The sequence below is a fragment of the Pezoporus wallicus genome, unplaced genomic scaffold (genome assembly GCF_028554395.1).
Source record: "Pezoporus wallicus isolate ANWC-B61680 ecotype Strahan unplaced genomic scaffold, APGP_CSIRO_Pwel_v1 contig_6427, whole genome shotgun sequence".
Taxonomy (NCBI): Eukaryota; Metazoa; Chordata; class Aves; order Psittaciformes; family Psittacidae; genus Pezoporus; species Pezoporus wallicus.
In genome coordinates, this window is record NW_026639823.1 from 429,902 (window position 1) to 501,990 (window position 72,089).

Genomic DNA, 72,089 nt, shown 5'->3' on the forward strand with positions numbered 1-72,089 from the left:
GCTTAAAAACAAGGATAAACAATGCTGGTTTCTTTTACTTTTTTTTATAAAATTATATATAAATAAGATGAAAAATTGCCTGCTGACATTTTCTTCCTTAAAACTCCAAGCCAATATTATGCTACTAACCAGATTTCAAAAGCAGGAGGAAATGAAAGTGATAAATTAAAAGCGATGCCCAATCTCTGCATATTTAGCTATCCATTACAGAAATACCTGTATTATACACATGGTCTTCTGCTTGTATTATCTTGTACTTTGTGTCACTCTAAATTCATTATCATACCCTAAATCTAACCTGTTCTGCTCTTGGCACTGAAGCCTGCTGTTGGTTTTTCTCCTGACATTAGCACAGGACAGGTTTTTATCAAATAGTTAATGGCAAAACAAGTTGCGTTATGTTCTTCCTGCAATAAAGAGTATAATCTAAAGTTCGTAATTTTTGGAGCTGAAGCTGTGAATCAAGATAATACAATTCACAAGCAGCTGTCAAAATTATGATACTGTTAGAGGTTAGTTGCAACTCCAAAATCCACAAGTTTTCAGAATTCAGGATCAGAATAGCTATGTTCTTTAAGAACGTTTGTCAGTACATCTAGTTTTTTGAGCCAAAAATATGGTTAATGAGGGCCAAAAAAATAGATGGTATGTTTAGCACGAGCCATTATGTAGGCAGTTATGTAAAAAGCCATATATGGATGTTGTTCTTGATAATTCTTTTTCTTTTTTTTTCTTTTTTTTTGCATGAACTGATAGCTTCCCTATGTAGTACCAGTCCAGGCTGTTCTCTGTGATGTTGTTTTCTAAGAAGTCTGACCATTCTTGGTAAGGGGAAATCATGTTAAAGCAGGGGAAACAAAAAACAATACCCAAACAGTAATCTCTTTATCAGTGTAAAGATCAATTGCTTATTAAATATTATTTCCATTTCTAGAGCTTCCTTCATCCTTAAGAAACGGATAACCATTGCAATAGATATTCTGCCTAATGCCAGCAGGGACCCTTTTAGCCATCCTCAGAAGTGGTAAACGCTATGAACATCCTCTAAGTGCAGGCTTGCCCTGACAGATTGTTTATCCAAGGAGCTGGCTGCTAATTGCTTTGGTCTTTACCAGATCTAAAAGTAGTTCTTTCTCAAGTTTTCACTTGTGGAAAATATATATTGCTGTAAAATGAGCTCCAAAACAGGGCTCATCACTTCAGCTTTTATTGTCCTTTCTTAGGGCACAAGGCAGTAGCAGTCCATGGGGGTTATAATGTCTTATTCCTACTTGTGGATCAACGAATGTGTCATTTAAGATCTTGACATTTAAAAGTTGGTGGAACAATTTAGATATATCCAGACTGTCATTAAGCAGGCAAAACCTGTGAGTTTCGCACATCTGTACGACATGCTATTGGCCTATGTACAGCTAGCCTAAATTTGGATGTTCCTCATTCCATCCTCTTGTAATAATCTGATCTAACATCAACAAACAGGTGAGACTTTAAGTAAAGATTTTTAATCAGACAGCAACAGGTTGTATGAACCACCTCCCTGGGCACCCTTACCACACAGCCTTTCGCTTTCTCGAGAGAGGTGTGGGGACACTTCCCCAGCTGCATTATCTCCTCTAACCTGAGGTACTGCTCCTACCAGCTCAGACAGTATTCCACTTTGCCTTGTGAACTTTCAGATATTCTTGGACAAGGGCAGGTAAGCTCAAGGTCTCTTGGAAGACCAAATATTTAGTTCATGACTACATGGTAAATCAAATAACCTTTTAATCTCCACAGTTTATGTTTTCTTCTGCTTGCTTGAATTTTTCCCTTTTGACTTTTGCCAGTCTTGGCATATTTTACTTTCAGTGTTTTCATCCTCTACTTTTTCAGGCTGCTTCTGGTTCATCTCACTAGACAGTTGTCAGTATTAGCATGATCTTTTTTAGAATCATAGAATAGTTAGGGTTGGAAAGGACCTTAAGATCATCTAGTTCCAACCCCCCTGCTGTGGGCACAGACACATCACATTAAACCATATCACCCAAGGCCTCGTCCAACCTGGTCTTGAAAACCACCAGGGATGGAGCATGCATAAACTCCCTGGGCAACCTATTCCAGTGCCTCACCACCCTAACAGGAAAGAATTTCCTTCTTACATCCAACCTAAACTTCCCCTGTTTAAGTTTTAACCCATTACCCCTTGTCCTATCACTACAGTCCCTAATGAAGAGTCCCTCTCCAGCATCCCTATAGGCCACCTTCAGATACTGGAAGGCTGCTATGAGGTCTCCACGCAGCCTTCTCTTCTCCAGGCTGAACAGCCCCAACTTCCTCAGCCTGTCTTCATATGGGAGGTGCTCCAGTCCCCTGATCATCCTCGTGGCCCTCCTCTGGACTTGTTCCAATAGTTCCATGTCCTTTTTATGTTGAGGACACCAGAACTGCACACAATACTCCAGGTGAGGTCTCATGAGAGCAGAGTAGAGGGGCAGGATCACCTCCTTTGACCTGCTGGTCACTCTCCTTTTGATGCAGCCCAGGATACAACTGGCTTTCTGGGCTGCGAGTGCACATTGCCGGCTCATGTTCATTTTCTCATCAACCAACACCCCCAAGTCCTTCTCCACAGGGCTGCTCTGAATCTCTTCTCTGCCCAACCTGTAGCTGTGCCTGGGATTGCTCCGACCCAGGTGTAGGACCTTGCACTTGTTAAACTTCATAATGTTGGATTCAGCCTACCTCACAAGCATGTTGAGGTCCCTCTGGATGGCATTCCTTCCCTCCAGCGTATCAACCGAACCACACAGCTTGGTGTCATCGGCAAACTTGCTGAGGGCACACTCAATCCCACTGTCCATGTCAGCGACAAAGATGTTAAACAAGACTGGTCCCAACACTGATCCCTGAGGGACACCACTCGTTACTGGTCTCCAGCCGGACATTGAGCCATTGACCACAACTCTTTGCATGCGGCCATCCATCCAGTTCTTTATTCACCAAGTAGTCCATCCATAAAATTGATGTCTCTCCAACTTAGAGACAAGGATGTCATGTGGGACAGTGTCAAATGCTTTACACAAATCCAGGTAGATGGCATCAACTGCTCTACCCCTGTCCATAAGTTCTGTAGCCCCATCAGAGAAGGCCACCAAATTGGTCAGGCAGGATTTCCCCTTAGTGAAGCCATGCTGGCTGTCACCAAGCACCTTGTTTTTCACGTGCCTTAGCATGCCTTCCAGGAGAATCTGCTCCAAGATTTTGCCAGGCACAGAGGTGAGACTGACTGGTCCCTAACTCCCCAGGTCATCCATTTTCCCCTTCTTGAAAATGGGGGTTATATTTCCCTTTTTCCAGTCGTCGGGAACTTCACCTGACTGCCATGATTTTTCAAATGTGATGGCCAGTGGCTTAGCAACTTCTTTCGCCAGCTCCTTCAGGACCCGCAGATGGATTTCATCAGGACCCATGGACTTGTGCACATTCAGATTTTTAAGATGATCTCAAACCAGATCCTCTCCTACAGTGGGCCCAAGGTCTTCATTCTCACAGTCCCTGCATCTTCCTTCCAAGATTGCGTCTGCCTCCCAGAACTACTTTAGATATTTTCCCTTTTCATTTACTGTTATTCCTAATTGCTAATTGCAGGTGAATTCCCATCTGTAAGTGAGCAGGGGTTTCTTACCTTGGCCCAAAGCAGCTATCACATGTGCATACATTCCAAGCGTCAACTGAGAGTTGAGGAGCTGGAAGCCTGGCTTAGTGATTGTTGCTCATGCACATAGTAACTTGAAAATCATTCATGAATATTGAATCCACTTATTCTGAACAAGTGCAACCATGTAACTACATTTTATGCTCACTGAGATATCACAAACACTTAAATTTGATAAAGTTAATTCACAAATACATAGCCTGGTACAAAACAATAACTTCATGTACATTCATGAGAATGTAAATATAATGATTGTGATTCTCAGTTTTGAGACTATGAGCAAGGTTAATTTTCAGTCATTTTAAACAATGATTTAATCTCCTTGCTTGATTCTTTCTACAGCTTCCTCCAATAAGGGGGAAAAGAAAACAGATTGCTGTAATCCCTTTCTTGCCAAAACTGGGGCACATTTAGGTCCCTGACATTAGGGAAGAAAGAGGCTGTTTCATACTAAAAATTCTTCAGAGCTTTATTCTGATGAAATTTCCTATAGAGAAAAAGTATTCGGGTGAGACCCTGTCCCAGACTCCCCTTGGAATGCGACCACAAGTCAGCCATGAGCATGTACCAGAGCACATATATGTCTGACTACACAACCCTTAACCAACTGTTGTATTTTAGAGCATACAGAAATGAAAGGCTGCTTCTGTGGAGCCAAAGCCAGTCTGTAGGATGCTGGCACTACCAGTGCCAAGCTGCACCTACCACAGGATCCTCAAGATTCAGTTTAAAATTTTTTCCTTCATCATGGAGGAAGAAGGAAAAACCAGTCCAGAGACATTAGCAAACTGCTTTTCTGATTCCCCCTCCCAAACTGTATTTCATTTGCCAGCTTGTCTTCTATCTTGCATGCTTCCTACAGCATATGTATTAAAAAGAATGCATATTCCTTTTTTGGACTGTCTCTATCAAACTTAACTTTCTGACTGTCTTTCAAAATCACAGGCTGTCTTTCCTATCTAAAATCCTACTAGCCCTTCTCTGCAAATATTTCTGTTTGCTTTCCTCTTTCCTGAACTAGGCTGACCTGATGTCATAGTTTAAGCCCAGCCAGTAACTTTGCACTGGCCATATGGGGCTACTAAAGGGTGAGTGGGTCCTGCTGATCACTCCTTGGCACTCTAGTCTATGGATCAGCTTATGAGTGGGGATCAGGGAGTCTCGGGGCGATATTGCCACCAGTGCACTGTTGTGGTCATGACTGGCTCTTGTTCTTCAACCTTCAGCAATCCCACCAAAAGGATCCTCTGAGAGACCAGGCAAGGTGAACAGCTGCTTAATTTCCTCCACCTTCAAAGCAGCAATACCAAAAGCCCACTGGTACCCTCTTGGGACTTTGAAGTACCCTCTCCTGAGGTAGTCTATGCCAAGGATGCATGAAGCCTCTGGGCTAGTCACAATAGACTATTTTTGCCAGTTCTTCTCAGGCTGATGATGGAAGGGGTGAGATTGTCTTTGAAATTGCTGAGTTGATGAGTTACTTCATCCACTGTTTGTGGTACAGCCTCACTCCACGTCATTGATGCCAATGAGTAGGCATATGATGATGGTACACTCCGTGTAAGTTTCCACCACCTGGATCATGTACATTCGACTTCATCTGAATCTACTGGTGCATTCCCAGCATCCAGCCTACAATAGATCATCTATAGAATGGCTGGTTCCCTCAGGGACTGGATGCCTCTCTCTGTCATGGTCCACTTGGCTGAGCGACACATAACATTGTCATTGTAGGGATACCTTTCCTTCACAGCTGTCAAGATCTACCTCCAAAGGCTCAGGGCTCGTTTCTCTTTCCTCCTGCTTATAGGAGCAACTGATACTGGCACACATTGGTTCTTTGGTTTAGCTGCAGTGTGTATCACTGTGGTTGGAGTGGCTGCAGTGTCTGCCACTACAGTTGGAGTGGCTGCAGTATCTGTCACTATGGTTGGAGTGGCTGCAGTGTCTGTCACCAGGGTTGGTGTACCTGCCACTCATGACTGTCCAGCCTTGGGAAAAATCTCTTGGTGGTCTTCGTAGATCTTCATTTAACCTCAGATAAGACCCAAGCCTAACCCTGCTTAACTTTCAAGATTAGATGAAGCAGGGCATTCTCAATGTGGTATGGCCATGGGTAAAACACATGCTGTATTTGTGGCAACATGCTGATTCCCAGCAAAAGCAGCAGGCAGGTTTCAAGGGTATCCAAAGGCCATCCAAATCCTTTAGAATTCTCAAATGCTGCTGTAAATAGCCTGGTGGGGGAGCAGAGGGCATGAGGGAATGTCTCCTTCATAGGTTGACCCCCCAAGGAGGAAAAAAAAGATATGTACTTGCTAAAAATTCCCATTATATAGGTATGACCACACTGAGAACGCATGCCAGACCGGTTTCATGATCAGTGATTCCATTGTATTACAAGTCATTACCAGAAGGTACAGTGAAACAAGAACCTTAGCCCAGGCCCCAGAGCTGACAAACACTAAAACAGCAAAAACTGGCTGCAAGTAAGGCATGACATGCTGAAACTCTGAGAGCAAGCACAACAACTTTGAGAGCAAACAAATCAACATTGTGATGAGTGACTATTAATCCAAACTGATGAATGCTTATCACAAATGCAGTTGGACACATTCTGGTCAGATCTGTTGTTATCTCAACCCTTCGAGCCACAGGTTGGGCGCCAAAAAGAACTGTCATGGTTTAAGCCCAGCCAGTAACCCAGGACCACGGAGCCACTTGCTCACTCTCCCCGCCCCTTCTTCTCCCCTGCTCCCGGAGGGATGGGGAGGAGAATGGAAAGAAATCCCACAGGTTGAGATAAGAACTGTCCAGTAACTAAGGTATAACAGAAAACCACTACTGCTACTGCCAATAATAATAATGCTAAAGGAAATAACAAGGGGAGAGAATATAAACCTGAAAGGGCAAAAGGAAAACTATAAACATAAGTGATCCACAATACAATTGCTCACAACCCAGCCCAACCCAGGCAGTGATCTGGGCCTTCCGGGTAACTCTCCCCAGTTTATATACTGGGTATGACGTGCTGTGGTATGGAATACCCCTTTGGCCAGTTTGCATCAGGTGTCTTTAATCAGAGTAAGCATTACTTAGCAACAATTGAAAACATTGGTGTATTATCAGCATTGTTTTCAGACTAAAGCCGAACACACAGCACTGCACCAGCTACTAAGAAGGAGAAAAATGACTGTTACAGCTGAACCGAGGACACCTGAACTAGACACAGACTCAACTAGTGTCTTGTTCAGCACCAGGAGCACTTTTTGCTTTGGAAGTGCAAACAGTGAGATGCTGCCCCTGCTCTGCTGTGAGTGGACATTGCGTTCACAAGGGAAAGATGTCTTAATGAAAATTGGTCTCATAATTTTTTGCCTCACAGTTCCCAGTGGAATTATTTCACCCAGAAATAAGAGTGTTAAGCACCACTTAACAGAAAAGGAAGCATTCACTATAACCTTGCAGAAATTGTTGTTGCTGACCTGAGCCCCAGGGTGAGAGTTATAATGATAACAGCAATAATAATAGCAATACTAATAATCTCTAATAATATTAGAAGATGTCTGTAGTGGATCCCCAAGTTATATCCTCAGTACTCACTTAAGTTCTATGTATAATAATTCCTTATACATTCCTCACAGGCATCTTCATCAGTTCATCTTCTATCTCTTGGACAATATGCTTTCTCATTATTTCCAAGGTGATTGATAGTGAAAAACTCCGCATTTGGCCTTCACTGAACTTCACTCACAGTATCTTTCACTTTCTCCTTTCATTTGTTACCAGCAGGGAGAAAGATTTAAAAAAAATAGGGGTTTTATGTTTTATGACTTATGCAAGGGCAGAAAGTGGTCTGAAGAGACATAAGAGACATATTTTATATTAACTCTGGTTATGCAAAACCAAAGTCAATTAGGATTTCCTCAAAAAAAAAAAGAAAGAAAAAAAAGGAGGAATACTAAAGTTATTTAAATAGATTAACAAGATCTACTTGTCAGGGTTTTAGTTTTGGCAGTTCTCTAAGCAATATGAAAGGATGACCATCAGTAATCGTGATAGACCGCACAGAAGAGCATTTGGTGGATGAATTCATTCCCCTATCAAAATCAAAATCCACATCCAATTTGCAGTTGACATAGACAAGGACAGAAAATCACTTTAGACTGTCAGTGCTGGCCTATTACCAGGAGCGTGACGTGGCCTGGCACCATTTGCCTTTCTAACATGTAGTGGGCACCTGCTGGACAACCATAAGACCACGTGTAACTGGGACAAAATTGAACAAAGAGTAACGCAAATAGAATCATAGAATCATAGAATAGTTAGGGTTGGAAAGGACCTTAAGATTATCTAGTTCCAACCCCCCTGCCATGGGCACGGACACCTCCCACTAAACCATCTCATCCAAGGCTCTTCTAACCTGGCCTTGAACACCACCAGGGATGGAGCATTCACAACTTCCCTGGGCAACCCATTCCAGTAACTGACCACCCTTACAGTAAAAAACTTCTTCCTTATATCCAGTCTAAGCTTCTGCTGTTTAAGCTTGAACCCATTACCCCTTGTCCTATCACTACAGTCCCTAATGAAGAGTCCCTCCCCAGCATCCTTATAAGCCCCCTTCAGATACTAGAAGGCTGCTATGAGGTCTCCATGCAGCCTTCTCTTCTCCAGGGCTGAACAGCCCCAACTTTCTCAGCTTATCATAGTGGTAAGAACGCTTTACAACATAAAGCTATGCAGAGGTCAACCCGTCATCCTTTATGCAACACAGATCATAAAATAGGGTTGGAAAGGACATTAAGATCATCTAGTTCCAACCCCCCTGCCATGGGCAGGGACACCTCGCACTAAACCATGTCACCCAAGACTCCATCCAGCCTGGCCTTGAGCACCACCAGGGATGGAGCATTCACAACTTTTTTGTCAACCTGTTCCTGTGCCTCACCACCCTCATCTTTGTAGGCCCCTTTCAGATGCTGAAGGCTGCTATGAGGTCTCCACACAGCTTCTTTTTTCCAGGCAGAACAGGGCTAACTTTCTCAGCCTGTCTTTGTACAGGAGGTGCTCCAGTCCCCTGATCATCCTCATGGTCCTCCTGTGGACTTGTTCCAACAATTCCATGTCCTTTTTATGTGGAGGACATCAGAACTGTACACAATACTCCAAGTGAGGTCTCACAAGAGCAGAGTAGAGGGGCAGGATCACCTCCTTCGACCTGCTGGTCACGCTCCTTTTGATGCAGCCCAGGATACAGTTGGCTTTCTGGGCTGCAAGCACACACTGAAGCCGGCTCATGTTCAGTTTCTCATTGACCAACACCCCCAAGTCCTTCTCCACAGGGCTGCTCTGGATGACTTCTCTGCCCAACCTGTAGCTGTGCCTGGTGTTACCCTGACCCAGGAGTAAGACTTACTGTTGTGGGATAACACAAACTAGAGAACTGACTCCCCACAGTGGCACTTCAGAGTCATGCTGCTGTAATATTATGTTTCATGGGTTGAAAATTGGGGTAATATAGTGGTGAATGAAACTATTCATATACTGCTGCAGCCTTCAGCACAGCTTTCCTATCAATAAGGATAATCCAAGTCACAGATGTTTTTTACACTGTTATAAGTAATAATCATGGTTCCACGTTAGTGTCATCTTAACATAATAAAAATGAATCTATAAATTGTATTCAGTGTTTTTACAGCATTTACAATGACTGGTTTTTGCAGCAGAAAGTAACAGATCTGGCAGTAAGTCTTTCTTAACTGCATTCATCAAGAATAATTTCTATTTATTGTTTATGTTAAGATTACATATGAAGTGGCATAGTTATTTTTTTCTGTATACCATTTTAGACTGATCCTTTACAGAGTTAGATTACTTTTACACCGTGATTTCTAAAAGCTTTAAAAGCATGTAAAATTTCGAGAGAAATCCCTTTCAATATGAATTTCACTCTTCCCGCTCTTGCTCCCTTCCACGTATAGGAACAAATCGTGCTTAGATGGTCTGTGTTCCCCACTCAGATCCTGACAAAACGTGGAAAACAAATGTTAAGTTGGGATATAAGAAGGGATGGAGAAGTTCCATCAGCTTATTTCAAAAACTCAGATAAGATCTGATATAAGTTCTCTTTTGATCATGGCAAAATGCAAGCATATTAAACAGTTGGACTTGATGATCCTAAGGGTCTATTCTGTATTCCCAAACTCATTTGACTTTGAGAAGCACAGACATACTGGAAGGAAAGTATCTTTTAAGAATGTTTATGTAAATTACAATGTATTTTTTTTCCCAACAGATGGACTATTTCGTAGTCAGCATGAAAGGAATGTGCTTTCCTACATGAAAGCTGTAATTTACCTGCTGTCGTCTACCATCCTAAGTCACAGCAGTAAAATGCAGCCACAAGAAGCAAGGAAAATACATAGCCATCAATATCACTGGGTCTGCCTGACTCAGGAATGAGCCTCTGGCAGTGGCCCATAAGAGATGTATGGAAAGTTTAAGGGTACAACCACCTTACTGTAAAGACTGGTCTGGTCTCTCCCAGGCCACAGTGCCCTTTTCATTGGAAATTTACTGGGTCATTGCAGAGACTTCTGTTCAGTATGTATTGATTTTTCTTTTAATTCCCAGGAATGTCTGATTGGTTGTTCTCTGAATTCAAGTAAGCTTCCTGCAGCAGCAGCAGCCTGTGGTGGTATGTTGAGTGGGTTAAGTTTTTTCAACCTCTAAATTTTCAACCTGTCACATGATAATTTCATCTGGTGACCCTTAGTTCTTGAACTGTGGGTGTGGTGGTGGTGCATTCTTTCCCCCCACATCGTCTGGGCTGCTCCATAATCTGAGGGAATTCCCCTCAGGCCTTGGCCTTTGTGTAATGAATTCTAGTAAAGCATCCCTTGATAGTATCAGGAACTATTAGGTGACTACAGAGTGGGGGAAGCATGGGTCACACCAGGGACTCCTGTTTCCTGCCTACAGTGGGAAGTGAGAGAAGGGATAATCAATCGTTCCATGACAGTCCTAGAACAGTCCTTCCCTTGATCATAGCCTGAGTGGAACAGTATCACTGTTATTGGAGTATTGAAAAAATTCTAGTAATTACCAACTCGGGTTATGACCAGGATGGAGATTTACTATTGGCTAAAGCAAATAATCTTGTGACGCTAGTTGTCCCAGGCGAGGACCTTTGAGCTCTCCTGGACCACAGAGGGGAGCAAACAGCATTTCCATTTGAGTGGGACACCTCTCAGTAGTCACAGACTCTCAAGTCTGTGATAATTAGAGAACCATCATTGAAACATGGAGCCTAGGCTGAAGTCCCCCACTTCTCAAGACTCCACCCTCATCCACTGAGAAATTCCAAGCATGAGACATACTTCACCGACTTGGGGGAATTTTTAACTAGTATGTCTTTATATGTCTTTATTTATGTGTATGTGCGTGTATAGACAGGTATAGCAATGTAGGAAATTTTATTGACTCACCTAAGATCCACCCTAAAACTGCAAACTGCTGCTAAATGACACTTGTAGCTTTAGATGTAAACTGTTAAGCAAGTCTGAGACCAAGACTATATCCAGGTGCACTTAGGCTCTGGTGGGAGCTTAGAAAGCCAGAGGGTCTAGTCCATGTCACAAGTAGGCATAGTCAGCAGGATGGCAAGTGGCATCCCTGATTGCTTTCAAAAACATGGAATCAGTCCAATTCCCAACTTTTCAGAAAAGCAGGTTTGCAATAACTGGCATATTAGAGGAACTGTGGAAGAACAGTTAAGTTGGCATGGGGCCCTCTAAAGGATGATAAAGGAAAAGGAATGATTTACAAAATGCTGGGCACCTGCTAGAAGCAGCTTGTGAAGATAGGCAAAAAATGTAATAGAGAGAAACAAGACCTGAGAGAGGAAATAGAAGGCAGAAAGGCAGCCAAATTATTACCATCCCTTAAAATCGAGCAGTTGCAGAAGCAAGTTACAGGAAAGACAGGAGAAAAAAAAAAAAATGCTGGAAGGTTGAACTGATGTTCATGTGGGCTCCCAATCCCCCTGAAACTGTACAGTAAATTAATTGTATCTGCTAAAGAATCAGATGGGAACATATGGAGTGACCCTGATGACAGCAAACTAACACAAAATGATACTTTATCCCCTTTGAACACACCAGCTAAACTAGCAATGCCTCTATAGTCCTACCTGAAATACACTGGGTTTGTTCAGGGCTTTTTTCAAGTGATTTTAAGATCCAGAAACACATATTAAAAAATGAGAATGTACTTGTTTTTGCAACTCTTTTTTCAGTAAGGTCCTTTAAAATCTTTTTGGAGGGCACCTTTGGAGATTCAGTTATGCAAGCAAGTTCCCTGACAGAATAATCCAAGGTGACTGCGGAAACTTGGCATTTGCCAATCCCCCAGTATTTTCCAGATACTGCTTTGATCAGTTTTACAGTCTGTTATAACGGAAGCTTAAGTTAGGCTTTTCACAGACTCAGAAATGCTTATGATGAATGTCTCCCTTCACTTTTCAAGAGCATCCTATCCAGTTGAGTTGATAAAGATGGGATTAACCTATCATGGAGGTAATTTTTCTAAAACACTGGTATTTTTGTTTAGCAATTATCACTGGCAAGAAGCAGGTTTGACCTTTAAGACAGGAATATGTAAGATGCTGTCAAAATGGATCAGAAACTCAAAAAAAGCAGATGGGATACAGCATTACTGAGACTGTAGAGTGGGGTCAGTGATCCTTATTGTCCTCCAGAAGACCCCTTTCTCCTAAAACATCAGTGGCAAATGCAAAAAGATCTGTTCTAATTAAATAAACTTTGGTGAATTTTAACATTCTTGCAAGGAAAGGGCTGACAAGAAAACAAGTGCAAACTAGACATTCTCCCCCCTGGCAGTGTGGCCTGACTTTCTGCAGTGTTGCCACTTTAACCTTGGCAAAATTCAGCTTTTGGACCACATATTGTTGTGGATCATCTTCAGTGAGGTTGTAAAGTAAGGGAAATGAGCTTTAGTTCCCAGATCTTATCTCTATCCTTTTCTCTCATGAGATTAGGTCTAAAATAAATTGATTTACTTTATTTCTTTCTTGTATAATCTATGAAGACATGGAGCCAGTCTCCATTATTGGTAAGTTACAGATATGTATTCCGAGAATGGCTGAGGTTTGAAGGCCACTCTAGAGGTCATCTTGCCCATTCTCCCACAGCAGGCTGCCCAGGACCTTTTCTAGAGGGCTTCTGGACATCTCCAAGGATGGAGACTCCATCACCTCTGGGCAACCTCTGCCAGTACCCAGTTGCCCTCACAGGAAAACAGTTTTTCCTGATGTTTGGACAGAACTGCCCCTGTTCCAGTTTGTAGCTGCTGTTTGAAACATAATCTGTTTCTGAATTTATGATATTTTATAGTAAGCAGGGAAGACAGATCAGTATGGAATGCTTAAGGCTAAAGGACAAATAAAATTATGCTCATAGAATGTAGAAGAGATCAGCACACACAATATTGAAGCAAATAAATGGTTCTCAGGTCATAATTGTAATAGTTTTGCGTATCACAGCTACAGTATGAAATTCTCTCTTGCAGCTTCTTCCATTCCTTTTCTGCATTTTCTTCATTGTGCAGAAGTGGAAATGAGGAAAACCAGGATAATGCCATGTACATTGTGCAGTCTTATCATCCTGCCATGGCTTTGGAGAAGTGCAAAATACGCAATTTTTAACTCTACCTACCTTTTCTCCAGAAAAATACACCAGTATTTCCTTACTAAGTCTTGCTGAGCTAAATTTCGTTTTGCTTTGTAGAATCCTTACTTACTTAGTATACATTCATGTTCATCAATTTAACATACAAAATATGTGCGCTTAACAAATATTTATCAAAATGTTGCACTTGCTTTAATCTATTAACCAAACTTGAATGAGTAGACACTTTGGAAAATTCCCAATGCACAGAAGCATTTGTTTCTACAACTGAGTAAGCCCTTATTTTTTGTAGCCAGATTTTTCATACTTAGTGTAGGAGATTCTGGCCTTTAATGGATACCATCATCCGATACTAAAGTAAAAAGTATGAAGTAGACTTTTGGTTCAAACCAATTATGCTTGCTTCTCTTGACCCTGTATTTACACCAAATAAATCTGGTGCTCAGTTTACATACAAATTAATATAACATAAAGCTAGCTGTTACTTCTTCAGAAAGTGTCACCTTCAACCACATAAAATTTCTTCACAAGCCAAGGGAAGTTTATTTCACTTCTGGTAATTTTATTGTGTGTGTGCTAGGTAGAAATAGAGAACATGAAAAAGCTCATTTTAGCGGGAATAACAGCTCACAAAAGTAACTCTGAGGAATGGGGTGGAATGAATCATATTTATATGTGTGTATGCTGGACGGCAAAAATCAATGGTTTCTCTTAGCAAAGACACTCTTGGGGATAGAGAAATCAGAGCTGCGAAAAACCTAACAAATTTTGCCTGACACATTGTCCAGGCAAACTACACTGCTGGTGCATTGGGAGTACACTTGGTATGTCAGTCCCCATGCTAGTAGGAGCAGCCCATTTCACAGTGGCTCATTTTGGATCCCCGGAGATGCTGATAACCGCACTCTCTTCATGCAGCACCCCCAGTGTGCTGACCTGGCTGGGAAGTGGTAGAGATGTGGGGCTGGCAAAATATGAATCCAGAGGAGGAGGCAGTATGCCTGCTGCAGAAACAGACATATTTTATCAAATACAGACCTTAAAAGAGAGAGGAAAAGAAGAAAATCAGATGTGAATGGAAAGGAAAACAAAACATGGTGTTCTGGGGTGGGAAAAAAAGGGTCTTGCTATGTGCCCATCATATTAAGACTTTGTCCCTGTAGCCTAGTTCAGCACTGTTGCCTGTTTGATGCCAATGCTGTCACAAGTATTAGCTGGAGTCTCACCACCATTGACTCATAGAATCATAGAATAGTTAGGGTTGGAAAGGACCTTAAGATCATCTAGTTCCAACCTCCCTGCGAAGGGCAGGGACACCTCAAACTAAACCATATCACCCAAGCTGGAGGGAAGGAATGCCATCCAGATGGACCTTGACATGGTTGGGAGTTGGGCTGATGCCAAACTCATGAACTTTAACCATGACAAGTGCAAGGTCCTACACCTGGGTTGGAGCAATCCCAGGCACAGCTGCAGGTTTGGCACAGAAGAGACCAAGAGTAGCCCTGGGGAGAAGGACTTAGGGGTGTTGGTTGATGAGAAAATGAACATGAGCCAGCTTCAGTGTGAGCTCGCAGCCCAGAAAGCCAACCATGTCCTGGACTGCATCAAAAGGAGTGTGATCAGCAGGTCGAGGGAGGTGACCCTGCCCCTCTGCTCTCGTGAGACCTCACCTGGAGTATTGTGTACAGTTCTGGTGTTCTCAACGTAAAAAGGACACGGAACTGTTGGAACAAGTCCAGAGGAGGACCACGAGGATGATCAGGGGACTGGAGCACCTCCTCTACAAAGACAGGCTGTGAAAGTTGGGGCTGTTCAGCCTGGAGAAGAGAAGGGTGTGTGGAGACCTCATAGCAGCCTTCCGGTATCTGAAGGGGGCTTATAAGGATGCTGGGGAGGGACTCTTCATTAGGGACTGTAGTGATAGGACAAGGGGTAATGGGTTCAAACTTAAACAGGGGAAGTTTAGATTGGATATAAGGAAGAAGTCCTTCACTATGGAAAGAAGTTTTTTACTATGAGGGTGGTTAGTTACCGGAATAGGTTGCCCAGGGAAGCTGTGAATGCTCCATCCCTGGTGGTTTTCAAGCCTTGGGTGACATGGTTTAGTGTGCGGTGTCCCTGCCCATGGCAGGGGGGTTGGAACCAGATGATCTCAAGGTCCTTTCCAACCCTAACTATTCCATGATTCTATGTTTCTAAGACTCTGTCCAACCTAGCCTTGAATACCACCAGGGATGGAGCATTCACAACTTCCCTGAGCAATCCATTCCAGTGCCTCACCACCCTCATAGTAAAGAACTTCCTCCTTATATCCAGTCTAAACTTCCCCTGTTTAAGTTTGAACCCGTTACCCCTTGTCCTATCACTACAGTCCCAATGAAGAGTCCCTCCCCAGCATCCTTATAGGCCCCCTTCAGATACTGGAAGGCTGCTATGAGGTCTCCAAGCAGCCTTCTCTTCTCCAGGCTGAACAGTCCCAACTTTCTCAGCCTATCTTCATACGGGAGGTGCTCCAACCCCCCCGATCATCCCCATGGCCCTCCTCTGTCTGTTCTATGTCTTTTTTATGTTGAGGACACCGGAACTGTACACAATATACTCCAGGTGAGGTCTCACAAGAGCAGAATAGAGGGGCAAGATCACCTCCTTCGACCTGCTGGTCACACTTCTTTTGATGCAGCCTAGGATATGGTTGGCTTTCTGGGCTGCAAATCCACACTGCTGCCTCATGTGAAGTCTCTCATTGAAATAAAAAGAATGATCCTTCCACAAGTTGGTCTAATGATGTGTGGGCTAAGGAAGCCCAATTATTGATGGTGTTTAATGGCCCCCTCTTAAAACATAGCTAGCTCACAGGATCTTTAACAATACCTTGTGAAAAGATAATCATGTCAGGAGCCATATATATTCCTGCAGGCCCACGCCACAGTGTGTGGCTGTTGCATCTGCATGTCCAACATTTGATAGTCCCTGGGGGAACAGGAGAGAATTCGTATTTCTGTCTGGCAAATGCTCTCTTCTGAAAATGAGAAAAGCAGCCTTTTCTTGCCCACCATCAACAACAATTATACTCCTGCCTCTTTATTTGTCAGCACTAATAATGGCACCGTCGTGGCTCTGGAAAAAGCAGCAAAGATGAGGAAAGATGCACCACTAGTGTGCTGCAGACAGCTACTGAACTACCTCTCTAGTCCTTGTTAGTCAAATTTATATGATCTTAATGTCAGTGCCTAATCTGAGAGCAAGGGGTTGTATCACATGCAGCAAAAATAAGGGAAAATTGTTGCAACAACACAGTGGTTAGGATAACACTAGCAGCAAGAAAACAACTAAATGAAATTAAAAGGTTACAACATCTAACAAGTGGTTAACGGCAATAATCATTTTGTGCCAGTATCTGAATTTGCCTCTTCCTGAGGTTGTTAATTACACAAGTCATTCTATTCATCTGAGTGGGATGATTTTCATTAAGTCTGGCTTCTTAGTGGGAGTGAGTGGTTTACAAACCACAGATGAGATAAAAGGATTTCTCCAGTCTGCAGCTTGTTGAGGTGCCCTGGTAGAGAATTTGCACAAACAATATATTACAGAGCAAGGCTGAAGACAGCAGGTAACCACCCAGCTTTTATCCACTAAGAATCTCCTGTTTCCTGTACTGTGGACTAGGAAGAAATACTGCTTTATGTTAAAAATTAAAAAATAAAAAAAAGAAAAAGGAGAAAAGCAGCAACCAAAGGACAGGGAGTTGTTATAAACACAAGAAACTCCTCACTTCTAAAGGCAAACTTGCCCTGTTTTTGTATAAAAGGGCAAGTCTCTGTTTGCTTCATCTGTCTCACAAGTGCTAACCTTTGTTCTGCTAAACAGGATCAAGCCAGTACGGATTCTACCCTGAGAATAACATAGCTGAACATTAGATGTTTTATGCAAGATGCATTCATGAAGGAAGTCATAAAGCTGTATGACACCCAGTATTGCCCCTCCTGCAGGAGTCTGCAAATCAGACATCCTAAGTTTGAGGTGGACTTGATGTATTCTGATTGGTTGCGGTTGGTTTGTGGGGATTTTGTAGGGCTTTTTTGTTTGATTTTGTTTTGTTTTTTTTTAATAAAGTGTTGTATCCCTTTCTTTTGTAATCTTGTGTAAACAATATTTAACTGATTACCATGCAGCATTTGGGCATTCACAAGGCCCTGTAGCAAATTATTTAACAAGATACACAAAAGTATTCCATGCTTTGGCTAGTTTTGAAAGGTCCAATTGATCATTTCATTTGATGCCTCCTAGGTTCACCTAATGAAAGGCAGACAAAACATAGGCCTTGCTAAATTTCTATGGCACTTGCAGAACTGTAGACATCAATTACAGCCCCTCTTCCCCTGTAACTTCTACCCATACCTCCCATTCATCTTTTTATGCTGAGTTTAAAAGTCTTAGCCTATTTAGTCTTTGCTCACACAGACATATACCGCACTTTTGGCAACCTTGCCATACTTGTCTATACTTTCTTCCCTCAACATGTTAACACTTGAAGACCAGAACTGTATGCACTGCTCATTATATAATAGCATCATTTATCAGCACTAGTTTTGTCTGCTATTTTCTCAGTCTTCTGCTTTGTTTAAGCAGGTGAGGAGAGTTCAAGTGGTTTAAATGATCCTATTTATTTCTCTAGAATATTTATTGCTGCTGAAGTCTAAAAGCATGTGTTTTAGATGAGATCCTGCATTACACTTCTTTCTCCTTCCTAGAGGTATCATTAAGAAACCAGCTGATGACTGAAGTTGCACCATTTATATCTTTTCTATGTACAGGGTAGTGATGAACTGCAGTGAAGCACCTGGAAGAGTGCTGCACACATTGCAGGCACTAATGCTTTATCTGCTCTTTTCAGCCTGCACCATGCTCAAGGTGACTCTCACAGATACATTATATGCATAAATATTACACTAACCACCATGAGTCAAAATATTCATAGTACATTTCTTAGGCAAAGCAGCAGCACAAGGCAATGCATTACACAAGTTACTGACATCAAAAGAGAGAGTCTTGGGGGTCTTACCTACAGTGAGAGTGCTTAGCTGGGGTGCACTCCTGACAGGGAGCATCACCCAGCTTCTTGCAGAAGACAGCTTAGGTGCTTGCTTCAGAAACTGGAATGTCTTTCTTCACAAAATATGTCAGTGATAGACTTTTTCTATGTTCTTGTGGCATGATTCCAGTATTTGAACAGAAAGGCCTGATGCTGTTCACAGTGAGGCCAATTAATATTCTGCTACTGGATTCAGAGAAGATAGAGTGCTGTTTCTTGTACTTTTCTCTAAAGAGTAAATAAAACCAATTTTTTAAATGAAACACGTTTTCCACAAGTATTAGAGTGTGCTATTAGACACTCAGACACAGATCACTCCCTGTGTAAGGTAAGGTACCTGGTGGGGTCTACAGCTACTGCTTGCTGCTCTGTAGTTCTGTCTCCCGCTGTGTTCTCCAAAACTCTCAGCCGAAGGCTGTGCATGACTCAGTGCCCTTCCATACTGGGCAGGCTTTGCAGGGTATGTCTGGTTGGGGATTTTAACTGCTCCTCTTGTTCCATCTTTCTTGGGTCTTCCTGCTTGCCAGTTCTGTGTAGTGACAAGTGATCACCCAGTAACTGAGAAAAAAAAATTAAAAAAAAAATTACTCTGTTGCTAAATGCAGGTTGACTCCACTCAGTGATCCTGTTTTTTAGAAAAACTCAGTCTCTGAAAGTACACCCCACAGTAACCTTGTAGACAACTGTAGCAAATAAGCAGCTTTGAACTCTGAAGTCATCATAATCCACTGTCATAATTATGTGAAATGAATAAATGAAACTGAATTAAGTGATGGTCTTTGACCAGATGGCAAAGAAAAACTTGCTGCACCAATGGTTAGCGAAAGGATTCAAAAGTGAGCCAATTGGTTCTCCCTCCTCAACAAACTAATCAATTAAAATATTCCACAATCTTTTTCTTTTCCAGAAAGTCCTTGATTTCTCATTTTCATCCACAATTTCCCCCTCTTCTTTTCTACCTTATATAGCTTGGATTCAAATTCTCTCCAGAAAATGTGAATGAACTAGTAACAACTATTTCTTCTAGCACTATAATGTCCCTTCAAAGCCTTCTTGATTTCTGCCCCGCCCCGCACAGAGTATGACCAACACCTGCAGGATCACTTAAAGGCCTCCCAAGGAGCCGTCTTTATCTCTCCTCAACAACCACCACCACGTTCAACTGCAGTAGTTCCACCACCTAGGTTTGAAAGACAGCATATCTGGAGACACACAAGAGACCTCAGCTTTCTTTTTCGTCATTCTAAAGTACTTCTGCCTTTCCCATAAGCAAAACTCAATCCCTACAACAGATACATATAAATGCATAACATACATAGAAAATTCTGTCAGTAAACTATTTTATGCCTCTTAGTAGTTGTTAACAGATAGAAACAAAGAGGAGGAAACAAATACTGTTGGAATGCAAGAGACCATCAGGCCATGAGGAAAGAATTGCTGTGTTTTGTCTATTTTAAGTGAAAAATGAATAAATTGTAAGAGGGCCTGTGTACATGGTGAATTCAAATGCCTGCTGACCTGTCAAGAAAGGTGCTTACACAGCAGGACACATCTTACCTTGTTTGTATGCATGGCCAAGCCACAGAGGAATTAATTTGCCAAGGATGATATGCAGGATTTGTCCCACTTGGTGTCTTTTTTATTGTAAATGCCAAAGATGCATCAGTCCGGACTGCTTTCCACTATTTCCCAAGAAAGCGCTTTCAAAAAAGAAGATGAAGCAACCGTGAAAACATGCCACTTGTTTCTGTTAGTGAGAGAACACCCACCACTCACAGGTACAGCAAATGTCTGTGTTCTCATTCAGTGCTATACTGAGCCTGTATTTCTCCCAGTTTATAACTCTGCAAGCAATGCTAAAGAAACATCTTTCCCACTCCCCTCCCAGAAACAATTACCAGCTGGCATACATAGAAAAATACATAGCGATACCTCATGCTTTCCACTATTTAAATGACACATCTGTCTTCATTTAAAAACTAGAGCCTCACCATCCCCAAAACCTTACAGCTAGACTGTACTACTTTTAAACACAGCAAAACTACCTGCATTTTCTTCTGACAGATGATCATGGCCATTACTGTTGAAAATTATTTTCTAATTTTCCAGATTTTATGTCTAGAAGATTGTACTGGGGAAAGAGGGGCTACCTCTTTTTTGCCTGCCTTTCTGCACTGAGCACAAGGCTGCCTCACCTTTCCAGCTAAGCTGCTGGACTGGCAAATGTCATTGCTACTGCCCTCTTGGTAGAGCTGGTGTTTTGGAACAAAAGCAGTTTAGGATTGTCTTTAATTAAAATGCAATAAAATGTCTTAAAGTTTGTAATAAGAAAGTTCTGTCACTCAGTTGTGTACCTAAAATTTTTACATCAATGTCATATTTAGAAAATGCCATGAAAAGAGTGACTCTCCAGTTTTGCCAAGCATGTAGTTAGAAGCAATCACCATTTTGCATTTCAGAAACTCACAGGTTCTCTGCTGCTTTCCATCACTGTTTTGTTAAATGTCATTCCATTAGCTGTCAAGCACTTTGCTTTTTTCAAAAACGAGGCAAATTATTAAGGAGCCTTAACAAGATCTTCAGGATAGGATCTTCTGTCAGTCTTCTGGGGTTTTTTAAATATCAGGAGCTGTTGTAATTCACTGCATTTTCAATGGAAGTGCTTTTTTTTCTCAGCTATACCTGGAAAAATTCTAAACTTACCTCAGTTCCAGGGTAAAATGTGTTAAAAGTGTCCCAGCACCACATATTACAAAAGTTTAGAACATAAGAAGGTGAGAGTGATTTGTTGAAAAACATTAATGAACTTAAAATTTGAAGCACAACAGCATAACTAGAAACTCACAAATTTAGGAAAACATACCTGAATTTTCCAGTTAGCTTGCAAGTCATTAAAAATCACTAAAATCTAATTCAAAGTTTCTGGTGCTAATCATCCCTAACCTAGGGAAAGTTTGCCAGCTGGACCGACCTTTGAGAAACTGCAAGCACATGGGCAATATCTTTACTCATAATTCTGCTGGATTTTAAACAAAGACATTTCTCAGATCACAGCTTAAAGGAAGGAAAGGGCAGGAACACAGGTAACTTCATGGCGCAGTTTAACCACTGCTGTGTGCACAGAGCTATGCTCCAGATGGCTGCTGCACTGACAGCATTTCTGAAGGCACTTAGTCTCCCTTGGAAGAAAGTTCTCCTAAACCTTGTAATCAAACTATTAAAGGAAAGAAAGTACAAGATCTAAAAGAATCATTTTCAGAAAATTCTTCTGTCTTTGCAACTCATAAAATGTATTAATGAGCATGTATGTATTAATATATTTTTTGCTGCAAATCAGCAACACGTGGGTATAACCCATATAAGTCTGTAACTACCCTCCCATAAAGAACATTCAGCGTATTAAAGGTACTTCTACACCTAATAAACTCCAGTAATGAAATTATGCTCCTGGTCTAGTAAGCATGCAAAAGCATAGGTAGGAAAACTGGTGAATATATACTCTAGGCCAGAAGAACCTGCAAAAAACCCTCAGCATTTGGATTGTATTGCAAAATGAATCACAGTACAAATTATTTTCCTTCAAAGAAAGTAAATTATAACTGATAGCGTAGCAGTATATTGTGCTCTGGCATGTACCTCTTTGCCCTGTTGATATGCATGTATCACTAGAAGAACAGAACTCGAAAAACATTGATTGCACTAAAAATAGTAATGACAAACTACAAGTATATTATTTTATTAATTGATTTTTAATGTCCAACAGAATGCAGTTCTGAAACTGCAAGATTGCTGGATTGCTATCTCCCTTAATTTCTTTTTAATAGATTTAAAAAGATCACTTTGTTATAGATATCATTATAGGTACAGGGAAGGCATTTGATTTATAATGTTTCTAAACAGATGGCACTGTGATGAATTATCACTTCAGAAGATCAGTAGATTATTGGGTTGTGAGCCTTCTTTCCTATTTATTCATTTTAAAGCTATGATTCCAAGAAACTCCTTGTCAATGTTGCTGTTTTTAAAAGAAAGGTGGTATGTGGCAATACAGAAAATCTCGGTTATCTCTTTTTCAGCAGGGGTAAAAAGGCAAAATATGGCTCAGACCCCACAGAAACCTTGTGAGGAAGCAACATCTCTCATTACAAGGTTTCAACTCCCAGTGGGTACGTGCACGAGGGCAGTCCTTAATCCTGGACAATACGATGTATTTAGGGCAAAGGAGGAATTGTATTTTAAAACAAGGGTGATGCAAGGAAATGAGTAATAAGAGGTGATGCATGTTGTTAACATTAATTTAAAAAAAAAATTAAAGATCTTGCATATATGTGCAGAAACCTGTGGGCATGTTTTTATGTGCATAGGTCTGAGTAGGCACATTTTGAGGAGAAATAAGTGGAAAGGACTTCAACCATCCTGAGAAATTCTTCTTTAGAAACCTCATCCACTCCTGAAGTTTCTGTATGTTCAAAAAAAGAGATTTCAAAGCTTTCTGAAGCAGGCATTCCAGTATTTGTGTGCAGAAGTATGTGCTAACACACATGGAGAGGTTATCTTCAACTTTGCTGGCAAAAATATTTTAGACAAATCTAGAACTTTGCTTTTTAAAACGATTCTATTAAAAACTTGATAATTCAAAAGACTGATTGCTGCTTTTCAAGCTGGCAGTATTCTTTTGAAATCAATTTTTAATATCTATAATGGCATGTTTTCCTATGGATTAATAAAACCATAACTAAGGGAAACCATCACTATCAACATGAGTCAGGGCATCAGACAGCTAATTAATAGCAGCTCGCTTTTCTCTTGAATAGACGGTTTTTTAAAGATCTCCATAATTTAATGTCATGCAGAATATTATGCAAAACATGCTTTTTTACAAAATCAGCAGGAGTCAAGTGCCATTGGAAAGGATGTGACAGTACAGCGTTTGAGAAGCTATAATGCTTACCCATTGAAAGTCTACAAATGCAAATCACAGTAGGACTCAAAATGGAGCCTTGGGGAATCAGAGAATAACTGAAGCCCAGCTGGACTGAAAAATCCTCTGGAGCAACAGATTCAATATGCCAGGATAAAAAAAAAAAAAAAGAAAAAAAAAAAAGAATTAGATTGGAAACAAATGAAGCCTTGCAAGCAGATTGGCAAACACAGTAGCAAAGGTTATGCTCAGTGATGATGAAAATGAAAATAAAAATGTGTGTACTGTGATGAGAATGGAGACCTGAATCAACATTCATCTGATGCCTTCTCACAAATTAAAACTAGGACATTGGCATCTTCAAAAATACATGTTAACAAAACTTCAGTCTCCTGTTGTCCATGTACAAGTAAGCTTCCTGTGTGTCTTCTTAATGAAATACATGCAATAACCACTTACCAATCAGTTTCCAATTAAAATACTATTTACAAAAATGATCCTGCTACCTGAATTTCCATGTGAGGCTTTGGCATAAGACTTTATAAGCTCTTTAGCCATCCATCAGATATTTTACCATCAGGTCTAGGGGTATGCTAAGCACATGGCTGTTGATGCCGTTTTAATTCAGGCTGCTGGTTTCCACCCAAGGCAAGGTGAAGGAGACTGGTATGAACATTTCCATATACAGCACACTTAAAATTAACCCACAAGATGTCACTGTTGCTCCAGAAAATTTTATCAGCTGGGCGATTTTTCTGGGCATAAATTGAGACTGGGAGCCAGGGGTTGACTCCCGCAGGGTTGCTCAGAAAAGGTCTGAATATTTTCACCATCCTGTAGCTCCATTATGTCAACCTGCTCTGGGGCTTCACCTTACTTCAAGGTCAGCTTGTGGTAACCAGCGGGCACCATCAGGAAACTTCACTGGAGGGCAGTGGGAAAGCATCCTCACCCACATCTATAATGACATTAGGCCTTTGGAGACATTGTGCAGGCGAGGCCCTTGTTTGTTTGGGGCCAAGACAGTCTTATGGTGCGGCCATGGGAATATGAGGCGCCTCAGAGCCCCAGTATTACCTGGACCATGCCCCCCACTTGGGGGCACACAGGCAAAGCCTTGACCCTAGTCACAACAGCAGGAGGTCTGATTACTGTTCCTCACTTTCCTGAACACTATATGCACCCCCATCTTTAAAGAAAACAAACAGCATGGAGAAACTGCAGCGCTACTCACCTGAAGATTAGTGGTTTCTCCTCCTTTATGCCATTTCTTCCCTGCTTCCTATCCTGCTGCCTTGTCTCTTATAAAACTCCACGTTGGATAGAATAAAGCCTATGATATTGCTCCAGCTGGCAAAGCTGGTGAAGCTAAGGCAGCTGGCCCCTGTAGCTTTCAGACCCCACTTTCAGCTGCCTCAGTAAGCCAGGAAGCCAGGCTAACAGGAAACACAAGTCTGCTGCTGACACACAATAACCAAAACAGTAGTAGCAAAAAAAAAAAAAATATATAATTTTTTTTTCAATTAAATATAGACAGCAGAAACCTTCCAGAACAGTATAATTTCAGAGCATGAACGGCTTTATTCAAACCTACATATACCAAATGTTTGAAAAAAAAAAAGAGTTTATAGCATTTACCCCGTATGGAAAGACATCTACTGCAAATATTCCAACATTTGCAGGGGCAAAGATTCAGATTAAGCCAAAGCACATTCTTAGCATCCCATACTATTAGGCTTCCCTAAACAGTTATCTGTGGGTTAACTGCCAGTTTATATTTCCCAAGTTGTAAATGAGGTTTCTCTAACACAAGATAAGCGGCTTGTCTGTGTGGTGGCAAATTTCTCTGCACCACTACTGCAGGCAGCTGTCCCAGCTACCTCCATCAGTGCTGCACATGTGGACTGAAAGGAAAGATCAACTGTGTTCTTGTCCTGTGTTCAGCTTAACAGTTATTTTTCTCCTTCTTAGTAGCTGGTGCAGTGCTGTGTTTTGCCTTTAGTCTGAGAACAACGCTGATAACACATCAGTGTTTTTAGTCGTTGCTAAGTAATGCTTACTCTGATTAAGGACTTTTCAGTCTCTCATGCTCTGCCAGAGAAAATGGGCACAAGAATGTGGGAGGAAGCAGAGACAGGACACCTGATGCAAACCGGCCAAAGGGGTATTCTGTACTGCAGCACATCATACCCAGTATATAAACTGGGGGGAATTACCCAGAAGCCCCAGATTGTTTCTCGGGTGGGGCTGGGTAGCAGTTGGTGGGTTGTGAGCAATTGTATTGTGCATCACTTATGTTTATTGTTTTCTTTTCTTTTTGCCCTTTCAGTTTTATATTCCTTCCCTTTGTTATTTCCCTTATTGTTATTATTATTGGTGGTAGTAGTAGTAGTTTTGTATTGTACCTTAGTTACTGGACAGTTTTTATCTCAACCTGTGGGATTTACATTCATTCAATTCTCCTCCCCATCCCTCTGGGAGAAGGAGGATGGAACAGGGAATTGAAAAAGTGGCTGCGTGGTCCTGAGTTACAAGCTGGGCTTAAACCACAACAGTTCCTCAGAAGTACAAAGTTACCCTTCAGGTGAGGAAGATATTCTCAAAAGCAAGAATAGTTCATTTTCTTCTTAATCCCATCTCAGCAAATGAAACTACATCTGCACTGTTTTCCGGTATCTGCCCTTCACTCCCCTTTAAGATAATGGGTTGGCTGGAAATAGAAATGCCAAGGTTTTGTGATGTCAAACCCCCTCATAGGTGTCCTGGGTTCAGCAGTAGCAGTCATTTTTTCTCCTTCTTGGTAGCTGGTGCAGCGCTGTGTTTTTGATTTTTGGCCTGGGAACAGTGCTGATAACACCGATGTTTTTAGTTACCGCTCAAATGTTTTAGTCTGACCAACAATTTTGTGAGCCTTATGTTCTGCCAGGGAGGAGGGGAAGCCAAGAGGAAGCAGAGACAGGACATCTGACCCAAACTAGCCAAAGAAGTGTTCCATACCTCAGGACGTTATGCCCAGGATGTAACTGAGGGTTACCCGGAAGGGCTAGGGAACTGCAGGGTTGCACTAGGTATCGGTCGGTGCTTGGTCAGGCAGGGTGGGGCGAGTTATCAGTCGGCGGGTAGTGAGGTGTTGTACTTTCTTTCCTTGTTATTTCCTTTATCATTATTATTATTGGTGGTCGCAGTAGTGATTTGTGTTATACTTTAGTTACTAAACTGTTCTTATTTCAACCCGGGGAAGTTGCATTCTTTTGATTCTCCTCCCATCCCTCCAGGAGCAGGGGGAGGGCAAGAAGTGGGGGTGTGGAGGGGGAGTGAGAGAGTGACTGCATGATTTATGGCTGACTGGGTTTAAACCACGACAGCCAGTTATACTATCTTTTGTTACGGCAATGATCCGTTGCTACTGCACTGACAGGGATTTCTAAGAACTGGAAGTAAGATGAGCAGAAACCCGTTTTCTCTTATTAGGCACCTTGTAACGCTGGCTGTGTCTTTGCTGCAGCAGGATAAAGAATATGTCCTAAATACCTATACGTTAGAGGGCCTTCATATAAAGGGGCATCACTGTTGCGTGGCTGAAAGAATCAGATCTAGGTTTGATATGACTGAAAAGAAAACATGCTACCCCAGCTGGCATTTCTCTGGGTAAGATCTTCACAGAACTAATGCAAAGAGAATCACAATCTGCATAATAATCATTAGCTTTTAGTCCACATGCTGCAGTACCACTCCTAGTTTTGCTCCAAGTCAAAACTACAGAATAAATGGATGCCGCTATGTATGCTAGAGCAGTTCTCAGTGTGCCCACTTTAACTCTGTTTTCAGCTGAATATATTAAAAAGCTCTTTGGAACCATCTTAGTGGTTCCAAAGGATACAGTGCCTGTACCCAGATATGTGTGCATTACAGGGTATATGAGACTTCCACTAAATAAATTATGTGATCTCTTCTGGGCTAAGGAGTCCCTGCAGCTTATTCACACAATACCAACGAATCACCACTGCATTGTGCAGGGAGCCATACAGCACAGATTATGAGGACCTCATTTACTTAGTGCAGACGTGACAATAAAGTTGTCCTGCTGACCATTGCCAAGCACCCCAGCCCCACAACATGCCGGCTCTGGGCAAGATGGCGATTCTGTTTTCCGACAGCAGGTTACAGCCAACATCAATTGTCTTCTGTGCCTGCAGAGGTGGCCTGAGGCTGCAAGGCTTGTGTCTGAGCTGGTGCCTTGAGCATCTCTGCCATACTAAAGGCAGGCAAGGGGAAGTAGGAGAAAGCTGCAAGTCAGGAACTGCAGGTGTGGACAGCACGCAGGTGCGCAAATAGAGATGAAAGAGAGCTACTGGAGGAGTGATGTTGTAAGGAGAACAGTTTGCCTGAACAGATAGATGAGTGCTTGCACAATATTCAGCTCCAGTTCCCTAAGCTACTAATAGCTTTAGCCTCTCCCAGTGTTAAAAACAGAAGTGCTGTTCAGAAAAAGGGACCATTTCCTTTTCTGAGCTGGAAAATACAGCCTATGTACACTGGGAACACATTTTCTTCTGTGCGGTTATCTCTATGCTGTCCAACTGCTCACTGCAGAGCAGCATCAGGGTGTGCAAAGCATGGCACTGAGCCTACCATCACCTTGGTCCTGGTACATGGTAATATACCTAACAAAAATTAATTTTACTTCAAAGACTATCTAACATTTTGTTCTGTGTTTGTCAGCACTTCTTATAAACATTCCGAATTCTATATTATCATGGAAAATGTGGAAAAATTGGGTTACTCCATTTGAATATGTTAGGTTACCTTTTCTGTAGCCAAAAGACTCCCTAAATAGTGAGCTCTCCTACTCCATTTGAATATGTTAGGTTACCTTTTCTGTAGCCAAAAGACTCCCTAAATAGTGAGCTCTCCTGGAAGATCAACCTGCTGTATTAAGAAACAAAAAAGCCACTCAACAGTTACCCCAAAGACACAGGCAATCTTATCTTCCACTTGTCTACAAGAAAGAATGACCCATGGATACTGCAGCATGACTTGCTTTTCTCTTGCTTATTTTCCAGGGGAGGTATTTACCCATCATGTTAGAGAATCATTCCACAGCATTTCAGAGCTTGTTTTCCTCCAGGTGCTATCCACTGTGCTTGATATTAATTCTGATGGTGAGACAAGGGGGGGGGGGGGGGGGGGGGCATAAAATTGCAAACTGGAATATATAAACCTTTAGAATCAGTTTTAAGTAATGCTAAGTTTGATGGCTTTGTAACAGTAGCAATGGAAAACTACCGAGGTGCATGATACACAGAAAAAAACCCAACAGAGTACAGCTAGAGAAAATACTGAGAATTCTTGTGTAAGATAAACCATTATAGTTGATGTAGTTTTAGGCCCTATGACCTTAGTACAAAATGAATGTAAGAGAAACATGCTAGAAGAACAGGATGCAAGGATAAAGAGTATCTGGAAATGGCAGGTGTCAGGGATGGGCTGCAGTTAAACTAATTGATAAGTAGAAGGACAGGAGGACTGTTATGTCTGTGGTGTTAACAGACCAATTAAGCTGGTATAAGCATCTACTGTGCGTGCTTCAAAGGCTGCCAGAAGTGATGAAGATTGTTGGAAGAAGTAAACAACCCTCAGAGACCACCACCACAATTTTGTACGCATGTGGGGAACTGTCTGGAAAATAATGTAATCCATACGTAGCCTCATGAATATGTATGTCCAGGGAATATATAAGGATGGCTTGTGTACCAATACAGGGACATACGTTAGGAAGAGCTATCCCTCATGTCTCCTGGCGCCGCAATAACGAATACCTGCTTGTCAACTTGAAAACTTTGTTGGCAAGTTTATTCCTGGAGTTTTCTTTGAATCAATGGTTAACATTTACTGAAAGGTATCATAATAACCCTCCTAGTCATAAGGAAAGGAACTAATACCTTAGGTAAACAAAAAGGGCTTTTCAGTGTGGAAAATCAGCTATGCAATATATGAAACACTGATTTCTCCATGAGCTGACTGCTCCACATTAGCACTGACCCAGAGAGGGCTGCATGTGCATATCTGAAAGAGCACAAGCCATTATCTCCCTGACAGGTGGCTGAGATCTGACACAGGAAGAGAGCACAAGGCAATCAGATGTCACAGTATGCTAGAGATTGGAAGGGACCTTGAAAGATCATCTAGTCCAATCCCCCTGCCGGAGCAGGAACACCTAGATAATGTTACACAGGAATGTGTCCAGGCGGGTTTTGAATGTCTCCAGGGAAGGAGACTCCACAACCTCCCTGGGCAGCCTGTTCCAGTGTTCCATCACCCTCACTGAGAAGAAGTTTCTTCTCAAGTTTAAGTGGAACCTCTTGTGTTCCAGTTTGTACCCATTACCCCTTGTCCTATCATTGTTTGCCACTGAGTAGAGCCTGGCTCCATCCTTGTGACACTCCCCCTTTATATATTTATATACACTAATAAGGTCACCCCTCAGTCTCCTCTTCTCCAAGCTATAGAGACCCAGCTCCCTCAGTCTTTCCTCATAAGGGAGATGCTCCGCTCCCTTAATCATCTTCGTTGCCCTGCGCTGGACTCTCTCCAGCAGGTCCCTGTCCTTCTTGAACTGAGGGGCCCAGAACTGGACACAGTATTCCAGATGGAGTCTCACCAGGGCAGAGTAGAGGGGAAGGAGGACCTCTCTCGACCTACTAACCACCCCCCTTCTAATACACGCCAGGATGCCATTGGCCTTCTTAGCCACAAGGGCACAGTGTTGGCTCATGGTCATCCTGTCGTCCACTAGGACCCCCAGGTCCCTCTCCCCTACACTGCTCTCTAACAGGTCGTTTCCCAACCTATACTGGAACCTGTCGTTGTTCCTGCCCAGATGCAGGACTCTACACTTTCCCTTGTTATATTTCATCAAGTTATTCCCTGCCCGACTCTCCAGCCTGTCCAGGTCTCACTGGATGGCAGCACAGCCTTCTGGCGTGTCAGCCACTCCTCCCAGCTTAGTGTCATCAGCAAACTTGCTGATAGTACACTCAATTCCCTCATCTAAATCGTTGATGAATATATTAAATAATACCGGTCCCAGTACTGACCCTTGAGGCACTCCACTAGTTACAGGCCTCCAACTAGACTCCGCCCCATAGACTACAACTCTCTGGCTTCTCTCCTTCAGCCAGTTCGCAGTCCACCTCACTACCTGATCATCCAGTCCACACTTCCTCAATTTAGCTGTGAGGATGCTGTGGGAGACTGTGTCAAATGCTTTGCTGAAGTCAAGGTAGACCACATCCACCGCTCTGCCATCATCCATCCACCGTGTTATTTCCTCATAAAAGGCTAAGAGATTGGTCAAACATTATTTCCCCTTGGTGAAGCCATGTTGACTGCCCCTCATAACCCTCTTATCCTTGATATGCCTTAAGATGGCACCAAGGATAAGGTGTTCCATCACTTTCCCAGGGATGGAGGTGAGGCTGACCAGTCTATAGTTACCCGGGTCCTCCTTCTTGCCCTTTTTGAAGACTGGAGTGACATTTGCTTTCCTCCAGTCCTCAGGCACCTCTCCCGTTTCCCAAGACTTGGTAAAGATGATGGAGAGTGGTCTAGCAATGACTTCCGCCAGTTCCCTCAGCACCCGCGGGTGCATCCCATCTGGACCCATGGATTTATGGATGTCCAGATTGCTCAACTGATCTCTAACCCATTCCTCATCGACTAAGGCAAACCGCTCCGTCGACCTGACTTCATCTAAGGTCTCAGGGGTACAGGGCTCTTCAGGACTGCCTGCAGCAGAGTAGACAGAGGCAAAGAAGGCATTCAGTAACTCTGCCATCTCTGTATCTTCTGTCACCAGGGCACCCATCCCGTTCATCAGTGGGCCTACATTGCCTCTGGTGTTAGTTTTATCTGCCATGTATTTGAGAAAGCTCTTTTTGCTGTCCTTGAACCTTCTCGCCAGGTTTAATTCTAAGGAGGCCTTAGTCCTCCTAGTTGCCTTCCTACATCCTCTAGCAGCAGCCTTATATTCCTCCCAAGTGGCCAGCCCCTCCTTCCATGACCTGTAAACTCTCCTCTTCCACTTGAGCATACCCAGCAATTCCCTATTTAGCCACGTAGGTCTCTTGGCCCTCTTCCTTGACTTCCTACATGTCGGGATGCTCCGATCTTGAGCACGGAAAATGTCTATTCTGTGTAACCACCTACTTGTGTAATCCTCTAGATGTTAAACAGATCATAAATCTGAATAGAAATAGTTTTACTTTGTCCAACTTGGAGCAATACAGATGAGTAACATCTCAGCGTCTGGCTTTCCCTAGTCACAGCATCACTCCTTTCACTCTATTGGGGGCGGTTGGGATAAATCAAGCTTAATAATTCCAATGGTACAGGTTAAAACAAGAAATAGACTGCTATTCATAGGAAATCCATTCAGCTGAGATAGTAAAGGATTTGCTGATACCCGTTTTAAAGTATATTGCAATGTGATTTTTAAGTTGTTACTAATGACCTACAACGTCTTTGCATGAGTGCACATACTATTTATAGCACAGGCAGCGTTTAATTCCAGGTATGAAACAGATAATTGGTGAGTAAGCAAGCACTAAAGTATAAAGTCACCATTTATCATGGATTAAGCATCATGAGCTCACTGGGAACACTAGACTGAGATGGGTCTTAAGGATATAAATCTCTTAGAATTTAATGCACTTTTCTGGGTTGAAAAACACACTACATTGTCATCTTGCCAATACTGACCAATATTTAAGTACCTGAAAAACAAGCTATATAAACCTAAGTAACTTTAACCTACTTACATGTTTAACTAACTTACTTTCACAATGGACTGTGAAAGTGGGTTCATTCTGTTGGCAAAAGCACAAGCCAAAATTGTTAATTCTCATGATACAGGGCAGCAAAAGCAATAGACTAGTGCTTATAAACAATAAATTACTGTGAAATGAGTAGCCCATTAGTGGCATCATACAACTGGTCCTGAAATTCCTATAGTTTTTTCCTATAGGTTTTGTTCAGATTTGACCCTTGCTGTCTGAGAGGTGCAGAGAAAACACTTTATTTATGGCTCATGAAAACGTGTCTGGAGATTAACATAATAGCAGAATATTAAGCTCTTACAGTCTACTATTAGTTGACTTGCTAGCATTATTTCGACAGAAGTACAAACTAAAATTGGTATACAAGTCTTTTCACCATTAATAAAGCTTTATATTCTACTCTAATACTTGCAACAAAATGAAGTAACTGAAGAGTGAACCAACAACGTCACATCAGCTGGCTGTTTCTGACTATGAAAAATTACTATCGTTCGTCTCCAATAGTCCTCTTTCTGGTGCATCCATTCAGAGAGACCAAGTACAACAGTTCAGCCACTGATCTGTGACTAAGACCATTTTAGGCTCTTTGAGGGATCACTATCCCTAAAACAAATGCAGCAAATGACAAGAGGGCTGCAGTCTCCAAAAGGCATTGTATACACAGTGCATTTGATACTACAGGGGCAGTTATTGCAGACAACTAATTACCTTTTCCCTTACTTTTCCTGAAAGTTTTGCAAAATTTAGGTTTAGATTACAATTTAAGGCAGCTTATATTCCCATCTTGGTATTAGAACTAGCTTTTATTCTGCTTCCTCAAAACCCACACTGATATTAGGTCACCACATTGCAAGTGAGACACTGAAGTCCTACCAACAGCTCTTAATTGCATTCTGTGTTAGTTATACAGACTTTGCTCAGCACTTGGTTTATAAAACAAAAAAAATGGAAAAAAAAACGTCATTAGAACAGTGCTGAGTTGTCCCAGACAATTGGAAAAGTCAGGCCCAGTTGTTACATCAATATCCAGGTTTTCTATTTGATACCATAATTGGCATAAAAGGCTCTTGAGGGAATTGGTGTTTTGCTCATGTCTACCATAGAGATATATTTGACCCTGCCCATTAGAGATCTTGCACATATATCTAACCTGGAACTGTGTTTCAATCTGGGCTTCTTGCATAAACCTGAACCCAGGCACTTGTCAGGAAAGTAAAAATTCAGCAGAATTTCAGCTTTAGTCTGAAACAGGAAAAGCAAGGACACTGCTTTCATTAAACTATTTTGAAGTTTCAGCACTTGATAAGTGTTTTGCTTCAGATGCTCCTAAACCATCTGAAGCCTCTAATAACACTATTACTCGGGCAATAAAATGGAATTTTTGTAGATTGTTTAGGATCCCCAGAGAATACATGGCAGAGGGGAGGAGGGTGAAGCCTGGTGAATTGAAATACAAAGTGAAATTGGAATTGAGGCAGTTAGGGAACATTGCTGAGCTGAATTGCAGTTCAAAGAACTCTCTCACTAAGTGATGTATCAGAACTTCAATATAGTTTTATTTTAGGCTTGGCTGCACAAGAAGTATGCGCTAATAAACTGAATCATCAAAAATAAATGGTTTCAATATCTATTTCTTTTGAATTAATATCTGTAAGCTCAGTTTCATCACATTCACTTAAGCTTGTGTTCTGATGTTATACATGACAACATATTTTGAGGAACTGTATGCTGTTTGTAGAATTGGGCTAGCTGTTTTTCTGCAATGAAAATGTGTTTTTTCCCCAAAACAGTCATTATCTACAATGACGGGTTTTAATTAGGAACCAGACTTTATGTACAAAAGAGCATACAGTGTTCAGTATTAAAGCTGCAGTGGGAAATTTCAAAAGGACATTGAGGAATCTATACACATTAGTTCCTTTAGCTGGAATACTGATGTACACTGCTGAACTCCCTTATAAGGAACTAAAATGTACTTACACTTTGGTGACTGGTAGAGGATGCAGCTAAGGCAAGACCTGTTTTAACTAGCTCTCTTACAGCACAAGAGAGGAACAGATGAACACCACAAACTGGAAGATATTTTAGCATCATCTATGTGTACAGTCTGGAGGCAAGAGATACTGCTCTCATTAGATGAGACCGGGAGGATGGCATATCCTTCCTTTCATTGCACTGTGCAGTCAGCAAATTGGGCAAGAGCTGTCACAAAAGATGTACAGGCTCTATTTTGAATCCCCCTGGACCTCTGTGCCAGCTGGGCCCACATAACACACCTTTCAAAGAAAAATGAAGGAGTCAGAAATGGCATGCTGGCTTTATGGCTCCACCTGCTTCAGCTCACTAAACCCAAATTAACAGTTGCAGATAACCAACTTTATCAAAGCAATACATTTTTGTTGCTCAAAGACAGTTGTAAGCATCTTTCTGTTAGATGTGTGGGGCTTGGGCTAAGGTTTTTGTCTCATTGTACTTTATGGTAATGACTTGTAATACAATACAAGTAATACTTGTAATACAATAGAATCATTGATCATGAAACTGATCTGGCTTATGTTCCCAGTGTGGTCACCACCTTTATACTTTGGGAGGTATATAATAGAAGTGCTTAGCAATTACACATCTTTTTTGTCCTTCTCAGGTGCTCAACCTGTGAAGGAGACTGTGGAGACAGTGTTCCCACGGGAGAATGCATAATTGGTACATAAACTCTGAATAATCCTGAAAGATACAGCAAGGCCATGAGAGGCCCAAGGAAGCCTGAACAAGCAAGATAAGAAGAAGCTGGAATTCACTGAGGTAATGAGAACTGTGCACTGTTGGCAAGCTTTCGAGGTCAAGTTCCCACACCTGTGCTTAACCAATTATATGTTAGTCACTAAGGGTCTTCAAGACATGTATCAAATCATAATATGCCAAATCACTGTAACTGCATGTAAGAAATAGTATATAAGGAGTTAAGGCTTTGTAATAAATTTGGCAATTACTTGATCACATTGATCGTCTCTGCATTGTCCGTGACTCCCGCGTCAACAAGAGACATTCTTTTATCCTCCCAGTCCTCCCCCCAGACGATTTGCATTTGAGAGTTTTGAAGTTTTTGAATGGCCTTTTAATGCTGTTGAGACTTGTTTGCTGATCGTGATGGGGATCACCATGCTGGCACACATACAGAGTGTGTTTTGCCCACGACTGATTTCAAGAGTTAAGCTGAGTCAGGTTTGGGTCTTGTCTGGGGTCAAATGACGATGTAGGAAGACCAAGAGATTTTCCCTGAGGCTGGACAGTCATGAGTGGCAGGGTGTGTGGGATAGTATGGGAAAGTATCTAGGTCAGTGGGCTCCTCCAGCACTTTGGAATTTCACCACTGAACAACTGCAAAATCCAGAAGAGTTAGTAAAACACTTAAATGAGGTGTGTGGTCATTCTGGCCATACCAGAGACAGACAAATCATGGCAATGTGCTGGGGCTTGGCCTATGCTTACAGGACCTTGTTCAACACTATCCAGCACCTTCAAAAGGAAAAGAATGTCAGTGGATCTGAGGGCAAAGCAACAGTCAGCGCAGCTACTCCAGCTCCAGGCACAGCAGCTTCACCACCCCCAGCGACAAGTACAGTCGCTACTCAAACTTTGGCTGCAATGAACAGCGCAGCTACCCCAGTGGCAAGTACAGCAGCTGCTCAAACTTCAACTGCATCAGACAGCACGGTTACCCCAGCTCCAAGCACAGCAGCTACACCACCCCCAGCAACAAGTACAGTCGCTACTCAAACCACAGTGATAATTACTGCAGCCAAACCAGAGGACCAATTCGTACCAATATTGGTTGCCCCTGTACGCAAGAGAAAAAGTAAAAAAGAGGCAGGAAGGGTGAAGCAAGATGAAGAAACAATGTATTCACCACCCGGTCCAGAATCTGATCAGGAGTCATCATCACATGACGAAGAAGAAGAAGAAGAGGTAACTTCTCGACCTCAGACCTCAACCGAGCTACAGAATATGCGAAAAGATTTTACCCATCAACCACGGGAGCACAACATCACCTGGTTGCTCCGATGCTGGGACAATGGGGCCGATGGTCACGAACTAGAAGATACAGAAGCCAAGCAGCTGGGATCACTTGCTAGAGAAGGGGGAATTGACAAAGCAATTGCATGAGAGAAAAACTCCCTCAGCCTTTGGAGGCAGCTCTTGGCAGCTGTGAAAGAAAGGTTTCCATGCAAGGATGATGTTATGAGTCGTTCGGCCAAGTGGACCACTATAGACAAAGGCATCCAGTCTCTGAGGGAATCAGCCATCGTAGAGATAATCTATCACATCAAGCCGAATAACGGGGATATACCCATAGATCCAGATGAAGTTGAATGTACACGACCCATGTGGAGAAAACTTACACGGAATGCACCGTCATCATATGCCCATTCATTGGCAACAGTAACCTTGAATGACAAAGTACCACTAACAGTGGATGAAATGGTTCATAAACTCCGAGAATTCGAACACAATCTCACCCCTTCCATCATCTCAGCTGTGGAAAAACTGTCCCAGGACCTCAAACAACTGAGGGACGATCTATCTGATTTATCCAGCTCCTCACGTGTACCAACACACGTCTCAGCTATTAACAAAAGGCGTCCTATTGTTCGAGAGAGGAGATACAGGAGGTATACGCCACGGGGTACCCTATAGTTTTACCTGCAGGATCACAGAGAAGACATGACAAAGTGGGATGGAAAACCTACTTCAGCTTTGGAGGAACGGGTGAGCGAATTGAAGAGGGGAGTAAGGGCCAAGACTGATCATCCCATGAGAGCTACGGCTTCAGTCTCTGGTCAACAGTTTCCCAGATGGAGTGGAAGAGCTGATTTTACTCCAGCTCCTGTGATAACAAAGAATAATCCCTTTCACCATGACTTAAGTGTCCAACGCTGTGATGACCATTAGAGGGGCCCTGCCTCCAGCCAGGTGGAGGTAGGGGACAATCGGATTTACTGGACTGTGTGGATCAGATGGCCTGGCACATCAAGTCCCACAGAAGTATAAGGCTCTAGTAGATACCGGTGCACAGTGTACCCTGATGCCGTCAAGCTGTCAAGGGGCGGAACCCATCTATATTTCTGGAGTGACAGGAGGATCCCAAGAGTTGACTGTGCTGGAGGCTGAAATCAGCCTGACTGGGAGGGAATGGCAAAAGCACCCTATTGTGACTGGTCCAGAGGCTCCATGCATCCTCGGTATAGACTACCACATGAGAGGGTACTTCAAAGACCCGAAAGGGTACCGATGGGCTTTTCGTATTGCTGCTTTGGAGACTGAGGAAATTGAGCAGCTGTCCACCTTGCCTGGTCTCTCAGAGGATCCTTATGTTGTGGGGTTGCTGAAAGTCGAAGAACAACAAGTGCCAATTGAGACCACAACAGTGCACCGGCGGCAATATCGCACCAACCGAGACTCCCTGATTCCCATCCATCAGCTGATCCGTAGACTGGAGAGTCAGGGAGTGATCTGCAGGACCCGCTCGCCCTTTAATAGCCCCATATGGCCAGTGAGAAAGTCTAAAGGAGAATGGAGAGTAACAGTAGGCTATCGTGGCCTGAATGAAGTCACACCACCATTGAGTGCTGCAGTGCTGGACATGCAGCAGTACTTCAGTATGAACTGGAGTCAAAGGCAGCTAAGTGGTATGCCACAATATTGCCAATGCATTTTTCTCAATTCCTTTGGCAGCAGAGTGCAGGCCACAGTTTGCTTTTACTTGGAGGGGTGTCCAGTTCACTTGGAACCGACTGCCCCAGGGGTGGAAACACAGCCCTACCATTTGCCATGGACTGATCCAGACTGCACTGGAACAGGGGCAAGCTCCAGAACACCTGCAATACATTGATGACATTATTGTGTGGGGAGATACAGGGGAAGAAGTCTTTCAGAAAGGGAGGAAAATAATCCAAATCCTGCTGAAAACCGGTTTTGCCATAAAATGGAGTAAGGTCAAGGGACCTGCACAGGAGATTCAGGTTTTGGGAATAAAATGGCAAGATACACGTAGACAGATCCCCACAGATGTGATCAATAAGATAACAGCAATGTCTCCACCAACTAATAAGAAAGAAACGCAAGCTTTCTTGGGTGCTGTGGGGTTCTGCAGAATGCACATCCCAAATTACAGTTCGATTGTAAGCCCTCTCTATCATGTGACCCGGAAGAAGAATGATTTTAAATGGGGCCCTGAGCAACAACAAGCCTTTGAGCAAATTAAACGCGAGATAGTCCATGCAGTAGCCCTTGGACATGCCCGGACCGGGCCAGATATAAAAAATGTACTGTACACTGCAGCTGGGGAGAACGGTCCTACCTGGAGCCTCTGGCAGAAAGCTCCAGGGGAGACTTGAGGTTGACCCGTTGGCTTTTGGAGCTGGGGATACAGAGGATCTGAGGCCAGCTATACCCCAACTGAGTAAAAGATACTGGCAGCCTATGAAGGGGTTCGAGCTGCTTCGGAAGTGATTGGCACTGAAGCACAGCTCCTCCTGGCACCCCGGTTGCCCGTGCTGGGCTGGATGTTCAAAGGCAGGGTCCCCTCTACACATCATGCAACTGATGCTACATGGAGTAAATGGGCTGCACTAATTACACAGCAAACTCGAATAGGAAATCTCAGTCGTCCAGGCATTCTAGAAGTCATCATGGATTGGCCAGAGGGCAAAGATTTCGGAATGTCACCAGAGGAGAAGGTGATGAAGAGGCCCTACCATATAATAAAATGTCAGAAAGTGAAAAGCAGTATGCCTTGTTTACTGATGGGTCCTGCCGTATTGTGGGAAAGCGTCGGAGATGGAAGGCAGCTGTATGGAGTCCTCAACGACAAGCTGCAGAAACTGCTGAAGGAGAGGGTGAATCGAGTCAGTTTGCCGAGGTGAAAGCCATCCAGCTGGCCCTGGACATTGCTGAACAAGAAACGTGGCCAGTACTTTATCTCTATACTGACTCATGGATTGTGGCAAATGCCCTGTGGGGGTGGTTGAAGCAATGGAAGCAGAGCAACTGGCAATGCAGAGGTAAACCCACCTGGGCTGCTGCACTGTGGAAAGATATTGCTGCCAGGGTGCAGTACCTGGTGGCGAAGGTATGCCTTGTAGATGCCCATGTACCCAAGAGTCAGGCCACTGAGGAACACCAGAACAACCAACAAGTGGATAAAGCGGCTAAGATTGAAGTGGCTCAGATGGACTTAGATTGGCAACATAAAGGTGAATTATGTTTGGCCCGGTGGGCCCATGACACTTCAGGTGATCAGAGCAGAGATGCAACATATAGATAGGCCCGTGATCGAGGGGTGGACTTAACAATGGACACTATTGCCCAGGTTATTCATGAGTGTGAAACATGTGCTGCACTTAAACAAGCCAAACGGTTAAAGCTTCTTTGGTATGGAGGATGATGGTTGAAGTATAAATATGGGGAGACCTGGCAGATTGACTATATCACACTGCCGGCAACCCTCCAAGGCAAGCGCCATGTGCTTACCATGGTGGAAGCAACCACCGGGTGACTGGAAACATACGCTGTGCCCCATGCCACTGCCCGGAACACTATCCTGCGCCTTGAGAAACAGATTTTGTGGCGACATGGCACCCCAGAGAGAACTGAGTCAGACAATTAGACTCATTTCTGGAATACCTTATAGATATTTGGGCCAAAGAGCATGGCATTGAGTGGGTATATCACATCCCCTACCACGCACCAGCCTCTGGGAAAATCAAACGGTACAATGGGCTGTTAAAAACTACACTGAGAGCAATGGGTGGGGGAACTTTCAAGCATTGGGATACACACTTACCTAAGGCCACTTGGTTGGTCAACACCAGAGGATCTGCCAACAGGGCTGGCCCAGCCCAGTCAGAACTTTTACATATTGTAGAGGGGGACAAAGTAGAGTATTGTAGAGGGGTGAATATGAAGAATTTGCTGGGGAAGACAGTCTGGGTTATTCCTGCTTCAGGTAAAGGCAAACCCACTCGTGGGATTGCTTTTGCTCAGGGACCTGGATATACTTGGTGGGTAATGTGGGAAGATGGGGAAGTCCGATGTATACCTCAAGGGGATTTGATTTTAGGGGAAAACAGCCAATGAACTTAATTGCATGCTGTTACCTGCTGTGTAATACTTTTATAGCCCATCAACTAGATGTCTCCAGGTCATCAGCAACTAGTCCTGACTTCCCTCCAACCATCATCCCAACAGAGAATGAACTTTGATAGAACCGGATGAGTTCTACAGTAAAGGAACGACCAGCATCAGTAGGCAATGATCCAATACTGCACACAGCCTTTCCTGCCCCGAAAGATTGTTACAAGAGATGGAACCTGACATCATGGACCGAATGGACTCGGCAGCATTATAGGGATTGGTCCATGCACTAAGAAAATGATTTTTTTTCTCTTGGTCTGTGTTTATATGGATGTATATATGTGGGAGAGCGATGGTGTATTGAAAATGTGGGATCTGAGCATGACGTGAATGGTATGGAATAAGGGGTGGATACTGTCCTGGGTTCAGCAGTAGCAGTCATTTTTCTCCTTCGTGGTAGCTGGTGCAGCGTTGTGTTTTGACTTCCAGCCTGGGAACAGTGCTGGTGATACCGATGTTTTCGGTTGTTGCTAAGTGATGTTTACCCTGACCAAGGACTTTGTGAGGCTCGTGATCTGTCAGGGAGGAGGAGAAGCCATGAGGAAGCAGAGACGGGGCACCTGACCCAGGGTAGCCAAAGAGGTATTCCATACCACAGCACATCATGGCCGGGGTGGGGGGTAACTGGGAGCTACCCAGAAGGACACAGGCTTCTCGGTCGGACTCATTTCTTGGCTGGTGGTATTGTATTCTCTTCCCTTGTTATATTCTCTTATCATTGTTGTCGTTGGTGGTAGCGGTGGTGATTTGTGTTGTACATTGGTTGCTGGACTGTTCTTGTGTCAACCCATGGGAGTTGCACTCTTTTGATCCTCCTCCCCGTTCCTCCAGGAGCGGGAAAGGTGGGGGGGGGGGGGGCCTCGATTGCTGTCATCCCGGCACCACTCACTGGGAGTGAGTGAACAAGCTGTCTGGCTAGGGTTTAAACCATGACACCCAGTTTCTGAAGTCAGGGGCAACAGAGACTTTGAACAGCAATACTGCTTTCTAAACAGAGCTGGTGATTTTTCAATTATAACAGATGATAGATAGATGCATTTCCAGCATATTTCATGGAGACTGATCAGATGAAAATGTTGTCTGTCCTAGCATATCAAATTTTACCAGCAATTTAAATTCCAGAAAGCCTCCACAGTGCTATAATTAATTCTCTGCCCAGGTCTGTACTGCACTTGGGATCCCATCCCTTCTCACTTCCACTCTATGTGGTAATGTACATTTAATGAGCCCATGCAAGGTCTAATTCTGCTTGCTTCTCTTTGGAATGACAGAGCTATCTACACAAAGTCTGTTGAAATTTCATGTAGTTAGCAATGTCAAGAGACACTGTGGTAAATCCTGAAGACAGTAGTCTCAATGCTAGTGTGTTGCCCATCCAACGCCATCAGTGAGATCCAAGCATGCCTGTGTCTGAGAGTGTTGATTAGGAAAATAAACTACACACAAACACATTAACAGTCCACTGTGGCAGAACCATATTAGACTTGGCTGCACTGGAACAAAGTGCCTTCATTACATTTCCATGACAAATATATCCCTTGCACTGCTGCAATTATCAACGGGCTTGATTAAGGGATTGATTTGAATGCAAACAGCATAACTGACCCAGGAGAAAAGATAAATGGATAGGGCCAATGCAGCTTTTAAATAAGTCTTGTTACAAATAGGTGGTAGCCTAGGGAAATGTCACCAATCACAATTTATTATTTTGCCATTCCCTTTCAAATGAAAAGAAGAAGATTTGCTTTTGTTGCATCCAGCACATAGACAATTTTCCAGCATGTGATGCTTTTCACATAGTCTTAAAAAATTTTAAATGGGTCATTTTATTTAGGAAATCCATAAAGTCATGATATATAGTAGATGGGACATAAAAAAATTCTAATGAACATTTAGCCAGAAGCCCTTTTTATAAACAATGATAAACAAGAAGATTATTGGAATAATACTTCAGCTTGTCACCTACAGAGGCTGGGCAGAAAATGAAACAAAGAGCTGAAACTTCCTTAAGTACCAAGATCTGATTTCTGAAACATTCAAAGGGTATTAACTTTCCATGCAGTGTATCTATCAAGTATCTGGTACATCTATCATTTATTTACTACAATTTCATTTCTGTATGGACTTAAATTATTAGCAATGAACATTCCTTTTGTTTTTCATGTTCAAATTACTATATGTATAACATTGAACACCTCTTCTCAAACCTTTGTGAGACAGGTAAGTGAGGGGTTGTTATTATCCCCCATTTTAAAGATATAGAAACTCAAAGTGAGGCAAACACGAAACTTGAGGTCAGTGTGTCAAAACAGTTTCAGACTTGGCTCTGGCTGGATCCTAAAGACAGTTTAAAGTTGAGAAGACCTTGTCATCCATACCTCTGCCCTGAAGCACCTCCCTCATTTCTCACATTGACGGCTCCTAAGACCAGCCTTTCCTAAGGTGCACATTTCAGTTCAAGTTCACGCTAATTCTCTGCCTCAATGTACCTGATAGGGCTGTGTTTTGGAAGAAGGCCTCCAAGAGGCTGCCTTGAAATTTTCCAGAAACAATTTGTTTGCCTAGACACCTATTCCACTCATGGGAAAGGAGAGGGATGGACCCACCTCCAGTGTGGAAAGGATGGGATGGGCTGCAAAATGTAGAATTTTCAGAAAAGTATAGATGCATTTTTTAACTAAGTTGCACAAACACTGTGTGGTCAACCTGAAAATATCTAATATCCTTAACTATTTGCTTTAACCCTTCAGAGGGCCTGGGATTTGGAAATTAATTCCTTGCTCTCACTTGGCAGAAAAGAGATTCAATACACAAAACAAAACATAGCATCTCTTGTTTTTGTTTATGAGTATACCTTGTAAAGCTAGTCCCTAACCTATTCTTCTAAGTAAATTAAATAATGGATTTGAATAATGTACACAACAATAACCAAGCTAATATAATTACAGAAATTGCAACATCTATCTTGCATCCTAAAATTGCTGATGAAAGGTAAGTGACACTCTCTGAAAGGTAAGGAGATAATATTTGTCATGGAGCACCATTTGTCATGGAGCACCAGGGAAGTCTGCTCATCTCCCAGCACATGTTGATCTCCTCTTCAAGATAATATTGCATAGATTTGCACTGTTCTCATCTCATAACCCAAATAACTCCTAAAACCATGAGGAAAACTTTTATTCCCCACAAAAGAAATGGGGATACACTTACATTAGCTTAAAACTGATCAAGTGGCTTGGAAAATATACATTCTTCCCTCTTTGCTTCACAGCTGCTTGGCTTATAACGGTGCCATTTCCATTTCTGCTGCTAGAAGTCACTAATCCATCTAAAGTCATTCAATCCATTTCCCTTATGTTCTGAAAAATAAATTCATAAACCATCATCATTTTAGTCTGTATCAAACCAAAATAGAATCACATTAAAAATAAGAAAAAAACCCTCACTTTATGATGAAAGCAAAAAGCCCCCAGAACTAAGACCCATACTTGGCAAGTCCTTTTCCTTGCAGTCACCTCAACTCTGCACACTTACTAGAAAAGAGACAGTTATAAACTAAAGGCATCTTTAATCTAGTAAAAATTAATTCGGACAGACAGCAGACTGTGCTGTGCTGTTTGGTACCTCATAAACACTTGTGAAGTTGAAGACTTGCTTATCCCTCCCATTAACCCTGAGTGAATACCTGCCCCCAGCCCAGCCAGTGAGTGAAGGATGTCACCCAGCAACTCCACCAGCAAGAAAATGCGTGAAGTTAAATTTGAATATGACTGCTCGCTTGGAAGGAGCATTCATCCCTGTCCAGACTGTCAGGAAAGCTTGGATTTCATGTTTCAGAAAGACTGTCTTCTATATTTGACCCCTAAGCAAATCAAGCAAGACAGGTACATGAAAGCCATAACAGGCTTTACAAATTAAATATTTTAGAAAGAAAACCAGCTCTACACACAAAATCTGCTGACAGAGTGCTCTAACCACAGAATGCTGGGTTCAAAAAAAGCTATTATTACCTGTAGTTAGCTTGGCAAAGGTTTCCTTGATCTTTTGAAAGGAAAAACCCAAGCACTTGAAGAAAAAAGCTGGGTAGCATTTTGAGTTTTGTGAATACTCAATATAGTCACAGATTTAACCAGGTTTATAATTAAATCAGCCATCAAGAATCTGAAGTTAGTGATTAGCTTCTAGCTTGCTGGTGTATTTCTAAGACAACACTGCTCTGTGAAGATCAGCTGGGTCCTAACATGGTAGGAGGGGACAGAAAAGATGGAACAAATCAAACTCACCTCACTTTGATGCTGTATAGTGCCTGAAATCCTACCACCCACATAAATAAACCAGCAAAATAAAAACCACAGAAGCCCTTAATTGGATTAGTTAATGTCCAGGGTTCAGCAGTAGCAGTCATTTTTCTCCTTCTTAGTAGCTGGTGCAGTGCTGTGTTTTGACTTTCAGCCTGGGAACAGCACTGATAACACCGGTATTTTTAGCTGGTGCTAAGTAATGTTTACTCTGACCAAGGACTTTCTGAGTCTCATGCTCTGCCAAGGAGGAGGGGAAACCAGGAGGAAGCAGAGACAGGATACCTGACCCAAACTAGCCAAAGAGGTATGCCGTACCACAGCATGTCATGCCCAGGATGTAAAACTGGAGGCAGTTACCCAGAAGGCCTAGATCACTGCTTGGATGGGGCTGGGTATCGGTTGACAGGTAGTGAGCAGTTGTATTCTCTTCCCTTGTTATTTCCTTTATCATTATTATTATTGGTGGTAGCGGTAGTGATTTGTTATACCTTAGTTACTGGACTGTTCTTACCTCAACCCGTGCGAGTTATTCTTTCAATTCTGCTCCCCATCCCTCTGGGAGTGGGGGGAAAAAGGGGAGTGAGTGAGCAGCTGTGTGGTTCTGGGTTGCCAGCTGGGCTTAAACTATGACAGTTTGCTTGTTTTGTTACTAGCTCCCAACGACCAGGATTAATGCCCTCCTTTTCTGGATGTGCTGCGATGGATGCTTGTGGCCCCTTCACAGTTTGAGCCCAGGTGAAGCAGACCAGCTTCCTCTCTGCTCCCCTGGCATCTTTTAGCTACCGACACCGTCCCGCAGCTCAGTCCCTGCTGCAGGCGCATCTGCACCGAGTGCAGCCCTGCCCATTGTGCACCGGTCCCTCACCAGACCGGTGCAGGCTCTCTCGACACTCCGAGCTCTGCTCCGCAGCCTCCCCTCTCACCGGCTCTGTATGGTGCCTGCGCTGCCACCGCCGTGGCAGCCAGAGCGGAGCTCCCGGACCGGGCCCTGGCCCTGAGGCGAGCGCACCCACTCCCTCCAACTGCCGCGCCCCGCGCAATTCCCGCGCTCCCTGAGGCGGGTTTTACCCGCTCAGGCCGGGGCCGTCCCTCCTGGCACCGCCCCCTGTGAGTCCCTGCGCGCCTCAGCGGCGCTGCCGGCTCCTGGGCAAGGCCTGGCGAGGGCTCGGGGCGCCGTCGGCGGCTCGCTCCGATCAGAACGGGGGCTCCTGGACGTGGGGTTTCCCCTCGCAGCGGGGTTGAAGGCTCCTCTCTGGAGCTGCCCATCGGCAAAAAACATCTAGTAGCAACGGCAATACACCAGCTCAACGCCCAACAGCAGCTGAAAAATATGCATAACCCAAACAATTCCATTGCCTTGACCAAAGCTACATGAAATTGTTAGCATAAGAACTGGCACATAACCACCGGAATGGTTATATGAGGTGCTTTACTGCAGCGCTGGGAAACCAGGGGCATGCGCCCAAATCTGGCTTCGACCCCGTCACATCGCGTTCGCAATTCATACGCTAAAAATTTCGCAACTAATACATATTCAACACAGATTACATCATTGACTAATACATATGCATCAAGGATTACTTTATGAGTCCATTACGAGATCAGCCTGTTCTGCGCTTGCGCAGCCCCCTCTGGTGGTCGTCCCGATGAAGTAAGGAGTCTTCCTCTCCTTTTCACCTTTCTGTTCTTTGGATAGGCCCCAACCATTATGTGGATGTCAACATTCTCACTTCTTCACTTGGCTTGTCCTTTTATGTTGCAATGATTTCACAAAGCTACCAATATTGCAGAGATGAAATTTTCTGCTGCTTAAGATACATGGTTTATATTTCTAGACAAAGCTTCCTTGTAAGCAATACAAAAATTATGAACGTCTGTATTATCAAGATGCACAGTTCGACAAAGCTTCCTTGTTCTAAACCACAAGGTCTTAGGCCAGACATCCTGTGTCCTTCTCATTGTTATGCTAGTTTCTACTGCTGAGGCTACCACAGCAAAGTTACAACATTCTTTTAATATACAGAAGTCTACTATGGATTCGAAAACTTTTCAAATATAGTCATTTCTGTTGCTCTATATAATTATTTTAATGTAAAATTTCACTCTTTTTCTAACAAAATCAAATACAATTCAACCATGAAAAGCTGAAGAAAATTTAAACAATACTAGGTTTACTTTGTGACCTAGCTAAGCACAAAAAGATACACAAGAATGCTTAACCACCATCTGGCCTCAGTTATGCCTGTATCAAGACATATCTGCTCAGCCTAACTATTCTCACCCACACTGCATCTTCCCACGCATGCATTCTCGTAATGCAAGCGTGGTATTTAATTACAAGGGGAATCCTCCAACAAATTTACCTTGAATGAACCCATATTTATATTGATCCTGCCTTTTTGTGCTTCCTTTTTTTCTCCTTTTGTGTCCTTCAATGACATGAAGACTCAAAGTCTAAATATATTTATTATGTGCCCATTCGGACAAATAAACTAAAGATGCTTTGGGGCTAGGGATGCTAGCTACTCTTGAATAATTTGAGGCACGTTTAAAAAGAGAAGACAGTGTCTGGAAGAAGCCACAAACACAGTTTCCACAAAACTATTAATAGTGTTTGTAAGCCTCCAGTAATATTTATTGTTATAAAACACTTCAAACACTTAAAAGAACCTGCTCTGGAAATATTCCTGATGCTGGGATGACACTGAGCAATCATCTCAGTTTGGCTGTCTTTTGCTAAAATGATGAAGGAAGAAAGAGCATCATTTAGTTAAACTGGAGTGGGCAGCGGTAGTGCTTTGGACTACCAAGGTTGTGCTTTGGATGCAGGACTGAGCAAGAGCCTTTCAAGAAGCGGAACCCTGCGGTTAGGTCTGGTTTGGGTAGATGGAGGAGGAATAGGGGGAAGTTTGTCCGCATATTACCAGTGGTGAGATAATGTCACAGAGCAAGGTGAGTGGGGCAAACCCACTTGTAATTCATCTTCAGGATGGGTTGATTGAACAGTGGAAGGATGCACTGATGAATGGATGGATGGAAGGATGGATGACTGATGGACTGATCGCCTTTGCATCACCACCCAGCTCCATGACATCATTGCACATCACTATCATCCCAAACCTTTATCTTCTGAAGGCTTTTGCAGAAACCCACAAATCCAAGCACAGCAGGAAAAAACATGGCCAGGTACCAGCAGAGCAGCACCACCCACCAGAGCAGCCGCCTGCAATGCAGATACCAAAGGAAAAGACGCCAGAGCGGCTACCACTCAAGGCGCCGGAAGAAACTCTGATCTAGCTGCAGCAGGCAGAATTGCTCCAAGCGCCGGCAGAGCTGCTACAGCCAGAGAAGGCAACACAGAGGTGGGAGTAACTGCAGGGGTCAATGTGTGTCCACGGGCACTGCAAGGATGTCCTGGGCACCACAGCTCTGAGCCATGGAGGGGTGGCAAGGAGGAGGGAATAGGATGCATAGCTCATGCTCACAGCCAGCTCTATTCCCCACCAGGTCGCCAATCTCGATCACGGAGGAGATACTGATCTTTCTGCCAGCTTGCTCCCATGCGGGGGTGTCCTGGCCATCGGCTGCCGCCTGCCCCATGATCTGAGAAGTCATCACAGGTCTACCACCACTGGGCAGGCCAACTCACAATAAACTGCTGAAACATGGATGCTGTCTTGCCTGGTGTTGCAGAGGTTGTAAAGGACTGAGCCAGAGCTTGGGACCAGGAGCCTAGGCTGCTCTGTGCTGCAGAGACTCCTCAGCCCCCCGGCCCATATGTTTTGGGAAAAGCACCCCCAAAGTGCCACCTAGACTGGTGGCAACCCCAAAAGCCCTTCTGTCCCAACAGACACTCCACACTTTGAAGACATGGAGAAGTTTTGTGCTTTTGCCAGCATAAAACCTGCCATGGACAAGGGTGTACTTGTGGCTGGGGTTGGCAGCACAACAGCTGTCATAGAATGAGAGAACGATTTGGGTCGGAAGGGACCTTATAGTTCATCCAGTAACAAGCCTACGCAACAAGCAAGGGACACCTTTTACTAGACCAAGTCACTCAAAGCTCTGACCGTTCCTGGGAACAGGAGCACATGGCGGGACCGAGAATTGCCCTTTAGAGGGGATTTCTGCACAATATGTTTCACTCTTCCCAATCAAGTCATTCCTTTCTCGAGGTCAGCAGGACGTGCTGAACAGCGATGAGATATGGCACCAAGGGGCATAAGCTCGTCCGTCTCACAGTGTGTTTCACATCTATAAGTTCCAAGACCTCTTCATCTCATAGTACCTTGGAAGCAGAGATAATAGTGTCTGTGTAAACACATCCTGCATCATGACGCAGGGGTCTCCTTTTTTGCAGGTGTCACTGCACTGGTGGGTGAGAAGAAACAGACCATCAGAAGGTACTTGTAACTGTGGAACCTACTGGAAGAGATCCCCTTGGCACATTCTACATGAAACACAATCTCATGTGCATGTTCCCTCACCTTAATTTCCACAAAAATATTTATAATGTTTGTAAATTCTCAAGGATCATTTAGTTTTATTAAAGCACTTCAAAGCACTTAACCTGCTCTGGGAATATTCCTGATGCTGGAAAGACACTGAGCAAGGCAACTCAATTTGATTTTCTTTCCCTGAAAGACTGAAGAAAGAAGCAGCATCATCCAGCAGCGCTGGGAGCCAGCTGTGCTCAGTAGCATGGCTGTGCCTGGGATGTGAGACTGAGCAGGGGCCTTTGGGGTGCCAAGCTCCTGCACAAGATCTGGTTTCTGAACATGGGGTGGAACAGGGAGAGCTTTTTCTCCAACTCACTGCTCGTTGGAGAATGTCGCTGGGCAGGGTTTCTGGGGCAAAGCCCCTCTTCCTCCACCTTAGGAATGGTTTGGATAGGTGGGTGGATGGTGGGTGCACTGATTCCCTTTGCATCGCCACCCAACTATATGATGTCACTGCATGTCACAGTCACCCCCAGCTATATCTCGTGCAGGCTGTGGCAAAGCCCTGCATAGTCAAGCACAGCAGCAAGCAGCATGGCCAGGTACCAGCAGAGCGGCAGCCGCCTCCGATCCAGACGCCGGCAGAGCAGCCGCCGGCAGAGCAGCCGCCGGAGGGGATACCGTTCCAGGCGCCAGAGGAGAAGCCGCTCTAGCCGCCGGAGGCAACGAGTCTCCAGGCGCCGGCAGAGCCGCAACAGCCAGAGTAAACGACGCAGAGGTGGGAGTGACAGCAGGGGTCAGCCTGTGTCTCCAAGCACCACAAGGATGTCCTGGGCACCGCAGCTCTGGGCCACGGAGGGGTGGCAAGGAGGAGGGAACGGGGTGCATAGCTCATGCTCACGGCCAGCTCTGTTCCCCACCAGGTCGCCAATCTCGATCACGGAGGAGATACTGATCTTTCTGCCAGCTTGCTCCCATGCGGGGGTGTCCTGGCCATCGGCTGCCGCCTGCCCCATGATCTGAGAAGTCATCACAGGTCTACCACCACTGGGCAGGCCAACTCACAATAAACTGCTGAAACATGGATGCTGTCTTGCCTGGTGTTGCAGAGGTTGTAAAGGACTGAGCCAGAGCTTGGGACCAGGAGCCTAGGCTGCTCTGTGCTGCAGAGACTCCTCAGCCCCCCGGCCCATATGTTTTGGGAAAAGCATCCCCAAAGTGCCACCTAGACTGGTGGCTACTCCAAAAGCCCTTCTGTCCTGACAGACACTCCGCACTTCGAAGCCAAGGAAAAGATGTGCTTTTGGCAGCATAGAAACTGCCACAGACAGTGACGTGCCAGTCCCTGGGGTTGGCTGGACCACAGCTGTCTGCAAAATTATAGTCATAGAATCAGAAAATGTTTTTTTATGGAAGGGACTTTAAAGCTCTTCCAGGGAGTATCCTGTGCCACGTGCACTAATCACCTTTTTCCAATCATCGTGAAATGTGGCTTTGAACTCTGCAAGGGATGCGGGAGCCACAGTTTCTCTGGGCAGCCTGTGGCAGTGCCTCACCATCTTTATAGTTGGACACTCGTATGTGATTATTTGGTGTGGTTTTCAAATCAGTGCCTCTCTTACATATTTTATAGTCTAATATTTCTCATGGGATCAACATATTAAATCGAGACATAATTTACTTCAACTTCCATGTGCTTTATGGTTGAAATACATTTACTGGGCTAAAGTGGTCAGTGACATAATTGGGACCGATGCTTTTAGGGGCTCAGGTCTTCCTGCAGATGTATATGTATATAATGCATTCTACCTCTTTTTCAATTGCTTTTTGAGGAACTAAAATATAAAAAACATGGAGGTAAATAGGTGACTTGCAAAGAAAAATTCATAAAATATCTTGACAGTTCTATAGAAATATTTCCTGAGCCTCTATCCATGAATACTAACCGCACTTTAAATTTCATTCTTCATGATGACCCACTGAAAGCATTTGTCAGTGAAGCTGTTCTTATTTATATCTTTTTCCAAATGTTTATGGCACTTTCATTTGTACTGGACATGACATTTAGCATGTAGCTAAATGTGTATTGTTTTCTCTCCTTACATCTTTTTGATATTATTAGTGACAAGAAGTAAGGTATTCTGTGTGCCTAGTATAACAGCTTGTCAAAGGTAAATAACCCAGCTGTTGTTCCTGATTTTTATTTTAGAAAGGGCATTAGCTAATGATTAATTATAAAATAAAAATAATGCAAGACTGCCCAAGGTATCTGCCTTTGCAGAAGCTGTTATGGCAAAATGTCTGTCTGGGAGATACAAAGTGGGGATTACATCTTCAAAATAACAAGTACTTAAGGTCATGACTGGCTTCTCTAGTTTCCCTCCAGACCCTCCCTACATTTTCCACTTAAACCTCTGGAAGCTGCAACAATATTTAAAAAACAAAACAAAAAACAAAACAAAACAAAAAACTACAAAACTCTAAAGCTGTAGTTTCTTTTAAATTAAATTTTTTTTGGAACCATTGCAAGCTTTACATACACAAAATGTGTCTCCCAAGGACTCTGCCTACAGAAGCAGGGTTTTCACCAATGAAACACTCACCTACAACCTACATCTACTCACTTGCTTAGTCTCTCTGCCATCCTTCACATCTCCAGACAGCTGCCTTCAAATGAGGTGAGACCTTTCACTGTTTAAGATCACAGAATTTTGTGCTGAGCTTTCACAGACTTTTTTTCAACAGCTTCAGACTTCTCTTCCTTCTCCACTTTTTTGGCTTCCCCAGCTGAAAGGCTGGAATAAGACTGCCTGGAGAACCAGTACTGAAAGCAGCCATAGCCAAAAGCATTTTGGAATCCTACAGCTGGAAATAGAACAAAAGAACAAAGTTATAAAAATCAGAAAAGATTTGATAAATTATTCCAGCAGATTAATACCCTGAAAAATTCTACCCTATTTTAACACTGTGTGTTGTTGCATAATGCCTTCAACTCCTACACAAAATAAGACTACGGACTGAAAAAGGCAATTCATGTATATTGCACAGGTAATTTCTGATAGGCCATGTGATCATATTAATTAAACTAGAAAAGAAGAGAGACTGAGAAAAAATTATACCTCTGGCTCAGTGCTGAATGGCATAAAGGTGCAGTTACATCCGGAAGAAATCTTTCAGAAAGAAGATAAGCTTATGCCACACTTTATAGCTTTTTTTTTTTTTTAATACAGTGCTCATTAAGTGTAATAATGTAAACCAAATGAGTTAATCTATTAGAGCACTGTGATTATTCCTACTAGTGATCCCATGTGAAGGGGAAGGCTTGCGCACACTGCAGCGTGCAGCTACTTACCAGCTGGAAAATGCTTTTACTTCAAAGCCAGCAGCTTCCCTGTCCTATACTGTGACAAACATACAAGAGACTATGCAACATATATAGAAGATATTTCATTTGTTTTATGAACCATATAAAAATATTATTTAATATGTTATCTGCTAAATGGGAGCAGCATCAAGATTCCAGCCAAAGAGTAATAGGATTAATCTCAAGCATATATAATGTAGTATTTTAGTGAAATGTGAATCCTTCCTTGCAAACAATTGCAACAAGTGTGCAGCTTTTGCTTATTTCCATCATATTTAGGCTGCTCTTGCAAACATTTGATTTATTCCTGTATTTCTAAAATAAATGAGTATTGTTTATTTCCACTGGTTGAGTCATCTACAAATAAATGGTCATGGCATACCTTCCACTGAACATCACTGACTCCAACTTTTGTCAGGATTCCTAACTTTTATAAGCAAAAACAATGAGAAAAAGCCCCACTTAAAATGCAGTAGTGAGTTAGAAAGCTCTGAGGTAAGATAGAAGTTGATTTGCTATGAAATCTACCTTGATGTTTTAATTATTAATTTCCATCTTTAGTTATTTAATTCTTGGGTGCCCTAGGAACATGATAAATGAGAGTATGAATGATAAATGGTTTGTGAGATAAATTAGATTGAGCTGTTTTCTTGTTTCATTTTTGGTTAGAAACACCTGGGGCATGTGAAGACTTTGCCCAATTAAGGGAACAGGAACAGCTTGGAGAAATTAGAGAAATCAAAGGACTTTACATAAAATGGTATTTCATAGTCAGTATGACAAAGCTGTAAAGACCAATGCTTTGCTTAATAAAGTAATCACATTTTATGGTATATAGCTTACAGTTGTAATAAATACACTGTTTCTTGGGGTTTTGGTTTTTTTTTTGGGGGGGTGTTACTGGGTTTTTTTTTTTGGTTGGTTTTTTTTTTGTTTTGTGAGGGGTTTTTTTTTAATGTAAACTGGTAGAGCTATTTATCCAACTACTGCTGGAGTTAAATACATTATGATACAGTTAATAGTGTATTTCCTGTAGTGAAATTTTATCTGAAGAAGTTTGTGGTTGTCTTTATTACAAATTCTGTCCTTTTTTAGGGGAAAGCTGTTTTCCCAGTTCTCCTTTTTGCTTCTCCTAAAATTGTGAGTTGGTAATAGTATTTAATGATACTCCCAACTACTTCTGTCTCACTTAGAAATAAGGCTTGAAATAATTAATTTTAATGTGTACTAATGAACCCTAATTTGTGTATAAGTGTGTTCAGGTTGTCACTAAATATATCCATTTTTTCATTTAAACAAGGAATTATAAATGTACAGGTACGTTCACTTCTACTATTCAGTCACTATTCAAAAGAAACAAATATATGTATGACAGGTTGGATAACAAAAACGTTAAACACCAGTCAGCTTTTTCTCTTTCATTTAAAATCAAATTTATTTTGCCTGTCTTGTTTTTGGAGCGGTTTACATTAATATGGAATGCTGGTTACATTATACAGCCCTCCATCTAGTATTTGTGTTTGTATTGTAAACATTGTTTCTTTCAAGCTTGTATTTATTGTGTTGGATTATATTTGATATGTTGATAATACAGGAGAATGTGGACTATAATGTGCTCCTTCTCCTTTTTATATTGCAGCACATCACATACTTTAGCGCTGTCTGCAAAAAATGGACAAACACAGTAGATAGGCATTTATTCCAATGTGGTTTTGTAGAAAATGGGGATACTGTCTTTGGAATAGTGTAAGCTGGTGTGGGTTAGAATGTCAGAAAGCTTTATCACAGAAGGGGTTTTAGTTTATCCCAGGTGGCATCCTTTAGCTTTGTGCTGAAGGTACACATGCAGATCTATTTTGAAGGCTGTAAGGTAGTTTCAGTAGGGAAGGCATAAAGCCACAGTCAGGCCAAGGCAGCACATGAAATCAAACCTCTTTTGAAAGGAGCTAATCAAAGAGTTCTTCTGCATTGCTGGAAACCCTTAGGGAAATATGGTGTGTGTTTAAACTTTACTTGGGACAGAAATTCTCTTGTATATGTATGTATGAATCACTGTAATGCTTTACATCTAAACTGAAATTGCAGCCAAACTCAGGACAGCAAGATACAAAAAGCAGAGCTGACAGTTAATATACATAGGTAACTTATTCTGTCCCTATATGGATAAGGGGAGTATTCATACATTCCCTTACCCATACAGGGGGAGAGATAAATATTCATGTTCAGAACAATGTTAAAACTTTTAAATAATTTCCAGCCACAAATCACATCTGCTGCAGTATTCCCATCAATGTTGCAGAGAATGGACTGGAGAAATACTGTCAGTTGAACATAGCTGTTGAAAGAGGTTGCTAAAGCATATGAAACCGCTAGGATCAATTTTAATAATGCGCAGTGATATTCAATACATCATTAACAAGATTAATGATCTCCAATAAAAAATGCAAGCTCCTATTCCATATTTTATGCAGCTCACAGTAGCTTTAAATTGCATTTTATTATTTTATTAGACATATTACTTAATTTTGCTCAAACTGGTTGTTTTACTTAAGTTAAAATATATTAAATAGATTTTTTTCCCACACACAGAAATAGGATTTTTTTAAATGACTTTCTATAGTAAAGTACCTTTAAAATATAAATAATTATCTAATCAATAGGCTCAAGCCTGCTCTATTGCAGTTACATAAGGCTTACAGACTGGGACAGTAGGTAATTGCACCACCTTACAAAAATGCCTGGAGTGTCAGTAGTGTTATATCCCAATCATATGTCACCCAGTGAAGACTGATTCTCTCAGCCCTCCTGTTCAAGAGGGAAGTACTGCCTTTGCAGATTTTTTGCAAGAGACTTGAAGCTGTTTACTCTGTGGTGAGAAGGGATGAGATGTGAAAGCTGCTGCAGCTTTTGAGCTACCCAAGTACAAAATATGAGAGGCAGTAGCACAAGTGACAGCAGGATCTGGCTCAAGGGTCTTCTTTTTCTTGTTAATGTCTTAAATTGTAGCCCATGAGATGATATTACTGTAAAAGGATATTCACAGAAACACAGCTAAGTGTGTTCCCTTATGGAGAGAACCAGCTTTCCACTGAGGGCAAACTAGCTTAGTGAGACCTTCAGTGCAACTTGTCTGGCTGATGCTATATGAGGTATAGAGGCATATTTGTTGCTTTCGGTAACAGTTGTAAGATTGCTAAGTTAATGAATGTGAAGTACCTCAAAAGTCAATAACCGAATAACAGAATCAAGTTATTCTTTGCAAATGATTAAAGGAGACTTAATAACCATCTTCCTGCATCTGCATTATCTCTGACCTTGCTACATCTCATCTAATTAATTTTTTAGACTATTTCATCTGGTTTAAATAATTCAAGCTTGGTGCAGCATCTGAGAAGCTGCCTGTCTTTCATGTCCTACTACTTAGGGCTTTTTCACAGCAAAATGTCTCTTAGAGATTTATTGTAGCAGTACTACTTTCACATACCTTTATAATATGCTGTCTCCGAAGATAATAATTCATTTACAAAAATGGGTAAAGCCAAGGAAAGAACAGGCAGTAGTAAGATTGATCAGGTTAATAACATTTCTTGAAAAAGTAAACTGAATGCATCTTATTCCTGTGGGCTTGTGGGATGAAGAATGGGAAGTTTCAGTCTCTTCATAACTTGTTAGCTTTGACTTGGCATGGGATATTAGAGTGTTATGCTTTGCAATTATTGTTTTATATGCACAGACCTTATTTGAGAAGACATCTCCATTAAACTTGAAAATGTATATATTTACAGGGTATAAGTGATCTTTCAAATTGAGTTATCAAGTGCAGTTTGGGTATTTATTTGAACACTCTATTTACAGCAGTTCTTTCATACTTCTAGTGTTTTGTCTGTGGGCTTTGTGCTCCTGAGGCGGTACTTCAGGAAAGCAAATTTACTAGGAGGAGATGATTAATAGCACTCTTCAGTGATTTCCTCACTTATAAGTAAAGTTAAATGTTTGCTTCTTAGTAAAATCTCACAAAAAAACCCACATTTCTATCTTTTCCATGTATACTTATATTGTTCATCCCAATTCCATTCTACTGTTTTGCCTTGGGTAGGGAAAGGGAAACTTGCTGAAATGATTTAAATATTATGATAAGTCATCTGGAAGTGCCGACTTGTACTGAGTGTTCATTTATTGTATTCATCTCAGAAAACATCTAGAAAAGCTGCCTTTTAATGGATTCCAGGAAGACCTTTAAGAGATGATAAATGTGGGTAGTGACCTTCAAACTGATTTTGGATCTTAAACCTCATTTGTTTTCAGCAGAATAAATGATTCCATCTGTAATGAGCTTCTGAAAATCTGACTGCTTGAAGTCTGGACATGAAAGAGCCATGTATTTGATCTTGCTGAAAATCTCCAAATCAAATTTCTTACTGAGAATCTGGCCCTCTAAACTTAGCAAATGCTATCTAATGTGTTAGGTAAAGCCCTGTGAGATTTCAGGTGTACGTACCGAGGTACAAAAAGATTTATTTTGAGAAGTGTTATCTTTTTACATTTTTACAATGTTTGTGAATGTAGATGGCATCAACTCCTTGCAGCATTTTGTAACATCAGCTGAAGTGTCAAATGCTGTGCACACTTACCAACAAGGCTACAGATAGCAAACCTAGGAAGTGAACTATGGAAGGTGCGAAACTGGGAGAACAATTCTGGAGGAGAATACAGAGCACATCCAGGCCTATTTCGCTGAGTCAAATGTTAAGTCTGCCTGTGGTATTTTCTTGTGGCAAAGCCAGCCTGCTTTTCTCCTCATTACGAGTTTCTGGAGTTCACACCTGTGTATCAGAGGCTCATGGGAGAGAAAAAAATCATACGAAACATGCAAGGTGTCATACTTCTTTATGTATGCAGATATATTAAATGCTCAAATTGCAAGATTTAGAAATTTTTTTTGTATTTTCCCAAGGTCCTTTAAAGCAATGAAGGTAAAGGTAGAACCAGCATGATTCTAAAGAAGCAGACATAATGTATAATTTAGGCTGATTCTTACCATGATCTCAAATCTTTGGGAAGAAAGGGTTCTATAGTTTGGGATCGAAATCACGCTCACATGGTGATATGGCTTGGAAACAGAAATCATGAAGAGCCTTTTGTCATTTAGAGTAAGAGACTTTAGGAGTCACTTTTTCAGGATCTTCTGGAGTTCTTTTATCCATTATGGGATAGGATGTGTACAGCTATTAAGTTGGAGAATGAATCTTTCAGTAAGAAAAGGATACAAAGTGAGTTCATAGTGTGAAAAGGTGTTAGTGTTTATGTGTATCCATCTTTCTCTGTTTCTAAGCTGCATGCCTAGCATCAGTATTGGGTGGTTTTGTGACAAGTGAAAATGATTATTTAAAGCAAAGTGATTAATGTCTATTTGAGACAATTGGAGAATTATTTTTTGTCTTTTACAGTGCTGCTTGATGTACAGCAGATATGCATAGTACATGAGGTACTTTACTAACAACACAGATAGATGTTCTATTGATCTTCTGTTCCACTTCACCATCTATGCCTATTTTCAGTGAGGCATAGCACCAGGATAATCAAGTATGCATTTAATTTTAAGAGTGCACATGGCTATGTGGAAAGGCTAGACTAATGAATTCAAAGAAATAGCAGCCTTCTATGATTTAGGGTGAAGAGAGAAAGAACAAGGGAAAAATAATACTCTGAGATAGTGAGGTTAAAGTGATTTAAAGCACACTGAAGACCTGAAAATAGGAGCTGTCAGTTTAAATTGCAAATGCAAATTGTACTCTGAATTTAAAAGACATCTAGGCAGATTTTGAAAATGAGTTGTATACTGTAAACCATATATATATACTCTTGAAAGCCTTCACCCAAACTGACAGATTCTGTGCAATGTAAAAATAAAGCAGGAAGACAGAATTATTAACTAGAATGGTGAGAAATTAAGGTCTTGGTTCTGTATACATTTTTTTTTTTTCCACTGGGACTTTCTATGTAAAAATTATGTAACTACTTGGTAAATATTGAAAAGCATAAATTCTTAAGAGGCTGGAAATACAAAAATTGTGATTAGAATCTGATTGATTATTAAATAATGACTTTAGTAATATATTTTCACTGGAGACATAGAGTTGGCATAACACATAGAGCATCTCTATGTACCAGAGAATACGTGTTATCCAAATGGATTCAACTAAACCCATATCAACAGTCAATGTCTCAAAAATTAGGAAATAGCTGGTATTAGGAGTTTGAGGGCATACTGAATTTATCCTCACTTGTGTTTTGGTAATATTAATTGCATGGCCCTGGATTTTTCCTGTAGAAAATATCATAAGCATAACAGTGATTTTAGAATAAGTTGAAATATACAAAGGGGAATGAAACTAATTAAATGAGCAGAAGAATAAAAACAAAAGACAATGGTGAATGCTTTACAAAGTGGACTTGTTCTTGTATCTTAAGATCAGCCGCTAGATTTAGTCTTTCCTTTATATTTTTCCTAATAAGCCTTTGATGAAATATTAATCAAATTATTAATTAAATTCACACTTTGTACTGTATTATGAAATGCTAAGATAACAGCGTGAAGAGGAATCTGTTAAACTGGACTAAATACTGTTAAGGATAGTGAAGTGAAATGTTTTATAATCCATGATTTCCTGTATTATTTAAGATCACATGATTGAAGCCACTTCTGTAAATGCGCCTGAAAGTATCCAACCAGCTGACAATATAACAGTTCCCAGGAAGCATTTTTGCCCCCTTTCTTTAAGGTACCTACAGAAGGGGTAGTTAAGACAAGGAGATACAAAGTTATTAGCCTAAATTCCTACTGGAGCAGAGATACTAATCAAAATTTCTGTGTTCCAGGTTAGCATCTGGATCACAGAACTGCAGAGGGGGACTTCTAGTATAAATCTGAGTGGAATGTAAAGACCTCCTTGGCTGTAAAAGTGTTTATCATGTCTCCAGTTTTCAGTGTACTGTGCCATAATTTGGAAAATCTTGAGGAAAGATGGTGGTCTTCAAATTACATCTGGAGTTATGCAGTATGCTAAGATTTCAGTGAGTGTAATGTTGGAGTAATAACATCTAGTAGGGTTATGTTGGCTCTAAAGATAGGTAAGTTCAAGTCTAGCATAAGGAATAGTTCTGGTTATGATAGCAGAGGACTCATTTTACCAGCTTAGACAAACCAAGTTAAACTTTAGCTAAAGAAAAACATATATGTGTCAAGAAGGAACAAGACAGCTCACTGAACTAGGAAGCACTCTTTACAAAATGCCTTTCCAGCTCAGTGAACTGGGAACCATTCCTCACCAAGTCAGAAGAGAGGGCAACCTAAGACCATAAACGGAAGATAACAAGTTCAACGGAAGATCAACAAAGATACAACCACCAGGGGTCCCAAAGACCCTTGGGACCCTCACTCAAACTGTAGCATGCTCCAGTGGGTAACCTATGTTAATTAGTTCTAGGAATAAATTATAATATGTATGAGATTTCTGGGAATTATAATGTATATGTATGAGATGAATGCTTATAAGCAAGAAACCTATCAGAATAGGCATGTGCATTATGTGAAGGTACCCTCCATGCATCTGGCACCGTAATAGATGTCTGCTTCTTAATGCTACATTGGTGTTAAGGAATTTTAGTCTCGTGACTTTGAGTGACAGGTCAGCTGAACTTCATTTACACTACAAACTTACTAGTTCTTGACCTCACAGAGTACTCAGAGAGTTCTCTGAGCTAATTCTTTATTTCCTTCCACATGTTACCAGGATCTGAAAACATTACAGAGAGCTCCAACCTGTCATTGTATTGGAGATCAGTGACCCATTTTTCCAGCTGTGGCAATGATCAGCTGGGTTTTCTACTCCAACTTCTTTCAGAAGTGGACCAACCTGAAACTGCAAATATTGTTTTAAGAGTAACTGGTGTCTCAAAGTCCTAGTTCTTCAGCTACTCTGAGTCTCTCAGCTAGAGATGAAAATACCAGGCAGCTTTGTCTGGAAAAGTGTACATGTTGTTTCCTGGACTCTATGCCCATTAACAGATTTTAGAGTGACTTACTTAAATCTCTAACTAGAGCTGATAGCAATATTAAATTTGTTGTGAGAGTGTTTTTGAAGATATTTCTGTTTGGTGGAAATCATACTGAATGTATTTTTCAATTTGTGACATATTATATCAGGTTTCATTTATGCACTTATGAAAGGAATGGTTTCTCTTTCTTGTTAGAGAAACAAAATACATATGGGCAAGTCCTGTTTGAAATAATTTTAATAGTTGTAATTTAACACCTGAAATCCTGGGGAGTAAAAGGCAAAATTCATTCATCATCTTTTTCATTATGACTCAGACACAAGGGACCTACCAGAAGGTTGCCTGAGGCTGAGCAGTATTACAGAACTGAGCAGGTGTAAGCAAAGAGTTTTTACAGAAAGAAATTCGGCATTCTTGAGGTTGGAAAACTGTTCATCTGCAATATAGTATTTTTCTGTTTGGATGCATGCAGTGATGAAACACATAAAAGAGCTGTGACCAATTACTCAAAATTCTTATATTAAGACCTCAGAAAACTGATAAGAAACATGAGGGAAGGGAATATAACTGTGTAGAATGCAAATATTGTTTTAATATTTTTAAGCATTGATTTAGGCAAAGGAGTTAGTATAGTTTCACTGATACATAGAAAATTCCATTGTGTTTTCCTGCTACAGAGCTATGAGGTACAATTGTTGGATTACCAGAGGAAGATTTAGTAGTGTGCATGTTTTGATAATAATAAGCTAAATTTATCCTAAAACCTATGTTCTGGTTAAGCCTGTCATACAATTAGTGGTTGGACTTGATGATCTTAAAGGTCTTTTCCAACCTGTTTGATTCTATGATTTTATGATAACATATGATATTCAACACCAATTCAGTATTTCCAGATTACAATACGCCACTCTCTTAACTGATATCTATTTTGAATGTATCCAAGCATTGTATTGGTAGACTCTGTTGTTTATGATGTTAACATGATAAAAAAAAAGAGCATTACCTCTCATATCAAAAATGAAGTTGATTTTGCTCATTATCTTGAGTGTCAAAACAAAGGAGAAGGAAAACGAGTAAGGTTAGCAGTAAAAATCAGAGGTTTAACATCTTGTTCAGGTTAACAGCTTAACCTATTTGGAGTAAAATTTTTGCATAGATAGGTTATATGTTCAGACCATAGATTTTTCATCATGACTGTCAGAATAATTACACTTAAGGAAAAAGAGAATAGATGTGGTGTTCTTTTTTCTTGAGATTGACTTGTTTTGTTTTTCATTTTCTAAAGGTGCTATTACTCTGGGCTGGTTCTTAATGATCCATTCTTCAGCTCCTGGTACTATCCATGGATCAAGACCCTCTGGAAAACTGCAGGCTTTTTGATGAGGATAAATAATGCAAGGGCATTGGCTGGTAAGAAAATTAGTTAAATGTATCAAAGTGATATATAGTGGACAGCACTAATAGTGCTGTCAGTCAGCATGAAAATGAGGATTGGTCTCTAGTATAAATAGGCACAACATGCAATTAAAGATGTTTGTGGCCACATGTTTCTCTACCAGCACCAGCATTTGTATTTTTGGTCTGGGAGATTATGAGCTGATAGCAGTCTCTGTCAGGAATACTGTTCAAATCCCTTTGGTTTCATATTAACTCTTGTCTGTTTTGCGAATAGCACAATTTTTCCTTTATTACTATTGAATTTCTCCTATGCCTTTAAGGAGTTTCAGGAATAGCAAATGCTGTAGTGAGTCTGACTCTAGAGGTACATTATTTCAGTGCAGCAATAGCTACAATTATCTTCTTTGCCTTATTTGAGAGGATGTCGCCCAAAAAGTCCAGGACGATCGTAGTTAATGGTTTAAGATACTGAAAGAGATTTTTTTCCCCAAAACCTTAGTGACTGAACAAGCTTAGTGAAGCTTGTATTTGCTTCAGAAGAGCTTTCATACATACCCTACATTATTAAATAGTCCTGCCATCTATTACATCTAATTCAGACAGCTATTGTAGGCATATCCTAATAATGGAGTTTGAATATATGATAAAAATAACAATGACTAAAGAAATTGACATCAGAAGTAGTCTGTTGGTAAAACCTGCTCTTAGCAAATCTGATCAATGTACAACACAATTGGTATCCTTCACCACCTGTGCTAGAGCTCCCAATATTTTTCATATCCAAGTGGCAGCAATATTAGGAATTAACACAAAAATTCAAAGGCAGGATGGAGAGCATTGGGAACAGCAAAGCCTTGTTTGTGATTTTAGAGGCAACAGGTAAAAGAACTTGAATTTTGTTGGTGTTTATTTTATTCCTCCATCTGTTTTTCCCTTTTGCTATGTACTTTCTTTTTTTCATTTTAAATTCAAGTTCTGATTACAGTGCAGTTTTCCGAAAGGCTTTGGAGAAAACATGCGTGTTGATGAAATGAGGAAACTTCTAAAAATAAAGGTTTTTAAAGTAGAAGTGGCTTTTAGTCAATGTTTAAAGAAATGCAGGGAAAAAAAGAGAAAAAAAGAAAATAATCTGAAAATACAAAGATGTTGTAATAAGAGCAGGTTTTAGTTCTTCAAAAAAATTCTTCAGACTTGGAGATTCCTCCTGAAAACAAGCAAAACCAGATTTTTCTGTTCAAAATAATTATATAACAGAGCACAAGAATATACATACGGATCACTGTATGTCACTATTAAGACACTAAGATTTTCTCAATTCATTTGTTGAAATAGCCTTTTTTTTTTTTTTCAGGACCTAATCCAGGCCCAGTTACAATCAAAGGTGGATCTCCAGTAGCTGATAAAATATATTAATCTACTAATTCCTGTTAAAATGAGTATTGGGAAGAGGATTTCAGACAGAAGGGTATGAACAAATTTCAGCTAAGAGAAAATGTTGGAACTTTGTGGTTCAGAAATGTACGCATACCAGCACTTCATTATTGCTGGCAATGTTTGCACAGCTTTGAGGTATGAACCTCTATTGAAATGCATAATCACTCAGTAGTGGATTTTGAAAGTCTGTCATAAAATCAACCCTTTTAACACAGCGTTTAAATCTATATTCAACCTTCAATATTGCTGAACTCTCAGTGGGACTTACACTAAAATGGTGTCTTTAAGAGAAATTTTCCAGAAGAAATAATTTTTGGAATCATGGCCTATAAAGCCTCCAAAAACCATCAAAGTGTCTTTTTCTTCCTATTTCACTAACCCCAAATCAGTTATAAAAATACCTATTTTAAGAGCTCCTGTCACACATGTGACACACCTGTTAGTCATATTTCTAGCTAGGAACTTGAAAACCAACCTGCAGAAGCATCTACCTTTGTTGTAAATTTAACTTGACAACTTTTCTGCAAGGCTTTCAATTGGGATATATATTTTTTTTAATTAAAAAAATAGAAAGAATGAAAGTGTCAGTCTAAATGTGAGGAGGAAATGCTGTTTTGTGGGAGACTTACATATACTGCTTTTTTTTTAGGCTCCATAATGATCACGAACTTTCAGTGCCAAGTGTTGGATTAAAAGCACTTTAAATACCTCATTACTGTGACATAGAAACACCTGCTTTTGCTGTCTGAGGGGATGTAAATGTGTGAGTTGAGCACCAGCTGCACCTGAGGCCTGGTGGGCTTTCCTGCCAAGCTGAGAGCAGAAGATAGTGGAGTGGATTTGTGGTGCTATTCAAATAATTCCATCTTTTCACTCAAAACTTTGTGCTCTTGATGGAGGAAGTTTCAAAAAAAACTCTCCAATTTCAGTGCTGGTTACTGGAAGCTTGGATTATGAAGTGGTGGGAGCCATATAGCTGGAAAAAGGTAACCTCAGGCAGGGTGGACCTTTCTGTGCCTCAAGTGTAAGCTGCTAAGTAGTGGTGATAGGATAATTTGATCAGCTTGCTGTAGCTGCAGTTCTCTGTCAGCTCTCCTCCCATGGTTGCCGCTGAGGAAAACCCTGGCTGTGACTTAAAGTCACAAGTGATCACATCTGACCCTGCATCAGGATTGCCACCACGGCCTCTATCAGTTGTGGTAAATGTTATCTTTTGGGCTCCAGAATTAATTTTTTTCTTGTGAAGTGTGGAGAGAAAAATTATAATTACATTTGTAGCTTGAAAAGTGGTAAAACTGACCTTGAAGCAGTCATTAAACATAAATGGATTCAATTATTCCTGCCTGAATCTTCATCAAGCTTAAACAACATGGTTAGTAGGTGTGAACAGGCATGCAGGAGCCCCTGTGTCTGGCTGGATAAAGAGCTAATTTCTGAAATCATGTTGATTTTATATTTATGACTGAAACATATGACTGGAAAACTGATAAAGACGTTTAGGATAAGCACAAGGGGTGAATGTACAAAGGAGGCTAGATAACACCATACACATGTGGATAAGTACCACACCAGGGTTCCTCATCCACTGCTTCTCTCTTCCATTGAAGCTGTAATTATGGAAGCTTAACCAAGTATGTACTGAATTTGTTTAAGATATTCATTTCTTTTTACAGCTGTTAATTGTAATTGGGCAGCCACTAAGAAATGATGCAGCTACAGGTAGATGAAGTTCAAAATCTGGGAAATATCTGTGTGTTCTAATCATTCCCGTGTCTTTATGTGATTAATATGATTATTATTTTGCAGAAAAAAATATTTATATGAAAATGTTTTCAGACAGGTAGAAATTGAGGGGGGGTGAAACTGATGGTAACTTGCAGCTATGAAATCCTTATGATGGCTGTTCAGAAATTCTCAACAAACATTCCTCTAAGTGCAGAGATTTTTCCAATTCATAAACCCTGAACTTCAGGTCCTTTCTGGGTAACTCTAAAATGTCTGAGACTGTTAATTGCCAGATTGTCTCCCCAGTACAACATTCTCCTTTTGAAAATATATTTTGAAAAATACTTTGAAAAAACCCCACCTCCTCTTCTTCCCTCCCCCTTCCCACCCCTCCTGCCACAAATCCATGCTATTCTTTAAACCAACTATTTCCAGTTAATATTTACATTTAAGGAAAGGAGGATATTAAATTAAACTTTATTTTGAAAATTTTTGCTCAGCTTTTATTAGCTCACAAGTTTAAAGGTTACCTGCTGAGAGCCAGTCTGTATGAGCCACCATCTTTTGTGGCAAAACTGAGAAGCAGAGACTAGAAGAATATGGGAATGTCACTTATCAACATGTGGGTATGAAAGTAAATGGGTATAGTTCTGAGACCATTATACAAAAGTAGAAAAAATGAGACATCATTTTCACTCAAAAAAATTAGACTCACAGGGTGAAATCTTACCCTTTCAGAACAGATACTAAAATTAATGCTAGGTAAGGTGAGGCCAACCAAATAGTTGGCAAAAATGGATTAACATAGGTAAGTAGTCTTATTTTAAAATTAACTAGAAATATATCAGAGAATTCAAGTATCAAGGAGCACTTTCAGAAGTAGTAAAATGCCTATTTTTGTGACTTACATCTTTCAGGTTATAAACTTACTAATTTCATGATTACTTCCTTTTGCTCTTGCATTTCATGAGTTTGCATTAGATATCTTTATAAAATAGACTTTTAGCTGAAACATATAGTCTGATCAGTGATGCTTTTCTGTTTGTCAAACTCTTGAAAAAAATCTCAAGTAGCCAAGCTGAGATTCTCTGAGTTACAGAATTTCAGTTTCACTTCTGGATACACAGAACTTTGTTGCATTTTCTGAACATGAAGGAGAATGAGAATTTTGGGAAGTAGTTCCAGGTTTTGTTAACAAAGCCACCAGATATAACCAGATTTACACCTGTGTGTAGATACAGGACTTCTGTAGCCCTCTGGTATAAGCAGTTCCCCCAAGCTCTGGCGTTCCTCAAAACTTGTGCTTGACATTTTGATGCTGTGGATGAATTAACTTCCAGAAAAGAGGAAAAAAAAAGTCGGAGTGGGCAGGATATTAAAGAATGGTGGAAGGAGGAGTTACTAAGTTGCTTGTAAGGAGGTTGACAGCTACATACAGGAGGTTGGAAGGTGGTTTCTAAAAGCGTGAGGGGGACAGAGAGCCCTGGGTGGATGCACTGAGCTGACTCAGCTGAGGAAGAGAAGGATTCTCCTGGTAGAGAGTTTTATTATGGGAATATATTTATAAGTTCTCCCCTGCTATACATGTCTAAGGTCTACTTTGTCCAGCCATCTCAGCTACACTTTTCCATTCTGACTAATTTTAGGCCTTAAGCCAGTTAAGAGTGTCTTAAAAATTTCCCTTGAGTTATTCTCTGGAACAAAGCTGATTACAAATTCCGTTCAAGAGTTTTGACACCTTCATACTGAGCCAGTGTGTATATGAAGGCAGCAAGAGGATATGGCTCCCTAGCCTTTCATACAGTCACTCCCAAGTGAGTTTGTCATGTTTAGGGGTGAAACAGCTCTTCCATTAGTAACATCCTGGCACTCAGAGTGCTTCATACAGTCTGTAATTCAGCACAATGGAAGCATATCTCTTGCTTCTAGAGAGTGCTGTTAACAGCTTTAGTGTTAATATTTCAGTTTGGGTTGAAAGGAACTTTAAAGATCATCTAATTCCAATCAGTATTTATTGTGTGTCTATCTGAAAGGTAAAGATGGGAGGGTACAGTAACACTATTATCAGATTGCCATTTTGAATTGAGTTAACGTGTACAAAATGTGTGCTGTTGCACATCTCTTCTTCAGCTGTTCATCAACTCATCCCTGAAATGGCTCTCCAATCCATCAGTACAACTGTTTGTGTAGTCTCAGTTTTGCCGAGCTGAGCTGTGTTAGATAACTGCTATTATTAGAAGTGTTTCAGCTGTTGGATTCATTTAGACAGAACTGGGTTAGAAGCAATTATGCATGCCATTAGTTGACAGTTTAGGTAAGTCTGTAACCTCCAGTAGTGATGAAATGGGCAATGGGATCAGCAGAAAGTGGAGTGATAACCTTTTAATCTGACACAATTGCTGGCCAAATAGCCTTACTTAGCATCAAGGGCTCTACATGGGGCAAGTTGCATTTGTTAATACTGAGCTAACACTGAATGTGTTGCTGTTCTACATGCTACATCTTAAAAAAGTGGCAGAATCAGACTTGCAGTTATGCTCCTAGTTTTTTGTTACATTAGGAAAGTAGTCTTCTGTCAGCAAGGGATATTGTGTAACTAGAGCAGTCAATGGCTAAAAGCTCAGGGTGGTTACCTTCTTGTTTATTAGGTAGTGAAAACAGTTGTTATGTTTTACTAAACATTAAGAGTGAGGGAGACAAAAGAACTAAGATGAGGTGAGTTACAGCAGGCTACAGCATCTTACTTGTGTGAAACTTTCACCGAGTATGTGAGAGAGAAGAGATTGGAAGAGATGTTGTAAGCTGAGCAGTTTTCCTAATAACCTATTCCTAATAATCTATTAGTAAGTGAACTGAAAATTGCACATTCTTTAATGTAGGACATTGTTTTCAAATTTGACTATAAGAAGCCATTCTGGTGTCAGGTGCTAGAATAAGAAAGAACTAAGTGCACAGAAATTTGGAAACCAAAAATATGTGTCTATGAACAAGGAGGTAACCTTTAAAAAGCTACAGAAGTTTTACACTTCAGAAGTTAGGCACTGCAATGTTAATGCAGCCAGAGGATGGTATTGCAGATGTAAATACCATCTAGTATAGTATAGCAAGGTTTAGGAAAAGTCTAAATTAATTTTAAAAATAAACCTCATTTTCAATGCAAAATTGTATTTGCACTTTTAAATTGATGATAAACAGGTTTTCTGAATTACATTGTTTTAATTTTCTCAGCCTAGCTCTGTTTTGTTAGGCTTGTCACTGGGCTGTCCAACCTGTGTTGCTGCACAGCTTGGGGCAACCTCCCCATCCTGCCTGAGACAGGACCTATAGGAGGTGAGGTGGCATTGAACATGGAAAGGAAATTCAGTCCCTCTGTCACATGGGTGACTTTCATACAGCCTAGAAGAAAAACAGAAACCAAAACCAAATTCATTAGGCGCAGGTGCTTGGAAGCATATTAGCATTTTCAGGTTTACTTAGACTCGTGCCTGATTAGTTTAGTTGTTGTAAACTTATCTCAAGGGAATAAAGTATTGAAAAAAAATCCCTTTTCAAATATTGTATTTAGGAGGTAAACCAGCAGATCTTAAAAGAACTGCTGCAGTCCAGGAGAAATGGCACATTCTCATGTGAAGGATTATCCTATTTTTTCCTGCAGGAAAGTGGTTCCATTACAGGCAGAAAAGGAGTAGAACTCTTAAGAGGCTGCTTCTGACATTTATTATCAGTATTTAAGCATGGAGGTGATTAAACATCGACTTGCCTCTGAAGGTGGCTAAAGGACATGTAAAAACCAGGCAAAGATACTAATTTTGCATTACAGCTTTTTCTAAGCAATGTAATCCCAGGTATGTCCTACTGACAATAAGCACTGTCTTGCATACATACAGATTGACTAAAATGTAATTCTGGGCATTAAACATGGTACGTTCCAGAAGGGTAAGAATAGTGAAAGATCCAGTTTTAGGAACTTTTTTTAAAAAAACATGTTCCTGGCTGATAATTCTGCCTTGAAGAATGAAAAAATTCCCAAGTTCTAAAAGTTATACCCCACCCCCCACCCCCCCCGTTAGGAAAAACAATTAAGCACAAACCTAGTCTAGGACTTAGTGAATGGAACAACTGATCGCGTATTTAAGACCTGTTGACAAGAGCAGCATTTCAGCGTGCGTGTTGAAGCATGTGTGCTTTGGTGGGTACAAGAACTGTTTCTTAGGCTGACTGCAGTGATAGGAGAAAGGGGAAAAAAACCTTGTGGGAGGACTGAGTTTCTTTGTATTTCTGTGCATTTCATTTTGTAGTTATGTCCCAGTTCTGTGAACAGATGTGTTTTTATAATCAGGGGAGACTGCACCAAAATGAACTGTCGTGGTTTAAACCCTAGCCAGACAGCTTGTTCACTCACTCCCAGTGAGTGGTGCTGGGCTGGAAGCAATCGAGGCCTCCCCCCCAGGGCTCTCCCCTTCCCCGCTCCTGGAGGGATGGGGAGGAGGATCGAAAGAGTGCAACTCCTATGGGTTGAGACAAGAACATTCCAGCAACCAATGTACGACACAAATCACCACTGCTACCACCAATGACAACAATGATAAGAGAAAATAACAAGGGAAGAGAATACAATACCACCCGCCGAGAAACAAGTCCAACCCAGAAGACCCCGTGTCCTTCCGGGTAACTCCCAGTTACCCCCCTGGGCATGACGTGCTGTGGTATGGAATACCTCTTTGGCTAGCTTGGCTCAGGTGTCCTCTCTCTGCTTCCTCATGGCTTCCCATCCTCCCTGGCAGAGCATGAGCCTCACAAAGTCCTTGGTCAGGGTAAACATCACTTAGCAACAACTGAAAACATCGGTTTCACCAACACTGTTCTCAGGCTGGAAGTCAAAACACAGCACTGCACCAGCTACCACAAAGGGAAAAACATGACTGCTACTGCTGAACCCAGGACAATGGGCATCTGAAATACCAGGAACAGCAATAAAAACTGCTGAAAAAGGGTGGACACACGTGTCATGAGTAAAAGGACCCATAAAAGAATGGAAAGTTGTGGCTGAACCTGGAGACACCAAGCTAACCCTCAAGAGGACTTAAATAAATAACTGAGGGAATTCATATGGACTCTTGTAAATATTTTATGGGAAAAACAGATACAATTGAAGTAATTTTGATAAATAATAGGATAAGGACCAATATCAACCCATGTCCTATCTGTAAATGTTGCAACCTATATATTAGGACAAGGTATCCCAAATACTCAAATTACATTATTACTCATAGAGAAGACCAAGAACAATTTCTGAGGACTCGATTTCAGTTCCTTTGCATTCGGTGTGAAACTACCACCTCGTTGGAACAGTTGTTGTGGGTCGAATACTACTACCGTAATAGCTGACGGGAAATATACCTCTGACCTACTAGAGAGGGCAAGACCGGAGGGAATCGATGCTGCAGCTGGAAAGGTCTGCCGAGGGCTGCAACCCCTGGGGCTGTGACTGCTGAGCATTATGATCCTGACCGGACCTCTTTTGGTGTTGGTTCTGATAGGAACCATATGGGAGAATGCCGTGGCTTCTAAAAGCATTCCCAACAACTGTAGTGAATGCATTACCACAACTAGATGAAGGAGAGTAACCTCTCAGACTCTGGTCTATCACACCGTGTATAAATGTAAAAGAACAATAGTCAACTACTGTATACATAATGAAACCAAATATGGACTTTGTAAAGAAAGAACAACTGAAACGATATGTTTTAATCCAAAAGAACTCCCCTATCAATATTGGGTAGAAATAAGAACAAACTCAGCAAAAGGAAGACTAATAGCAGAAAGCCAAATAACAGCTAATTTAAGTCACCCTGTATGGTTAACTTTTGATGCCTATAACGCTATTAATGATGATTTTTATTCCAACTGTGGAAACTTGAATTGGAGAAGAAATTATGGGGGAAGTATTCAATTCCTTTTATCATGAAATGAAAACAGGAGTCCAATATGAAATTCCCACAGTTGCTAAAAATCTCTTTGTAAATCTTGCTAAAAATATAGCTAAAGCATTGAATGTAACCTAGTGCTATGTTTGTGGGGAAACCCACTCATTGATGATATTAAAGACTAAAGTGACTCCAATATTATTCACAGCTCGAAAGGCAGTTATTAGATTAGAATCCAAGACACAAATCAATAAGTTACATAAAAACAAATGGGGGAATTGTAAAGAATACGAGAATGATTCGTGTCAAGAACTTAGGAATCGTTGTTACCAATGCACCTGTGACCAGTGTACCATGTGTGGAATGTATAAAAATGACCTTAATTATAATAAATGTTGCTGTCAATGTAATGATGGGAAAGAAGAAGAAACAAGGGAATAAGCTTGTCCCCTCTTTAATCATTTAGACTGTTAAAACAATAAGGAACGCTTTTAGCTTTGTTTAGCTGCTTGAATGCTTTAAGGGGGTTAGGTAACCAAGGAGACACATCCTGTTAAATATATGGGTCTAAGATTGCGGTTAAGCTTGTGATAGACATCTTTCTGTTAATGTATTACCAAGAAGTTTCAGTATGTTTCTTTACCTGGAGAGAAGACCCCAGCAATGGGACAGAAACAAATGAAAAGGAGCCACATTGAGTTTCAGGCAAAGAAGACAACAGGATTGGCTGAAACTCAAAACCAGGAACTGAAACCCTGAACCGAGAAGTATAAGAGACTGTACCCCAAAAACCCCAGTGTGCGTTGTTGGTGGAGCAGAGACTCCCCGCACACCCAGCGCTGCTTGCTTATTGCCTCTTGATATTAATCAATTGCAATAAAATAATTAAATCAGATCATGGCCAAGGCTAAATTTGGAAACATATATGGAGCTCTGAAAATAAAAATGTATACCCTTTCTGAGAACCAAAGCAGACATTTTTATTAGAAGTTTATT

General features: G+C 41.5%; 1 long non-coding RNA gene across 1 annotated transcript; it reads right to left on the reverse strand.

Annotated features, from left to right (window-relative positions):
* Nucleotides 1-18,729: 18,729 nt before the first annotated feature.
* LOC130602951 (uncharacterized) lies at nucleotides 18,730-43,791 on the reverse strand. Its single transcript, XR_008973021.1, has 3 exons — nucleotides 43,658-43,791; nucleotides 20,057-20,199; nucleotides 18,730-19,057 (listed from the first exon to the last, which is right to left on the reverse strand). It is a non-coding gene; the product is annotated as an uncharacterized LOC130602951 (long non-coding RNA).
* Nucleotides 43,792-72,089: the final 28,298 nt, after the last annotated feature.